Raw genomic sequence first — 72,089 nt, forward strand, 5'->3', positions numbered from 1 at the left:
GCAGCTGAAGGATAACACATCCCCACGTTTCACCGCATCAGCGGCAGGTTGCACCGACAAGACAGGAGGAAGGAGAAAAGGTGTGGAAGGACTGGGGGCGGCATCTGGAAGGGAACATAAAACTATTTTAAAATGTGTTATTCAGTACTGCAATTTCATTCCAGATGTATGATAACCTTGACAACCTTGGCTTTATTGCAAACAATTTTGGTTTGCCACAGTTGAGAGCTACAATTTCCTCTCTAACCGTTATCACTGTTTGAAGTTTTTTATGTGTGTGTGTGTGTGTGTGTGTGTGTGTGTGTGTGTGTGTGTGTGTGTGTGTGTGTGTGTGTGTGTGTGTGGTTTCTATATGAAGGGCAGGATGTAACGACCGCCGCTCACACCCACAGCGCAGAAGACAATGAGACCACATAGAGCATCTGCATGCAGGGGTGTGTTTTTTCGCGGACTGGCGAGAAGCGGATGGGAGTGTTTATTATTTCATTCCACGTGTAGAATCAACCCGTGGTGCAGATTTGAATAGATTTAAATCACTAAATTCCAATTTTTTTTTACATTTTCTTTTCAATGCAACCATAAAGTATATATAGTAGATTAAAAGAGCAAGTAATTTAAACACCTGTTTGGTGCTCCAGCTGAAAATATGGACTGAAGGCACTATAATAACCTTCCTGGTTCTTGTACAGGCAGCAGAAGGGTTCAAGTTGGACGGACTTCTTTACCCTCACAGTGAAGCGGGCCTCCCCAGCACCAGACTGCAGCTCCTGAGAGTCCACCTGAAAAGAAAGGAGAAAAATACCAAGGCAATATTTATTCCAAAAATAGCAAAGAGGTGTCAGAAAAAAACATGTTTGAAAGCAAATAAATTTACAAATGTAAGAGTACCTTGGTCCTGTTCTGGTACAACATGAACTCAACTCCATGGTGGCCCTCAGGGGCCCGACAGACCAAACCAACTAAATCTTCTGACCTCAAATAGATGTCAAGTTCAGGTGCAGGAAGAGTGAGAGAGGAAGCGGAAGCTGGTATTTGTCCTGAAAGGAAAAAAAAGGAAGGTATAAATTTCATTTAAGGTTTCCAAGGTTTAGCAACAGATAACACCCCCACCCCCCACCACCCCCGCTGTGCTACACAACATAACAGAATTGCAACAAAGCCTGTAACTGACTGTAACTCATGAGAACAGAGAGAATACTTATCCCGTAATTTAAAAAAATTATATATTTACATCAGACAAAATTATTTCTATTAATATTTCACATTTTCCTCAGAAAAGTAACCATAGAGAGATATGTATAATGTAGAAAAATTGTATATCGTTAGCTATTTAGATAGAAGAAAAAAAAAGAATGTGTTTGGGAACACATGTACTCACCCCAGTGTAGTGTAAAAAGAAAAATGTATATCCAAAGTGACCGTCTGACAACCTGCATCTTTGACACAAGAAGACTAAATGGTTTGAGAAGCACGGGGTGCTCTCTGCCCCCCCCACCCCCACCACCACCCTCTCTCTTTCTCTCTCTCTCTGTTTTCTTAATACACATGACATCCTCTTGAATACAGACTGATGGGGGAAGTGGTAACTATAAACACACTTCCTTTTTTGGAATCCACAGACACACAGGGATATGATATAAGTATAGCATTAGGTTTGTGTCTCATTACATATAAATTAGAAATATATCTGGTGCCGTTAGCTTTGTGAGAGGTGTGCTTAATAATGTGCAACTTTTAGATCCTCATATATCATATTCAATATCATCTGTCAGTAAATGTGATGTACTTCAACGTCCAACTGCTAAAAGTAAACTGTCGAGAAAAATAGAATTGCTCTTGGTTTTTTTGGGGGGGGTTTTTATACACATAAAACAGTTCAACCACTAACAGGATGAAATACTCTTGCCCAGTCGACACTGAAACAGAGGGAGAGTAAAGACTCTGTCATGGGTTCCACACAAATCAACCATTCACAAACACATTTACACCTGAGGGCAATTTGGAATCACCTGTGGTCTATGTTTTTTGGAGGGAGCCACATAGACACAGAGACAAAGTCCACACAGAAATATTAGTATTAGTTTTTCCACAGGGCAGCTGTATTTATCCTGACATTCGATTACATGCAGATGAGCATTCAGTCTACATTCAGTCATTCAGCAAACAACTTCTGAAACAAACAAATTCAGGAAACTTATGAAAGCCAGTCGATTGCCCTCAGATAAAAGGGAGCTGAATCCTTCTGCACGCCACACGTCAGTTTTCTTTATTTGTTAAAAAAAAAACATTTGTAAATCATGTATAATTTTCTTTGTACTGGCAAACTGTGTGCCACTTTCTGTTGGTCTTTCACATGAAATATTCAATAAAATATATTAATGCTTTAATCATAAGCTGAGAAAATGTGGAAAAGGTCAAGGGGTATGAATACTTAAGCAATGCACTCAGAAAGCAAAACAGAAAGCATTTCTTTAAGGTGAGAACTTTGCCAACAAAAACTCTGGAACCATTTTGGTTGCAGGGCTCTGTTTGGTGAACCAAATTCACCTGTAAATACTGAGATGCTTTAACTGGTGAGCCATGTGTAGTTCTGAACAAACACTAATGAGAAACTTGTTAACTAGGGAATATCCTACGTTAGCTGTTAACTAAACTGTCTAGCTTTGAATTCAATTTTCAGGTTTTTTGTATCGAGATAAAAAAAAGCTTTAAAAATCTGTTGTTCCCTTAGTCGGCAACAAACGGCACGTCAGACACATTTAGCAACCAGCCTGGGGGGATAGTGGAGCACTCGGCAGCTAAAGTGCCAAATGATTCCCTCCGGAGTTTGGGGCCAAAAACAGAGTGAACGTTCAGTTGCCAAGAGGCCTGAAGCAGCGCTCCGACTGAATGATAATTGTTGTGGCAATGTTTCTCCATAATTGTTGGACATGAAAACAGCCATTTTCTAATAACATTGTCTTATTAACAAAAAAACTGAATATGGAAGGATTCATTGCCGGTAACCTCAGCCCTCAAGAGGCAAAAAGAAAAAACACAGGGGTTTTTTGATTAGTAGTTCAGTTGTTAGAGTCAGTTTGCTTTTTAAGATTACTGGGATCTGCATCATCAACACGCCCAAGATGTACCCCGCATCTTGCCCATAGTCTGTTGGATAGACTCCAGCATCACCTGTGATCCACAAAGGTGGAAGAAGCGGTTTTAGATGAGACGACTGTAATCCAGATGGATGGATGGATGGATGGATGGATGGATGGATGGATGGATGGATGCCTCATACTTTGTCAAAGTTTGGTATTCTGGTGACGTAATAAACTGAAAACATGACATCATTTTTACAACCAAGAATAAATGTGTCAGCACGTTATCAATAACAAGAGCACAACGCAAAAAGCACAGATGGTTGTATTGACAAGTGCGTTTTGTATTCAGCAGAATCTGTCTCAGACAGGAAATAATTGCTCTGTAGAATTCATCTTGGATGAGAGCGATAAGTCACGCATGCTTTTTAACCGGAGTATGTCAGGATCCCTAAAAACAAAAGTAGGCCACATGAAGTATATGAAGTTTCCAATTGTTCCCCTCAGATAAGTTCTTAAAATTAGCAAGACTCTGTCTCAGATTATATGACCATCAAATATCCTGAACTGGGACTACTTTGGATTCATTTAAATTGCTAGTGCTGAAAGTATTTGGATTATTATTATCAGTGCAGCACATAAAATTAGGCCCAGTTTAATTTTGATCTGCCCGTGTTATCTCTGTATTAGGGTCAAATTATGCACATGTGAGTACTTTTTGGACATCAACAAAAGAAACGCAGGTTTGATACCAGTCTCAATCCGACCGTAATGACAAAGCTCATTATAGTTTTCATAAATAAATTACATTCCTGCTCATTGTCTTTGGGGCTTTTGAGAAAATCAATTCATTTTACAAAAAAAATTTGCAAGTTTGGTGGGTTCAACAACAGCAGTCCAGCACGATAACACAAGAATAAATTCAGATATAGATTACACTTCTGTATTGTGAACAGTAGGTGGCAGTGTACAGCTTCAGATGGAAATGTACTGTATGCTGTTGAAACGTAGATTAGATATTTGTCTTCCAAGAAACTTTGGTTACAAGCTCAAATATTAAAATAATAATATTTTTATAATATAGTGTTCCTTGTCAAGGTTTTACTGATTTTGGTGTATTGCTTTGGTCTAATTTCCACACAATATTCTTTCTCTTAGGCGCTTAAGGCTGAGATAACATGGTTCATTCCAACAAGTCTGAGAAGAAGTATCCCTTGATGACATCGTAATGCAATAATCTTTCTCTCAACAAGCTAAATACTTTGTACAATGCCTGTGTATTTCACATTTTTACTCCATATTATTTGTACAAGTAAAATCAGAATAAAATTTAAATCTATAATCTATTTTTTGATTACTGTGCTTGTATTTTAATTTAACTATACAATTTATGGCAAGATAGAGGTCACTTAACTGCCATTGGTATAGTATAGCATTTCATTCTACCAGCAAAGAAGTGCTCTTAAAATATTCACAATGGGTGAAATGTAATACGGTAGCTTACTACTGTGTCTTTGACAGGCAACACAAAACACTTCTCTTTTTCAGAAATATGGTTTCATTCGTGCACTTCCCTGTGAGGTATGCTATTTAAACTGATTCTCTGGTCCCAGACATACGATTTCCTACTCCAAGAAGAGGTGCTACTGCTCATCCAGGACTGATTATTTTTTCATTTCACCTCCCATTTCCAGGTACGTTTGACTCACAGCTGCAAGAATTCGTTTGTTTGGGGGAAAAAAAACCCAAAAAACTGAATTGTGTTTTACCCTCAGAAAATGCTGCAATGAGTATAAAAGGTAATCATAGAAAGGTAATCCAGAATGTTAAATAAGATTTTTATAAATGTCTTAATATATATTTCAAAAAGGGCATATAGATGTTTGGAATACGCTTCATTGTGTTTAAATTCTGTTTGAAGTGATTGTATTTTTGCTGTTGGCTGGTCTGTATACATAATTGATCTGTCGTGCGATCACGTTTATCATGCCAGGCAGCCTTTTAACGCTGTTTTCATGTTTTATAGAACATTCGGCTGGAGTTCTGAAATGCAGCATGTGAAATCATCCACTGCATTTATACTCTGCACCCAGTCCATCTGATCTGTAGAAGCTATTACTTGAATTTTGTCAGGTGTGTGTGTGTGTGTGTGTGTGTGGGGAGGAGGGGGGGTGTATGTTTTGGGGGGGTGTCATAGATAGAGTGTGAAATAAGAGGAAGACATTTGAGTAGCATCATCTTTTTGCTAGAGAAATAGTCAAGGATTTATTAGTTTGCTCTCTGCTGCTGCTCGAGCTGACACACACACACACACACACACACACACAAACACACACACACACACACACACACACACACACACACACACACACACACACACACACACACACACACACACACACACACACACACAGATAAGCCTTCATAAATATGCAAGGAAGGGTCATCACGGCTTGGGGTGGTGAGGTGTTGGCATGAATTTTGCAGGAAGTGAATGGTACTGATGTACATCCATCAGTCAGTGGAGTAACTGTCTATATAAGCTGAATATCAGTCCAACTTTCTTGAATGTGTTGTTAGGCATGACAGAGATCTTTTACAATAGACAAAGAAACAGCGATCATCCTTCATCCTCATCATTTCTACATAACTCATGTTCTGAAACACATGTGGTGCAGCACGAATGCCTCCAGACATGCATGTTTGAACAATCCAGAATCTACCATGGTGAATTTTCTGGTGACTTTGAAAGCCAGAGGGCTGATTGACAGCCCCGTTAACAGCCAGAGAAACCTCAAGATATGTGAAGCCACTCTGTGAATCACGTGGTACAATGTGATGCTGGCACATCACGATCGGCTGTCTTTGAGATGAACCGTTTTCTTGTGATCAGACGACAGTGTGGCCGTGAGAGCTTTTTCAGGGAGACTTGCTAATGACTCTAGGCTTTCACAGCCGCAGAGGTGAATGTCATTTTGAAGTTTTAACAAGGCAGCCAGAGACTTTCAGGGTACCCTGAAAGTAGCACCTGACAAGTGCATAGCTTTGACCTTTCAGGGTAGGTCAAAGCTGTTCACTAGCTTTCACCATAGATTAAAGCTAGTGCATAGATAGATGAAAGCACTAGCTTTGATCTATGGTCTTACTCACACTGGCCTTCTCCTTCCTCTTTCTATCTTATCCGGTTCCTGAGTGCACTTCTTCTCCTTTCGGCTTTTCCCTTCAGGGGTCGCCACAGCGAATCATTTGCCTCCATCTAACGCTGTCTTCTGCATCCTCTTCTCTCACACCAACTACCTTCATGTCCTCTTTCACTACATCCACCCAGAATTTGCGGCCATAAACAAAAAACACTATGATGTAGAAGGCTGCAAAGTATGGAAAAAAATACAAAGCAAACAAAGTGATCAATGGATAGAGTCTATAGTTAGGAATCCTGATACAAATTAAACAATTTGCATGTAGTTGCAAGATTAGAAGAACAGTTTTCATACTGCAGATCTCTTGATGCTTCACATTGCCTGTTAATTAAACTATATAATGATAATACTAGTGTTCTCTTGCTGTTGTTTCAGTTGTACATCAGATCCTCAGATGAATTGAGGATAAACACACAATAGACCAATTACAGGAAAGGAGATTTGCAGCTCATTAATTTCTTCAAATACAAGCTGCCTCATTTTTGGCAGTGATATGTTTTGGTTAATTTCAATTTGGAAACACCCTTCTATGCATTGGCGCATATACCCACAGACACCAGCAGAGTCCCACCAGTGACGGTGAAAAGACACCAGCAGACAGCATATTCCATAAGCTATAAGCCAATATAGAAGAACTGCTAATGTACAGACATATCACTTCATCACCCGGGGACCCACGTATTTACCATCAACTCGTCTCTCTTTCTCATGCTCAGACAGGGATATTCAAACTGCTTTTTTTCCCATGATATCACTGGCTGGCAAATCATATTCCTGTGCAACCTTGTTATTTTTTGTGTTGTTCAACACATCTTTAAACTCTGCCTCTCTCCTTTATCTTTCATGGTCTCCTTAATCATGCAATTTTTTTTTAAAAACAGTTTGTTCTCCCATTATTGTTATTGCTTCCTAGAGATGGAAGTATGACTCCATATTAGCTGCTGTCTACTTTTCCATTTGCCATTTCTTCACAAGTGGAAACTGCCAGTGATTTAAAAAAAACAATAAAAACAGTTGCTGAGATTTAGTTTGTTGTTTCCTGAAATGGTTCCATGTCTGTAAGATGTAGTTTTCTCTTCTGTTGTGTATAATTCTAACCATTATTTTGCTTCGTGGGATTTGAACCATTACCAATTTTTTGGAGGGTGGGTTCAGCTGGTTCAGGTCAGGTACGAAAAAAATAAAAATAACACATGGCTTTTGTAAATATGTTACTGCAATTATCAGCCTTCCAAATAGCTTATTAATATCTTACTAAATAACTCCAATAAACACTCTCAGTTGTTCATTTTCCACCTCCTCCTCTTTCTCCATTCCCCACACAGTGATTGTGTGTGAGTGAGTTGGAGAGAATGAGAGAGGCGGTGTTCACGTCTTCAGTCAATATGGTGGGGCTAGATGGTGTTATGAGAATCTATGCTGCCCTTGTTTTCCATCCATTACTGGATGAAGTGTTTATTTGTGCTTATGCAAATGACATGTAAAAAAAACCCACTGTATAAATGGTTTTGGCCTTTAGCAGGCAGCAAAACAAAGCATACCTATGCAAAGCTTATCGTAAAAAATATTTTACATCGGCATTTATCGAATAAAATTAATTCTATACTGTAGTTTAAACAAGTTTTGCGCGCCTAGATTTCGAAGCCCACTGGGTCGTATATGGCCCGCAGGCCGTAGCTTGCCCTTGCCTGCATTGGAAGATATGAAATTGATCATCTGAGTGCTTGTAATTCCAAAAAAAAAGAGATAATTTCTTCATGCAAGTTTCTTAAAAAGTATGACACAGTATACATAAATAAAGTATACATAAATACAATTAATTCTAAATACTCTGAAATGAGAACTGATGGGTACAGAAACTAAATGGTACATCTAACACCAAGTGCTCTCATCACAACAGCTACCATCTTTATGTGCACTGAGTCTGAATGATGACTCATCTGGAGGTGTTGAGTACCTGAATGTGTGTTATTGAGTGCACAGTTCCAAAGTATTTTTTCACTGTTTATGTCCCAGTGTTGACCTTCGAGTGGCTAGAGTACTATATCTAGTCTCTTTCTGCTTTAATCTGAGAAGAAGGAGTGTGTTAGCGTCTCTGCGCATTTTATTCACTCTATTTTTTGCTTTTCTTTATATTTTTACACACTTTTGTGGACCATAATTTAACCATGGTTACGTTTTGGGAATTTGTGAGAGGAATAGACGAGAGTGTGGCGTCTTTACGTGCGTATTCAGACACAAAAGGTTCGAGGGCAAAAGTAGAAAAAAAACTTTCCTGACCTCAACATGTTTCTGGATAGGGTCAGCTTTTATATGAAAAGTAAAAGAAGAAGTGGTGAACCAGTTTTTACAGACCAAGAGTTTTATAGATTGAAAAAAACTAAGGAAAAAAAGTTAAAGGCATGATTGTCGAAAAGATGATTGTGGAGAACGGTTAATTGGGTTTTTTTTCTTAATTTTGTCTGGGTTTTTTTTAGTTTGATGAATGTTAAAAGGTTAAATGTTTTTTTGTTTGTTTAGAAAACGCACAGTACTGTTGAAAATCCTTTTTACCATGAAACTAATTTGGATTTTGTGTCAACGTGATTATTTGTTTGGGTCTTGTCCAATTAGATGCTTGGATTTATTTATTCCCTTTATCTTTGTATTTGTTTGTTACTCTGACCTCCATTCTCTCCTTTGTTTTTCTCACTAGCTACCATCAGCCCACCCACTTTTTTTTCTCCATTATTACTTTCTCTTTGTTCCCCTCGTCTTTCCTCTATGTTTCTCTCATCTTTTCTCCTTTTTTCCCCCTCTTTTCCTCTCTGTTGGTTTAATTAGGTCGCTGATTGGCCTGTGATGTGTGGATTGAATGGAAAAGCTGTCACGACAGTTCAGTTCTGGATCGCTGCTCCTCCTTTTTGTCTTTTTGCACACAACAAAGACGTAAGCTCTTTCACTCATACTGGTCCTGTGACACTGCATTCATCAAAGCTGACATGAAAGGGCCACCTCACACATAGCTAGGATATTTATGTTCACTAATAGACTATTAAATAATGTGATTTAGATGTGAACACTTCTGTCTGTAGAAATAACAGTCAAATAAGATGAAGGGGGAAAAAAAGACCCCAAATTGTTTCCTGGCAACACAAGCAACATTTCCAAGCCTAAAAATATTGACTACAACGCTGTAACAACAGTCACATAATTTTAAATTCTAGAAGTATAGCATTATTAACTATTAATTAAGTATTGATTTCTTTCCTCAAATATTTGATTGGCAATGTTCACCAAAAAATGAGGGTTTAAAAAGAAAGTGCAGCATAATATTTTATTTGTTACTTACTATCAAGAGTAATCAGTCTAGCAATATCCTAGCATCAGTTTTTTGCAGGCTTAAGGAGACAGTCAAATGAACAGCGTGTTTATGAAGTTTAAGAGGTAGTTTCACGCATAAGTGTTGCTTCTGCCTCACAGTTGTAAAGCAGCCATAAAGGAAGCTATTCCATGCACACACTGTTCTTATACGTACTGGTTTCAACACAACTGCATCCTCCATGGTGTCGTAATGAGGTGATACGCAATAGCCGTCTTAGATCCTTTCTTCATATAAACGAAAACTGTGTTTGAAAAGGAAGGACTCGTCTCGGTTTGGATGTTGACTGTGACTTCCTGTGTCAGAACCAATGTTTCTTTCTGCAACGCTACTTCAGTGCTTCAAAATGTAACGAGTGGCGCGTCACAATTTTGATCTTAATATTGATTCCAATACCACATGGTCAATATACTGTGAAGTTTTACTGTGCTTTATTAAAATGCATCTATTGTTTCTGTTTTCAACAGCTATAAACTACTACAAACTGTGAAAAAAGTGCACGATTAAGACCAATAACCTATACATTTATGGACTGATGCATTCAAGCCTTTATGTAGAAGAAATTCTAAAATCCGTCGAATCAAAGCTGTAACTTTGATGTCTGCACCTATCTTATTAAATCCGTCACCCACTGGGTGAAATACTGTATCTGTTTGCATGTTGTATTTGTTTATTTCCTTGCAAACTGCATGTATTTTCCATGGCCTTGGTCAATAGCACCATTCATTGTTTCTCATCCTGTCTGTCAGGCTAATTAGCAGTCATTGACTAGTTGCCTTGTTTCAGCCCTCCCTACCCACAGTAACCTTTTACAAGAGAAAGCGAACCCAACTGCAATTTCATCGGTGCTGTATGTCGTGCATATATGGCACACTTGGCGATAAAGCTGACTTTGACTTTGAACCCTCTAAATGATCATTTTGATGTTTTAAAGTTCTTCTTTGACTGTGAGATGCAGGTACACCAACGGATTTGATGTAATGGCTTGATTTTGTTTTGTTTTGTTTTTTGACATGCTATTTGTCATAAATTTTCTTAAATGCTTTTTTCCGCCTTTCTTTGCTGCTTTTTTAAAAAAATTCTTTATCCTTTTTTTTTTTTCTCTAGACTTGCACCAATCTTCCTCACTTTCTCACTGATACCTCTGTTGCTTTCGGTCACGTTGGTCTCTTGGTGATTTGATAGCTGGATAACCAGTCAACCAGCCAGTTCTCTTTAGGCCTGTTAGAGTCAATCACATGATGAATGGAAAGAAAAGTACAGTAACTGTATCTATTATATCTCTCCTCTACTCCTCTGTAAGGGACTTGAGATACTTAAACATGTAGGACAGTTACAGTGACTCCAGTACTATTACAATAGACCCCAGTACTATTTGGACATAAGAGAGACAGACAAATCTATTAATTCATTTGTCATCATTACCTATAATGTTACGGTACTAAAGTGCTAGTTGTAGGTGGTCAGTGTGTAAAAGGCAAGCAAGCTTAGTTTGTGTTAATATGAAAATGTGAAACTGTGTGTTCTTAGAAATCTCATTTACATCAGTGCTTTGCACAGTAGACTCCATAAGCACATTCTGTCCTCTGAGCATTTGAAAGTTTTAGTATGCTAGATTCTTGCCTGTCATTCATTATTGTCATAATACATTGTACACCACCATCAGCAGATACTTTCTCAGCATGTGCTCACTAATCAATACCTTCATATCTGTGAGTGAGATTTCCCTGCAGGCAGTACTAACCCAGTGGCCTGGATTGGCTCATATTACAACTCTAGAGTCAGAAACAAGTAGTCCTGCTCTGGAACACGTGTATCACTTAGACATTCCATACGCAGGATTTTTTTTGTCAAAATATTTTCTTTGCTATTGGATATCTTATGAATTTCTTTCAATTTAACTGTGTGAAAACACAGTTGTCATGACTGTTGTTCATATTTCACTGACAATTCCCTTCGTGCTTACTAGATTTGCAATAGCATGAGCCAACATTTCCCTTGTCAATAGAACACTACCAACTTGCTGCTGCTGTGCGTCATGCTGTCATCACAAATAATTTTCCATGGATTATGAGAACCAGTAAATTCACTTTATTTGTCTATATTTTTTGTGTTATGGTAAGAAGTAATTTCTGTTTAAAGCTGTTTCTGTGACTTTTTCAGATCTTTGAACTCTAAATTTGGCTCATGTTTCTCCATATTCATCATGTCTTTTTGGCTCTCAATTAATCAACATTTTTTACACATCTTAATTCATAGTCAGCAAGAAGGTATTAGGTATGAATGTAGATGGATAACAATATGTAGGATAGCAGGAGATGATAGAAAGCAGAGAGAAACACACACACACTTGCCAGGTCCTTGAGACCTGGCAAAACTTTGCAAGGCTGGAATTCCGGTTTGGGAATCATGGTCATATCAGGAAAACTATGTTTGTAATGTGCAAAACAATGCAATTTCAACTGATGTACGCTTAGAAACTGGATAAGATAGAAAGACTATGGAGAAGGCCAGTGTGAGTAAGACCATAGATCAAAGCTACTGCTTTGATCTGTGAAAGTAGGTCAGAGCACCAGCTTTGATCTGTGACCTACGCAAGTAGGGGTCACGCAGGATGTTGCAGTCTGTGACTGCCTTGGTTCTAGTTATTGATGTTTTTTCCATTTTTACAGAAACATCTATATATATTAAGCAAAAATGGCGGACATGAACAGACCTGTAGTATATTCAGGAGTTGTTATTCTATCGTTCTTTCCTTTATCTTCTTGTAGTCTCACATATCCCTGTCCTTTAATCCCTGTCACTGGCTTGGTTTTTGAATGATGCCCATTTCATCCACTTGTTGTCCATCTATATTTCCGGAAAGTATCTGAAACTTGTTTGTACATTATTATTATTATTATTATTATTATTATCATTATTATTATTATTATTATTATTGTTATTATTATTATTATTATTATTATTATTATTATTATTATTGTTATTATTATTATTATTATTATTATTATTATTATTATTATTATTATTATTATTATTATTATTATTATTATAATATGTTGGACGCCATCGGGAACAGAGTGTCCACTAGCTAGTGACCACATACCTGCCTTCCCTAAATGAAATGTCTGACATTGTTTTAAGAGCAATGCACCCGGTGTGAGTGACACTGTCAAAAGTGAAAACCTGTTTTAGCTTATGCTCCTAAACACATTTAGGAATCATTTTGTCACAGGTTATGCACCATTTTATTATCAAGCAAAAAAAGAAGTGGACATGCCCTAAATTAACTTGTGCCACAAAATTTAGACTGTACAGTTTAGGTCATTTACATATGACCCCAAACATTAAATGAGGCATGATCCAGTAGAAACTTTGACAATATCATGTTGCAAACTTGGATTCTATAAGTTATTGGGTTGTGGGAAGATATCCAGAACTCTGGACAATCAGCTGGAGTGTATAGCACTGAAAATGTACACCTATTATTAAACTGGACCGCTGGCCTATTTCGTGTTAAGTAATAGCATTGCCCTTAACCTTGAAATACTCACCTGGCAGTCATGTGACTACATTGGACAAGCAATAGACGACATACTGTAATTTAATATACTCTGTCCACATAAGGAAACCCACTCACCACTCCCTAAAGAGTATCCCTACTTCATTTTTTTTAAAAATTTAAGCTACTCTACTCCCTCTCTGGTTCTGTGGGGCCTCCCTCTTCTAGCTCAATCTATCACAACCCCTCCCTAACGTACCCCTCTATATCGTTCATCTTACTGCAATGCGAACCCCAGCAGCTGGTTAAGAATCCCCCACAGAGCTGCTTCAGCTTTACTCTCCTACAAGCACATTTTTTACCACTACCAGAGGTTGGCTGGTTTGTGTGAGTAGCCTAGTTTACGCTGCCTCATTCTGATTATAATCTTTCCCATTAAATGTTTGATGTTAATTGTTTCAATCAAAAGGATCAATGTAAGGTCATGTTGTCAAAAATTACCTGAAAAGAACTGACTGGATTTTAATGAAACATGCTGGAAAATGTATGCATGGAATGCCAGGAAAGAAATAGGAATGTTTTCCCAGTCACCTTCATTCATTCATCTTCTCGAAGACGACACTGTCAGAAATCGCCTCGCCGAATCTGGGTCACGAGTTACACTGGAACATATCCCAGCCCACATCAGGGTACACCCTGGACAAGTCAATTTAGATTGGCCAGTTTACCTAAGCTGCATGTTTTTGGTGGTGAGAACCCAGAGAGAACCCACACAGACAGGGAGAACATACAAACTCCACACTTAATGGCCCCTAAATACCTTAACATTCAAAAACAAGGCATTTTTCTACATTTTAATAGTTTGTGTTGCTTAATCTTTTTTTTTTTTTTAGATTCCTGTGTATTCTCAGTGTATTTAGGTCTGTTTCTCTTCCTGACCACCTAAATGTCATCATTTTCACTGACTCTCATCACTTTAATACTGTATGTTCCTTCGTTCCATTATGCACCATTGAAGAAAGTAATGGAAAAATGTTGTGCCAATATGAACTGCGTTATCATAACTGTTTTAATACTTTGTAAAAGCGCTTAATGAGAACCAGGCCCCATTATCACTAAATGTGTTGCTGTTTGAATGAGGCAGGTAGACATGAATTGAATCGTAAATGGATTCGTTGAAAAGGGGAAAAGGGGCCAGCCCTCGAACAAAATTGCACATTAACAAATAGCCATGGGCCACTGGTTGAGCCAGTGCCAACATCCTCGAGAGACAATGTAGAATGAGAGCAAGACTGAACAAGAATGGAAACTAAACTTTTTACATAGAAAGATGAAACAACAAACATATTACTCGGGCGGCAAAGGGGATGAAAATGAGATGATGACCTTGACCTTGAGAAAAATAGGTCAAATTTCTACTTTCTCTACACTCAGGAACCGGATAATGATAGAAAGACGAGGGAGAAGGCCAGTGTGAGTAAGACCATAGTTCAAAGCTAGTGCTTTTATCCACCTATGCTTTGATTTAGCCTGACCTATGAAAGCAGGTCAGTACTAGGTCTGTGTAAAATTTTGAATTCAGGGTTGTCACGGGATGTTGCAGTCTCTGACTGCCTTGTTATTTTAGCAGGATTAAGATTTGCTTTAGCTGCCAGTTCTTGGCAGACGATTTTAGATATCATAACACTGATTTTTTTTTAGATATTATATCATGACAAGGCATGAAGCTAACACCATACCAAAAGAGCAATATAATCCATAATCTGCAAAAATTAGAACAAGTTTTTATCATTATTATAATGACCACATACAGTCAAATTTATAAATTAATCTTACTTGTTGGAAATAATTAGTGAGGAGGAAAGATAGGCCACAAATGAGTCGTTGCTACAAATGAAAAAAATGCTCTGCAGAGGGGATTTGTTGTGGTGGCTGTAAAGTGATTTATATTTCCACAGCATGGGGAACCGGTTCTTCAAATGAAAGATGGCACTGCTAATGTGGGATGCAGAAAAGTTTGCAGACAGCAATATTAAATTAACCAATTGTACTCTATTATTGGTTTTGTTTATTCAATCAAAATAATGCAAAAATATAGCATGCATATATAATTTAACAACAAATAACAACAAGAACCAATGCAGTCAGAGACTGCAACATCCCACGGCACCCCTGAATTCAAAATTTTACCCTGACCTAGGTCAAAGATCGAAGCTAGTGCTCCGACATACTTTCAGAGGTCACAGCACTAGTTTTGATCTATGAAACATAAAGCTGTGAAGTAAGTATCCGGTCACTTAGCAGACAATTATTTTGAATCAAATTCAATACCTCTCTCATCTCCTTGGTGAGGATTTTCCTGATAATGACGTTCATGGGCTGTTTGGGACCGGCCAATCAACCTGACGCGCATGTTGTTGGGGGTGGGAGGAAGCTGGAGAAACCGGAGAGAACCCACACAGACACGGGGAGAGCATGCAAACTCCGCACAGAGCCATAAATGAAAACCTGTGGGGTTTTTTTATTGCTAATTGAAAAGAACAGATATATCACATATAGGGGAATCATTCACCTTTTTTTTATGATTAAAGTCTCCCTTTTGAAAAGAATTGAAATAGCTAAAGGGCACTTAGTCTAGTTGCTATCTATTCAAATCATAATCTAACTTTTGTGTTCAAGGTTTAGCACTTAATGTTCAAGGGCAATGATTATAAGCATGCACTGGTATATCAGAAATACACATACAGTACACTGACGTAATCGTAAAATAATCAGAGCTGATCAACCAGTTCTAGATCAAAAACAAGAACCAAAGCAGTCAGGGACTGCAACGTCCCGTGGCTTAGTAGGTCAGGGTACCCTGAAAGTAGTACCTGACTAGTACATAGACTCGTGCATAAGGAGAGGGCCGGCGTAAAACCATAGATCAAAGCTAGTGCATAGGTAGATCAATGCACTAGCTTTGATCTATGGTCTTACTTACACTGGCCTTACTGTCCGTCATCACGAAAAACATGTGTCTAAGGAACTTTAGCTCATGTTGGCCCTTAGTGGCAAGCGCACCCAAGGTGAAGCGGCTCCTAACCAACTCTCCATCTAACCTTATACTTTCATTGTACAATTGTATAATGACAATAAAAGCTTCTTTCTTTCAGTCTTTCTTTCTTTTCTTTTTTTAAATTTTTTTTAAAAAAACAATAAAACCTTCTTTTTTTCAGTCTTTCTTTCTTTCAATGTCTCCTCCTCCCTTTTTCTCAGTCCTTCGTGTCGAATCAAGTCATCGTTTTCTTTCTGTCAAATCTTGTGGAATCTGCTGCATCACTGAAGACAAACCGCTTCAGCTTAGGAGGAACCCCCCCCCCTCCCTCCCCCACGCAGGCAACTTGCCTCTTTTAGAGCAGAGACACGGGGCAGGGCCTGATATGCAAATATAGCCTGAGTAGGCGGCAGCCAAGGGCAGAGTGTGCAGCAATGTGAGGACTCTTACAAGCCCCGCCCACAGAAGCCAGTTGCTAAGAGACCAGCGAGGGGAGGGCGGGGGAAGGAGGTGGGGCCATGAATTCAACAACTGTTGCCTGATTAGAGCCTCACTGTGTGAATGTGAGTAAGACGAACCAGTCAGCTAGAGAGGGTGTGAGGTCCAGAGTCTGTCCTGTGTATATGTGTGTGTGTGTGCGTGTGTGTGTGTGTGTGTGTGTGTGTGTGTGTGTTACAGAAAGGGAGAGACAGTCGCAGTCTCTGTTGTTGGAGAGTCTAGGCAGCCGGTTTTAAAGTGAACCTTACATCCTGGAATATTCCTCTGCTGCCTTTTGAATCCTATCACCAGCATGGACTCACCCTTTGGACTATTCTGACGCCTCCTCTTGCCTGAGTAGGAAACACCTGTGTGTGTGTGTGTGTGTGTGTGTGTGTGTGTGTGTGTGTGTGTGTGTGTGTGTGTGTGTGTGTGTGTGTGTGTGTGTGTGTGTGAGTGGATGACCAGTGGAAGAGGGTTTGGCTGGAGGAAAGCTGGGGGGATTGAGACTATGGACTCCCCTCACTAACAAACAGGGTAAGCAAACCAGACTGCACCCACCCAGCTGGAAAATGGGGATGATGAGAGAATACTTGACAGAATGGGAACAAAAGTAAAGGAGAGAGACATGTGGGGGTTTGTTATCTATCTGCTGTTATTGGTAGCAGAATTTTTAGAGAAGGGGCAAGACCGGTGAGTTTTGGGGGGAGTAGAGGGGGTTCAGCAAAGTCTTTTGTCTCCCATTTTGGGTTTGAATTTTTTTTTTTTTTGCATGTAGTTGAAGTTGATGTTTGTATCACTGTCCTATCTCTTCTGTTCGATGTTGCCTCATATGTTCTATTATCCCAGTCATCTGTCTGGTCCTGCCTTAGTTGATGGTGACTCCAGTGCAGTTCAGCATGTCTCTGATGGTAATGGGATTAATGAGAAAACAGGGTTGCTGGAAGGAGAGAGAGGGACACAGAGAGAGAAAGTGAAGGACATGGCACAGTATAGATACAGACAGCCACAAAGACTAAATTAAAACACAGAAAACACACACCCTTTTAACTGGGAGAAGAAGTACAGATTGAAAATCCATTGGGAAAGTGTCTGAAATCTCCACGTTAGTCCACTTACTTATTGTTGTTAGAATATTGACACGATAAAGTGAGTAAGTTTATACCATAACAATGAAATGTTTCGAACCAGTCCATCAAAAGATATTGGTGTACTAATACACATAATACACACACAAAAGGGTTTACAAATTAATAGTATATTCAAAAGTATTTTAATTTACGTTTTTATACATTTATAATGTTAACATCACAATCCTGTCATTGTCTTCATGACTGGTACGATTTTAAAGGGTGGTTTTACCATCCAGAGACATATATACGATCTCAGATATGTGATTACATTAGAGGACTATAAGCCTTTTTGGTCATGTACTGTTTGCAGCAAGCAGATACTCGTGTTTGTATTTTTAGTGTTACAAATGCAAGGTGACGTCAGATGACAACCCTTTTGAATACTCTGTCCTCGCCGACTGGCGATCGTACGTTACATAATGAGATTTACCTGTCTTCAGCCAAGCAGGAAGTTACTTCCAGGCATCAAAATATTACTGGAAACATTTTTCCCCTGAGATCATTTTGCGGATATCCATAAAGTTGACTATAGTTGTGACTCCTTTTACGGTTATTTGGTTTTATTTCTTGAAACAAGTGTCTTAGTCAGGTGTTTTTGGCATACTGTGTGCACCAGGACTAGAATAACTAGATTAGCATTCAGCACTGAGCTGTAATGGATGAATGGAGGCTAATCTGCAGGAGTTAAAGCAGTCACTCCTCCTTTACTTTCTGTTACACTGATATTGGCAGAGAAGAAAGAGTACACCCTTGACAAAACAACACAAACAACACTAGTTATCTCAGCGCAAACAAATTCACATCTTCACTGTATCAGTATCTCTGAACTTGCTGAACACCTGCAGAAGCTGATTTGCTTCTTGTAATTTTGCTCACTGTACATTTGAAATGAGTTGTTGAAATACACTAAAAAACTCAGAAAGAAGCAGAGGCCCGATCACCTTCCGAGGGTTTGGCCCTAACAGCACAATAAAATGTAGCCCATTTTCGGAGTGCTGACAACCAGTCACTTAAGACAAAGACAAAACATGTTATTTGATGACTGGGGTATCACAATACAGTTTGGTTGAGATGACAACGGGTTTGAACACCGATATGTGCAGGGCTGCAACATGTTTGTCAGGGTGGTGTGCCTTTTCTCTCGTCTGTTCTTGCAATCCTAAATTACATAACTGATGATGATGATGATGATGATGAAAAAAAATTTGTTTAACCATTAGTCAAAAAGAACATTTGACGTTTCATAAATTTGTTAATTGTAGGCCTTCCTTCTAAATATTGTGTTATATTTATAAATACAAATCTTTGGTTGAACTTGAGAAGAAGTCTAAAGATGTCATCTTGAGACATTTTGAGAGTCGTTTTTTTTGCTGATGGAATGTAATAAAAGTGATGAAGTAAAATCCCAGTGGGTTGTATGAGTCTGTTTAGGACTTCATTTATATTTCTCTGTGGTTTCATGTGTAGCTTTTGTTAGGGATCCAACACACTGCATGTTGACATTTATTAACATAGGTAATGGAACACACACACACACACACACACACACATGTGCAAACATGCGCATAAACATGAACACACATCACCCTACCTGGTGTTATAGTTTCATTTCAACATGACAGTAACTCTGTCTGACATCATAACGTGTTTGCGGGATGTATTTCAAGTTCTCCTTGATCAGTGACTGGTTGAACAAACATGGAATTTAACTTACAGCACTAATGTGTTGTAATTACTGTCTCTTCACATTGTCTACCTTGTTTTAACCCCTTATTCTTGTAATGGAGCTTATGTGCACTGTTATTCTTGAGATATACTGCTGATTTTCGTATATTCCCACTTTTGAAATACATTGTCTCCTTCTTTTTTTAGACACAAACACATTATAAATATCTTTTCAGTCATGCCTCTCGGTGTTTCCTGGGTGAATCCTAGCTGGGTTTCATTGAGATTACCTTGACACAGCTCCCAGTGTGCTGCTCCAGTCCCTCCCTACATTGTGCTTTGTCCAGTGCAACATTCCTGGTAATCCAAGCGGCTACTGGTATCCCTTGAGACTCAGGTGGAAATAAATGCCGAGTGGAGAAGTGCTTTTATAAATGTGCAGATGTATATGTGTGTGTCAGCAGTGTGGATGATTTACCTGCTGTTTTTGTATTTACCAAAGAACCTTAAGCAAGAAGTGCTTTATATCATCGTCTCAGGTATTTTTCTGCAATGTTTCCGTATTTCTTTGGAGTAGGTGTGTTCGTTTCACATTTGCTTTTCAAATGACGACTTAACAAAATCCTAGTGACATACAGTATGAGTCATTTCCTCCCGTTTGTGTAATGTACGTTGGTGCTTGCAGAGGAAGAGTATGGTTTACCATATGAGTTGAACGATACAGACATACAGGCAGATACGTTCTCATGTAGTCAAACACAGAAGTTCTCTTTGGAGTTCGATCTGATGCTCCTTCTCTGTTGACCTTCTTGCTTTTGTTAATTCTACTCCGTCTTCCATTCCAATTCTCCATGTTTCCCCTCCTTTGAATTGTTTTATTGTTCTAATTATTCATTGATTTTTGGTGCTGACTCATGACAAATCAAAAATTCCCGTGTGGATCAATCAGGTGATGTTAGGTCATGCATCTGCTTTTTCCGGTCCCTGCCTACAAGGGCGTAGCATCTTAGTTTTGTCTCCTCTGCCTTTACACAACAATTAGTTTTGCTGGATTGTGTAACAACAAGGTGGTTACTGTCCAACTAGTTAAGCAATAAACCAGCAACAGTAACGACACATGTAATAGAAAATGTCATCTGTTTTTACACAGATGATCAACCTTATACCTACTTTTGAATTAAATTAACTGCAAAATGTGCTGCAAATGCTCAATGACTGAAAGTGAAGGAGTGACAATGTGAAATCTCACTCTAATGGCGGGATTTTTTCTAAAAGTGTTTGACCACCCTTACCACTCATAGTCTGACCCATTTAAAGAAATAAAGCTTTTCAATGCATGGATATCAAACACAAACACACACACATGTTGTGTGTGTGATTAATGATTACTGATGTGCTTCATACTGAAATGTTATTTACCATCAAACACTCTTTGTTGACTAAAGGTTCAAGGAGAGTCACTTTACAGCTGCAAGAAACTTGTTTGCTGTTGTTGCTCAACCTGATCAAGCGTTTTGGCATTTGATGAGTTTTAGATGGAATGCTGTTATGAAGTGAATTTCTGTGGCTCATCCATGTCACTGTGACCATTACTTTGTATGTACAATATTAACTAAGTACCAGAACATTCCATACAGAACACTCGGAAATAAGCAAAGCATTTGCATATATTTTTGATTATCCTGTCAATACGAGTAATCACTATCGCTATGGAGGAATGAAGTCGGCTACAAAAAAAAGTATGATTTGTGTTTTTTGTTGGTTATCTTTTCATTGACAGAATTGTAAAAAATAGATTAAGATTCACACAACTTTCTTGATGCCAAAAATGGCAATTCATTTACCACTTAGCCCATCAATCACACAAACCAACATCCAATATGCATGCGTAACAGCACAGATCAACAAACGAGGTCAACGAAGGACAGCAAGATCTATTAAAGACAGTAAAATACAAAGTTAAATATGCTATATAATAAAGTAAAAGGCACTGACAATGATGGATTGCTATGGGCTGGTTTTCCTCGGAGGTATATACAATAGTAACAGTAGCCTGAAGGCATCACCTTGAACTCATGTCGACGAAACATGATGATGAGGTCTCTTATGAAATTCTTTGCCTTTTTTTCACTCTAATCTCACAAAGGGAGGTTTCTCTGCTGGAATTCAGTAATCTTGGATTAGACCTTAACAATGCTGTTCAGGCTGTTCATGTACTTAGTGAAAAAGACATTAAAGAAATGCAAGAAAAATATATTTTTGTTTTTTTCTCGCTTAAAATTCTCTCACCGACAGTAAAACATCTTGGCTTCCTCATTAAATACACTCTTTGTCATCCCTACAAATCCAAGCTATTTGTATGACCTCACAGTCTGCACCTCTCCGCTGTGGGTATGACTGGCTTTATTTTCAGTATTGTGTTGGAAGTTGATTCAATAAGGTCAACATGATTTTAATCACACCATTTGACAAGCTCCAGTAGTGAGGCACCATGATCAGACTGAATCTTGAAGGAGGGATGAGGGTAAGAGCTGGCTGTCCTCTTGTCTTGCAGGCTTAGATATGAACTTTTTTTTCCTAATGTGTTCACTGTGAATCTAAATTTTAATTTTAAGTTTTGCTTTGGAGGGAAATACTTCTTCATAATTCAAATCTATTTATTTAATCTATTTCGTCCTATTACTGCTGTTACCTCTTTTCTGCAATTTACAGTTGTGGTTCAAATTACATTATATTTGATAGTAATGTAATGTAACCTACTGACAAATTTATTATGTTATCACGTTTTATTTAATTTATTGTATACAACATGGAAATAATGATGTTTTACTTGAGTTCCTAAAAATGATGTCTGTGATGCTCACAAGGAATTTGTAGTATTTTTTGGGTGGTTTAATAATTTAAATACTGATTGACAGTAAATGAAATTGCGCATGTGATAAAAATTTGAAGTTAACATTTTGGTCTGTCTCTGAATAATGTAGGGGGCACAAGCCAGTGTCTTATTTTGCCAGTCCAAAGCCCGGATAAATACAGAGGTTTTGTCAGGAAGGGCATCCAACATAAAACTTTTGCCAAATCAAACATGCAAATTAAATGTATGACTTCCATACCGTGTTGGTATCCAGGAGAGGAATGCAGAAGGACAGTGATCCAAAGTAGACCAGTGATAACCACCATCAGTCTTCTGGATGCTGTTCAGGACAGTGACCTGTCTGCCACAGGGGCAACTGAAAAGAATCAAACACCAAAAGAGTGCCACTCCACTGCTGACAGCATCCATCAGAAAATCAAGAGACATAAAATGATTGTTCAGAGGCCTAATGAACTAGCAGTCACAAGTGGGTGGACAACAAGTCCGGTTGCCCTGGCAGCAACTGCTCGCGGAATTGAGCCCAGGGATACCTGTTCGTGTTGGTTAAAGAAAGAAACAAAGGCATATCCAAGACCTACAGTGGTTGTAGAAAACCACTGTTTAACCAGATGCTAAAGGTTCTACAGAAAGATAACAAGCCCCAAACAGCAACTCCCAGTACTTGGAGTGATAGAGTGGTTTAATAATTTCCCTACGGAGATTAGTACAGTAACATGAAATTTAAAAAATTAAAATAAAAACTCCTCTTGGCCACAGAACTGATAAACCAGGCACAAATATATCAAGAATACTTAAATGGAAAGTTCTCTGTGGAAACCAAAAAAATGAATCCCAGATGAAAGAATAAGAAAGTATGGTGTAGTCCACTTGTCTAAAATGGTTAACAGTCAAAGGCCTTTCAGGTGCAGATTACCTGGGCACAAAAGATAAAGGTATTTGAAATTAATGGACTTCTGTGAAGTAAAAAGTCCAGCATACAGTGCGCCCTCGTTCTTAGAAGTTAATGCGTTCCAGGAACCACACGCAATTGAGGAATCCGCGATCAGATTGGAATCTATTTATCCTATTATTTACTGTAATTTAAACGTCTATGAACCCTCCCCATACTGATATTGAACCACCTTCTATCTGTATTCTTTTCCCACACTCTTACCGACTGTTTAAAGCACTTTTGTGTCTCACAAAAGCCCGAGACTGTTGGAACAGAGCTCACGTCCGGATGCCGTCAGCCAATAAAATAAAATCTGCGATGAGGTGGAGTCGCAATCGTTGATGCGCGAATATGCAACGGCGCACTGTAATGGGTTGTTCCTAAGTCAGTGGCCTACAGCTAGTGAAAAGTTAATGACTTGAAAGTTGACCAATGACCCACTTTCATTAATGTTTTAAATATATTTTAAATATATTCAATGTGGGTGGCACAGTGAGGAGCACTGTCGCTGCACAGCAAGGCCAGTCCCGCTCTGTGCTGACTTTGCATGTTCTCCCCGTGTCTGTGGGGGTTCTCTCCGGGTTGAGTAATAGATTAACTTTAAGAATGACCACAGGTTTGTTTTATGTTACCCCTAATTTACTTTTTTAACGATAGTGGTATTTTGTATGTAGTAGGACTATAAGATATCATTATGAATGAATGGCATGGTTTTGAATGTTCAGTATTGTTAGTGGTAATATAATATATAAGAATCAACTGACAATATTGGAAATAATTATATTGTGTGTTATAGCTAGTCAGCTGAATTTATTTCAATTAAAAAGTATACAGTAGTATGAAATAGATGTTTTCCAATATAACAGGTTTTCCATCAAAATACAGAAAGACTTCCAATGTTAACAGAACCATTTAAGCCCATTTAGGGGCTGATGTTCGGTAAAGGCGCATCAGGCTTCAGGAAGTCTCTGGGCGGAGCCTCTGTGGTTAAGATCACATGCAGTTCAAAGACACGGGCAGCTTGGATGCTGTTTGACAGGTTTACTGTCTTTTATGCTCGAGGCAATCAAACCACTTTCTGTTACAGTTTCCAGGTTCTCTAGTGCGGGAAAGGATACAAAGAGGCGTGCTTATAAATGCAGACACCGCAAGATATTACCGTCATTGCAACAACAACTCTCACAGATAATTTAATTAACCTCCTGGTAGATGAATGTGCATTTTTTGTCTTTTTTTACTTGGTCTTGATTGACAGTTCTATGATTATCATTCCAGCTCACTGACACAAACTCACCCGAACAAAGGAAAGTAATCATCTTTAAATACCCCAGTTATTTTGTGATTAAATAGAGCTTTAAATGATCATAACACTTTACATTCAAACTCTACTGAAGAATGAAGGCACTGTATTAACGATAGATCGACACCATTAGTTTTTGGGGTTTTTATTTAACACACAACACTTCTCATATGAAAAACCTTTTCTCTTCCTCTCGACAACCGCACCAGGTGTAAAACTTCCCCAGTTTGTTAGCTTGTTCAGTTTTTTTTACAATGGTCATCTAACCTTTACATCTGCTGCAGGGAAGTAATCAGACCTTCATCTTTTGTTTTACGCTGTGATTCAGCTGCAGACCCCAGATCCTCTTTTTTTGTTGTTGTTAAATCAATACTTTTTTTAATGTAGTTGTTCAAGGCGTGCTTGTGCTTGTGTGTAGTTGCATGTGATATGTGGGTGCAAAAATACAAATAATTTTTCAGATACAAATGGATAATCTTGATAACACAAATGTAAATAATGTAGACTGAAACTGTACTTCTATAATTCTCGTCTCTTTCGATGCATCCATACCTCTTGTCACTGGTCTCTTCCTTGATGTTGATTAAACTAGAACTATTGTGAGGTGTTTTGGAAGGATGTTAATGACTGAAAACAGTCAAACATTAATACCACTGTTGCTTTGTCTTCATACTTGCTTCAGAAACAAATTTAGTTTAATGTCTCTGTTTTTAAGGGTCAGTGTCTATCAGTTGATTTGTTAATCCACTCAAACTCAAACTGCTTCTCTTTTTTTCCTCTTTTTTCATCATACTCCAGGTTAGTGAAGAGGAACCAGGTTGGGCTGTCATCATGTGCACACGGGTCTATCCTGACCCGGTCCCTGAGTGCCAGCTGTTTCCACGGAAAGTGGAGGAACCAGAGGAGGAGGTAGCAGACGAGGCCAAGGAAAGGGAATCGGACAGAGACAGCGCTGTAGAAAGCACACTAGGATCTGACACCCCTGACGCCCTGATCAGAACCGGGGACAAGGAAGACGTATTGGGGGATCTCTTCTTCCCTGGGGACAAGTGAGTCCTTTTCCATCGGCTCTTAGTATCTTGTTTGTCTTTCATGCCTCTAAATCTAAATTCATTCAATGTTTATTTATGTTTATTGTTGAAGTCTACATCAGCAGTCCCCAACCTTTTTTGCGTCTTTTCATCTAAGACAATATTTTCACGGACCGGTCTTCATTTGCTTGATAATCATTAATGACGCCAGGACAGCTGTAGTCTAATAATAAATCATCCGCAGTGGTTTTATGTAAAATCCAGACATCAACAGATAATTAACAACCTTTTTTTTTCATAAATTGATAATCAACATCTCTGTAAACTAAATAATTGTGACAAATAATTATATTGAAAACTCGATTGAAGTGACTGCACTGATGAGGTTTATTTTGAAATACAGCGACATACAATCAGTGCATTCAACGTAGGAGAAATACTGATCATTTCCAATAAAATGGTGAACAAATCAATCAAATAATAATAATTACAATAATGAGAGTTAGTGGTTGGGGACCGCTGATCAAGGGGTAACAAGAGAGTGTTCCAGACGTCAAGTCTACTCCGCAGTTTGGTTTTCTCTACAGTCACTGCAGAAAATCCTGCTTCACAAAGACAGGAGGTTGGAAATGGAAGCAGGGTTATCACTGTTGTGAGCACTTAATTTAGGGTTAATGGCTGGTAACTTGTCACCTGACCAAGACCTGTCAAGCGCTACAGACGCACGCATTTGTCTGTGCGTCATTCCATACAGATGACACTTTTCATAATAAAACATCTTTAGACTGGTAATCCATAAAAAAAAGGAAGGTCAAACTTTCTCTGCCACCTGGTACTAATGTCCCTGGTCGCGACCCGGTGGTTGAGGACCACTAACGTAGAGGGATGTAACAGAGAATCAAGTAGTTTTTCAAAATAAAAACATCTTTCAGGCTCTGAAATAAATAAAACTGTCATCTTACCTGTCTCTACCACTTGTTCTGTGTGATGTATCTGTTTGGAATTGATTTTTTTGTGTGTGAAATGTATCAAATTAGAATTAAAGTAACTGTCATTGGTGTCAGACAATTGTCTGTCAGTAGTGAAGCAAAATCCTAATTGTTTGATAAAATAATAAATACGGAATCTGAGTATTGCACTATTGTTTGTTTCCCCTAGGTGTGGTCAGACCAGCATCTCCGTAACCTCTGACCTGTCGACGCGTTCTTCGGCCTCCCTGAATGAGGAGCAGTTTGAGGACTACGGTGAAGGAGAGGAGCCGGACTACACTCCCAGCAGCCCCTGTCTGGAGGACGAGACTCGTACCAACGGCTACTCTGACCTCAGCTCCTCGGTTTCATCAAGGTAAGAAACAAATGGACACCACAAGAATATGACCAGTTTTTTTCAGGATTTTTAAAGTGAAGTTAACATTTAACCTAAATTTATAACCACACAAACAAGAAAACTTAATTTTCTGGGAACAGTAGCAGGCGTGCTCTTTTGAAAGAGAGGGTGGCAGGATGTCAGAGCAGAAATAGAATATATTATTGATAATTATGTTTCCATTACTGAATAAACACCTGAAGAATGTCTATTCAGAAAATGTTCACATAGCCATGCAAAACTTCCATCCATCCATGAGATGACCGTAATCAGTCAACCTGCTTATCCACCTTGTGGGTCACAGGTGAGAGGCAGGGTACACCCCAGGTGCATCACCATCACATCATGGGGACACACATAGACAAACAAACACTCAAACACACACACACACCTATGGACAATTTGGAGTCATCGATGTACCTAAATTGCATGTTTAAGGAGGTGACAGGAAGCCAGGAACCATCACAGACACGGGGAGAGCATACAAACCACACTGAAAGGACTCAAACTCGAAACCTGCTACTCCCTGCGCCGAGGAGCCAACACATACCAGACATTTAAATATTAAAACCTGCTTATTATAACTTTTTACTACCAAGGAGTTTGTTGTAAGAGTAATTGGAAAACACGATACGCAAACTGTCACTAATGTGTCACTACTGACTTACTTCAATTCAAATTCTGACTCGCTTTGTGACCGACAGCGATTCACTGTAGAAAAACCAGAAGGTCAAAGATATCACTCACAGCTGCCTGAGTTATTGGATATGAATACATTCAAGGCAATTTAATTATTTAAAAATATATTTGCTTTAGTAGCTTCCACTCCCACATCATGTATGCACTTGAAGCTCCACTCCACATACTTCTTGGCTCATTATTCTGAGGATTGACTGTAGCATTGTAGCTGGAGAGTTTCTACCCTTGAGGCCATTTTAATATTCATTAAAAGCCTGTATTTGAGGAGATAAAGTCTTTTGACTGATCAGTTGAAAATACTGCACTATGCTCCTACTAGGCAAATCAAGTTTGGCATGGAGATTTAAATACAAAATGAGGCCCAGATTTACAAAGCATCCTTTTCAGGTTATCATGGGAAAGAACCAAGTGGTACACTCATCATTTTATTGATTGCTTTTTAAGCATTTTTAGTTTCTGAGGTTGAGATTTTAAGTCTCCCCTGTAAGGTGCAAGAAAATTTAGTTTTGGCAGAAAAAGCTGCAAAGAGGTTATTGTTCTGCTTTTTTTTTAGAAAGTGTTGGCCTTCTATATTATATTCTAATATAATAAAGTATTGAAGACACCAGATTACAATCATAGATGAAAATATTCTTTTCAAGATAAGCGCTATTAGTTCTGAGATCCTGTGGGGGGGGGGGGTATTTTGACTCATTTGGGGTTTTCTTTCTATCCTATCAACCTATATTCATTTTTTTTAAAAACAACTGATCGTGTTTTTATGTCTGTTTACAGTGCTGGCCAGACACCTCATAAAGTACGTCAGCATTACACTGGTGACCTGATGGATGTCTACTGTTCACAGTGCAGCAAAAAGGTCAACCTGTTAAATGACCTGGAAGCTCGCCTCAAAAACCTCAAGGCAAACAGGTAGGACACACACTTCAAATATTGCACTAATTCAACAGCCCTCAAATGTTTGTTATTACATATTAAAATTTGCATGTTCTGTTCTGTTCCTGTTCTTGTTAAATTTAATCAAGTGCATGTGTTTCCTTTACTGACACACAAGAGGTCAAATCTGCTGCAGCATCCACGTAATACCGATTCCTTAAATAAAAAACCTACAATCTCAAAACAAGTAGGATGATCTATCTTTGTGAAAAACAAAGGAAAATGAATAAACGCAGATGATGTCTTTTAAAATAAAACCACTGATATTGTGGCCAGAAAATGAAGCTTTTGTTTGTTTCTTTTATTTTTATGTAACTAAAAACAGAAGAAAAAAAAAGGTGCAGCACTTCCTTATCTGGTTCACAATGGGAAATTCTAATAAAGACTAACAACTCAGTTCCCACAGAGGACCTGTGATGGTCACACGCACGCAATAAAATATATAAAAGAGTTTTGCGGCAAGACTAAAACAAGCATTGATCAAAAAAAAAAAAAGCTGACCCCCTTTTTATGGGGTTAAACTATGAGAATGCATGCAGACAAAAAAAAAAAAAAAAGACTCACTAGACAGAAATAAAAGGCAGAAATTATGAAACCGAAACAGGAAACAACCAAAAAATGTCATATCAAAAACACAAAAACATGAATAGAAATTAAAATAAATTAATGCCTTTTAAATGACAGCAACTGTTGACCACACTGTTGTGGTAAAGGATACACACTGAGGAATACCAAATGTATAAATCCACTAATACTCTGCTAGTGAGGTGTATTCATGGTTGCTTTTAGAAGTCCTCTGATATTGTTCAAGTGATGATTAAAAGTGTCTCTCCTGACATAAACACCCACACAAACATGAATTGATCGTTACATAAGGCTGTCGCCCTGATGCTTACCTCATCAACCATTGTAAAAGAGAAGTTATTTATAGAAACATAATCCATTAGTGACCAATACAATCCATCTGCGCACACACACCCACTAGTTAACACACATGTAGTCTGTGAGATCTCTGCAGACAAAACATTGTTCACTGACGTTTCTGAATGTTTTGTGGATCGAGGAGTCAGTTTACCTTCTTTTGTTGAATGGACTCTCTGCTGACTCAGCAGGATCACTCCTTGCAGTGAAAAAGGCTCAACACTCCAACATGGACCTTCTAATTAGACCCATGCCCCCCTCCCCCAATGAATAATGAAATAGAGGTAGGAAGAAAAAAAAGAGTTGGAGAGTGGAAAGAGAATAAAAAGTGAATCAGATGTAATGGAACAAAGTGCGTTCACAGGATGCAGATACTGAATATGGTTGTGGAGGGTGTCGATTTTGATAAGGAAGAAAATTAGCATGATGGCATGGATTGAAGGTTATGAAAATGAATATGAAACTTAAAAACTGAAGCAGCATTCAGACAGGTAAGAGTAGTATACTGAGCAGCGCACAGTATTTAAGAGTAAGTTTAACATAAGAGTATTTTAACATAAGAGTCAATTTTGTCATTCAGAATTACACACTAAAGATTGTGATTTTTTTTTTCTTCTCTTTGAAGCCCCAGCAGGAAAATCTCCAGCACTGCTTTTGGAAGGTAGGTCATCTCATCCTGCTTGTGTATGCGTTATCATTATTGTTATTATCGTTATTATTATCGTCGTTGTCCTGTGACGTATAGCATGTGACATGATTACATTCATTTTTTTCTTCGATGAGACAAAATAAATCTATTGCCCCTAGATCATTGTGCTATGACTAACTAATGTCTGAATGGAATGAATCTTATTTGAAACTAAGAATGATTTAAAATTTTTAATTCTTTAATTCTTTGGGGAGAAATTGCAAACCTCAACTTTTCATAGTCCACTAGTGTGCACCATGTTTTGTATCCAGACTTTGACCTTTTTTGCACCCACAGTGATTTATAGTGACAGAATGAAAATGGCCTGTCAGTAACCTGATGAATGTATTCAATATACTGTTTGGCTCTCTCCCCCTGTTTCTTCTGCTGTTTCTCTTTGTCAGTTTTTACTGCTTCTTCCACTGAACTGATTTCTTCATCTTGTTTCTATTTCCCCAAGCCTCCTCTCTAAATTCCTCTTCTCCTTAGTTCACTCTTCTTTTTATTGTCTCCTTTCTGTTTCCTAGTTTCTGCTTTCAACTCCTCTTCTCTCCTGCATCTCCTCTTTTTCCTCTGTTCTTCTTTTGTGTTTGCGCAGGTCGACACTGTCCTTTTTGTCCTATATCATCTACATCACTGCAGGAGGGAACACACTTTTGTTCGCTCATGCACTCTTTTTTATCACATTCTCTCTCTTTTTCTCTCTCTCTCTCTCTCACATACACACACATCCTGCACACAAGTATGCAAGCACACTGAGAACCAACTGTTCTACACCTGATTCTCTTCAGATTCAGCAGATTTGAGTGTGTGTGTGTTTGTGTGTGTTTGAACAGGCAGCTGCTTCACAACAGCAACTTGAGCAGCAGTAACGGCAGCACAGAAGACCTTTTCAGAGACAGCATCGACTCCTGTGACATTGACATCAATGAGAAGGTATGATTGTTTGTTTGTCCTCACCATGTTTCAGATGTGTAGAAAATGAAGATTTATGACAATTGCATACTTGATTACACCATTATCATTTAAATTTTGACTATAGACCCATACTTATTAAGCATAAAATGGTATGTTCTTCATGGACAGCATTCCTGTGCATGCATCCTTAAACATAATTGGTGTAAACTCAGCTTGCAGTGAACCAGTCTGTTTCTGTCAGGTGAGTTTTCTGGAGAAGAAAGTGGCAGAACTTGAGAACGAGATTCTGGCCAACGGTGATCTCAAGTCCAAGCTGAAGCAGGACAACACGCAACTAGTACACAGGTAAATTCTGAAAAACTAGATTCCGTTTGTGACTCTTAGTCTTAGTTTAATTGTGGTGCTTGTATTGAGTGACATGTGTGTGATGCCAGAGTTCATGAACTGGAGGAGCAGCTGAAAGACCAAGAGATGCGAGCGGAACAAAATCTACAGGAAGAGTTAAGGAGGCACCGAGAAGCCTACAACAAGATAGAGAGAGACAAGAGCACACAGATAGAGTTGCTGTCCAACAGGTGAGAAACACTTAGAGTATACACATCTAGGGTCTATTAAATATACTTTTAAAACAAAGCATCTGAAGCTGAGAGATGTTATATCTCGTGGGTTTTAAACCTTGGATGTGCTTGTCAATGGCAAATTCAATAGATGAATGAAAGTGACTTAATGTGTAGAGTTTTGTGTTTGTAGAGTTAACCAGCTGGAGGAGGAAAACAGCGATTTTTCCATTCACATGTGCCGTCTCAAATCACATACTGAGAAACTGGATGAGGTAAGTCATGTTTAGATTTTGTTTTAGCTATTAGCATGAGTGATGTCACTCTGGTAAGAATATAAAGATAATCCGATAATGGAAAAACAGATCTGTCAAGAAAAGGGATGTATAAAATAGAATAAAGGAAAAGAAAATGTCACTTGCTCTGTCGTTCTTATTCTACAACCTATCTGGGAGTCATTTTTAAAATGCCTTAATCCACACTTTTGAAGATGCTCACATATATACAATTAATTCTCATATGAAAACCTTCAAAAGCCAAAAGCTGTTTTTGAACTTTCTTATTTTGAATGATAATATTCTATAATTAGGAATGAGTTATTTAAGTGTCTTTATATCTGCCTGATTCGACACTGCTGGATCCTGTAACACAAATTTACTTCAAGCAGTAACTGCATGTATGTCTGTTGTTGCTCAGGAAAAGCAACGGATGACAGACAAGCTGGAGGACACCAGTTTACGCCTGAAGGATGAGATGGACCTATACAGAAAAATGATGGATAAACTGCGACAGAACAGACAACAGTTCCATAAAGAAAAAGAAGAAATGCAGGAGGTAGGAGGGAGGTTTTTTTTGTTGATCAGGTACAGGTCTCATGTTATACGGTTATTAAGTTGTTCATATTCTTGTGTGTAGCTGATAGAGGACCTGCGTCGTGAGCTGGAGCATTTGCAGCTGTTCAAGCTGGAGACGGAGAGGCCTGGTCGCAGCCGCAGCACCTCTGTGCTGGCTGAGTTCAACAGCAGGTCCAAAGAGGTGGAGCTGGAGCACGAGGTCAAGAGGCTGAAGCAGGTAACCTATTTAGGTATCTATGTTGTGCCCAGCTTTGCTTTGTTACGCAGTCACATGATCACATCTTCACCGGAGAGCAGGTTAAGACCAAAAACCGTCACGCCCACGGCACCAGGAAGAAGGAAGATGATCAAGTAGAAGAGCTCTGAGGAGAAACCTCCCCAGGGGAGTTTATTGTCAGGGAAACTTACTCACTTAGTCAAATTTAACTTAGTCATGACAAAGTATGAGAAAGTCTGAGAGGTAGAGGGAAAAACTGAAAAAATGGATGTGCTTTTTTTTCTTGTGGTATTTTACATTTATTTTATCATCAGATCAGATGAAACAATATGTATATAAATGCAGGTTCAGTCAGTCCTTGTGTTGTTACTGTTTACCTCACACAATAGCCATTGCACCAAAGCTGCGCAGTGCATACACACTTTCTATATTATTAAAAGTACTACAGCTCCTGAGAGGACGAGGCAATAAAGGAATATTGAGTGGGCCGACTTCACATAACAGTTTGTGAATATCTGCAGTGCATGTCATTTAGTTGTGTCAGTTTACATAGTTGAACTGTCACTTCTGTTGAGTCTGACATTCCCACTTGCTGTTTCTAGTCATGTAAAGAGAGCAAACCAGGCGTTAAGTAAACACTGGTGATAAGGAAGTGAATTTCAGATTTTCTGTCTGATAAGACTTCCTTCCACACTCCTTCAGGTCGTTTTAATCCTGTGAGTCACTTTCATGCCCTATGATGATATGCATCAGACGTCATGTTCTCAAGTTCCAACGCAAGCTACTCCATACAGTTTTAATTATTAGTTTTTCCATGGCTGCCTGATGTTTACAGCTCTACTTTGAGAGTGTCCCTCCACACCTTTAGCAATGAGCTCACCATCTTCTGCCTGCCTGTGCACCTCTGTTAATGTCTGTGTGTGTCCAGAGGTTTGTGTCCCAGGACTTTATTCCCCCTGAATTCCAGCACCTGGTGTTATCTGGGGCTCAGCTCTGCCCTGGTCTGATGGTAAAATTGTTTCTGTGACCCTTGACCTCCCGATTAACCACTAATCACAAAGATGTAGTGTGAATCCGTCTGGACTGACTCGGGGTCAGTGCTGCAATTCCCACTCTAATGGTTTAGGAGAGAACAAGGGAAAGCAAACTGACCTCTTTTCAGTGCTCAAAGGCAACTTAATCATCAAGCTTTTGTAACACAGCAGACAGAGCAGAGGAGCTGTTTGTTCTGTAACACACATAACCCTTGTTCTTTCCTGTAGGTGTTGCCCATATAGAAGCGTATCTGTGTTTGCTCCTGAATGACGGGCTGTAAGATGTGCAGCATTATTGTCGTCTGGGTTGAGTGACGCTTGAGTAGCAGCCATTTTCATCAATCCTGACACTCATTGCAAAACAGGCACTCATCTCATCTCACATTTTAAAGTCCCTCTCGTTTGTCTGTCGTCCTGTTTGTGTATTTTAGGAGAACCAGAAGCTGAGGGAGCAGAATGAGGAGCTAAACGGTCACATCATCAGCCTCAGTCTGCATGAAGCCAAAACGCTGTTTGCCACGCAGACGAAGGCCCAATCTATAGCTGCAGAGATAGATAAAGCATCCAGAGACCAGGTAAAGTCATTTGCTGTATGTCACACTGAACACAGCTGTTTTTCTACGACATGTCAGAACAGAACAGTGATGTCATTGTTGTACATGTGAATCTAAAATATATTATAAAGAAGTCATCATTGTGAGCATATCTCACGTAGACACTGGTAGCGCTCAGGAAACTGAAGGTAGAACAGGTCAGAGGTATGAAATCTGTGTCGCGGCGTTAGAACTATTAAAATTATTGGAACTATAACAATTCACTCCAAGTCATTGAAAGCAGAAATGCTAGACTTGGTTTATCTTTCTGCTCAGGCAGGATTTTCTGATTTTTATTTTTATTTTTTTTTGTTTTATGTGTTAGAAAACTGAATGTTTTTAGAAAATTTTTAGAAATCAAAAGATGAACTAATTAATCAATGCGGTTGAAGATAAATCTATACAAAAATAAACGTTATTGAATCCCTTAATCTGTATTCCTATTATTTATGATTATATTTAATAACAATGGCTTTGCCTAACTATTGGAGGTGTTTTCATTAATTGTTCTTTAATTGCTCTGGATTATGTATGTATATTATGAATGTATTAGGATCATTTTGCCTAACATTAATTTGTGATCATATATAACAGTGTACAATATGTACTAAACAGAAGTGTAACTACATTTGACATATTTCTCCCCCTCAGTTAATGGAAGCTCTGAAGGAGCAGGAAGAAATCAACTTACGTCTGCGGCAGTACATGGACAAAATCATTCTGTCCATCCTAGACCATAATCCCTCCATCCTGGAAATCAAGAAGTAGCATTGACACAACTGGAATGATAAGCTTTCCGATTCTCAGAAGGATGGCAATTATTTCATTCCAGTTGTTGGATCAGAAGCTGCAATCTGAGGGAGGAATCTGTGACATTAAACAGAGAGAACTGCAGTGTTGTAGAAACTGGAACATATACAATAAGCAGACGTTCATTGCCCCCTGCTGTTTGAACAAATTCTCTAACTGGGAAGGCTCTCTAACGGCAGACTACACCATGGCTCTTCAACTTGATTTGTGCTTCTTTATGTATTCACTTTCAATGCTGTGAACTCTAGGTACTGTCAAAACCTTGAACTGATCACAAGGGATACCCATCACTCGGCGCTCTTTGAAAGATCTTTGGTGTTACTCAGTGTCTTATACACATGTCAAACTGTGTGACTTACTGGACTTACTGGGATCTAGAGGACACTGGTGTACTATTAACTGTATAATCAGCAGACAAACATTTTGGAATGACGTAGACAGAATCAGAGGCGAAATAGATAAATTAATTATCAATGGTAATCCATATTTCGGAGTCATGGAGGTAGACCATGTAAGTGTAGTCAGATTAGTAAACCATCTAGCCCACCTCCGTTGTCTCAGTGGCGTTCTTTGAGGAACCCATGTGAACATATTTGAACAGGTATGTTTTAAAAAAAAAAAAAAGCTAGAGAAATATTGGCAAGTGGGCAGAGAATGAATACAACGTGAAGCATCTTTTACAAGATGATGAAAAGGTTGGTTTTGGAGAAGTCATTGATGGCTAATCGAAGGGGAAAAGTTTTGTCTTTTTGCTTGATCTTCAGAAAATGTCTTCCAGAACAGTTGCAATAGCATGTGCAGCGTCAATCAGTCCCATAGTGAACATATTTCACTGAGAAGTGGTCCTTATTGTGTTTAGTGAAATGGTGAGACATCACTTTATGGAGCTGAAGCAACTGAGGAACGTCTCGAAACTTAAACTGCTTTGGCTGCTACTTGTTTAGCAATGCATAAGCTTGAAAACTGTGCGCTGTGTTGAGCAATAGACCCAATGATGTTGCACAGAACTGTAAGGATATGAATGTACAGGATGTCTGGTGGATTTAGGTTGGAGTGACAGTTAACCACAGTAAGAAGGGTTTACTGATTCATCTCTCTATACTCAGTGAAATCATCTCAGATACTGTACGTGTACAGGAGATTCCCTTTTTGTGGTACGAAAGATGTCTCAGTGTGGCCTTCAGTTTATTGCTCTCTTCTTTTTTTTTTAAACTGATCGTTCTCTGAAATGCTCTAAAACTGTAAATATCTTGAATGTACTACTGGATATTTCACTCTGCGTGGACAGTTTTTTGACATTAAATCAATGTGATTGTTTAAGAACAGCTGTAATACACACAGTATTCAGTGCTGTAATGAAGAGGGTAGGGTTTGGATACAGGAAACAATTATGATCTGCTGTATTATTTAATTATTCTAAACAAGTTTTGCACAAAGAAGTTTTGTTTCATTTTGCATGGTACTCCTCTTCATCTGTCGTGCCTTTTTGAAGATGTTCAAAATAATGTCGCTAAAGATTTAGTTTTTTGAAGCTGCATCCTTTTCTGACACTTTCTTGACTTGTAAATGCTGTAATTATATAGTTATAATTTGTATTCATGTGCCACTCACCACTCTTTTTCTATGATACTATGAAACTATTTTGTACATTTTAAGAACTTGTAATAGCTTAAATATTCCATTAGGAAATTGATAGAGTACAAAGCTTTATATGGTACGCAGGGCTGTATTGTGTCACAGTAACACCTTTTTAATGCTGGAAGGAATGGTTTGTAGTATTTCTTATGTTGTTTTTTTATTTTTGGCTTGACACGGTAAGTCCATTGCTTTTCAATTTGCTTCAAAATAGATTTCCTTAAGCTTTCAAGTAGTCTTCCTACCTTTGGAATGAAATAGTGATCATTACAAGCAACAGTAACTTATTTAACAACTCATGTTAATATCCTTCTTGGTTTTTTGTTTGTTTATGCTTCACAAATCCTTTATCTCTAGCTACTTGTGCCATTTTAGGTGAGAAAATAAAAATAAATAGTTAAGCTGTAAAATCTGACTCGCATTCATTACTTGTAGCTCTGTGATGATGTCATAGTAAAAATAAATAGCAGTGCTTGGGTCATGATGTTGTTAAAATTTGATCATTTCAAACATCTATTTCTTGTCATTACCAGGTAAAGACAATTTCTAAAATAAATAATAAACCACATATTATGTTCTTAAAGGTGTCTTATGAAATGGCGTATTATCCAGGGGTGTATCCTACCTTTCACCTGTAGCCAGCTGGGATAAGCTGCAGCAGACCCCTGACCCGTGAGGCAGATAGACAGAATGGATCAATATACTTACATATGTACTGCGTTTGGGTATGTATAAAACATTTACACTGGATGCAATGAAAATGCAATAAACCCCCATGGCTGGAGTTGAACGTCAGCCAGATGCAAGAGGGATAGAATTTTCTTTGTGTTTGTTGATTTTTGTTGGGGAAAAAACATGTAAAAAGCAATGCACTCACTCCAGTTTTACATGCATCTGTGATATAAAGTGTCATTACAAACACTAGTGGTAGTAACGTAATGCCTCAACAGCCCAGGCTCAGGTAGGAATGCAATTTAAAAACCTGCTTGCAAGGATTTTTTTTTCCAGATTGATGGGATGAGCTTCAGGTCAGGTTCCATGCAGGCCAGTCACATTCCTCAGCACCAAACTTGTTGAGTGGCCTTGCTTTTTGAAAAGGGAGGTAGCTCGTTGAAAGCATAAGGATCCTTCCTAAAATAAGAGGACTCGGAAAGATTTTTCTACAAATTTTTGAAGGTAAGGCGCAATCATTGTAATGAATATTGTATTTATATTTTATATAAATTACTTACTGATGTGCATTTTTCTAGTTATTTCATTTCAGTAGAGTAGAGGAGACATTGTATATACAATACCATCTACAGTTAATTTTCAGGGCTGGTAATTCTGTCTAATTTATCAGTAAATGAATGCTGACTGGAAAAGTTTAAAACCTACATGCTACGTCACGGGGAGGCAGTCTTTTTAATATGTGGAGGTTAATTCTTGACTCAACAGGTTTTTAGAGCTGTAACAGTCTATTTATAGCACCGTGACGTGGAAGCGTTTGGGCTGATGGGCAGCAGACAAGTCGGTCATTCAGCTTGCGTTACGGCTGGACGCCGCTAGGGGTCGCTGTTGTATTATTTATTTTAATCACAAAATTGGTTTTTAGACTATTTATGGTCTAAATAGTATATACCTTTTGCTTGAATGATGTTATCAATGAACCTCCATTAAATCTGTACCAAAACAAATGAAATCATAGAGCGATTGCACTTTTGTGCGTTACCATTTTTGCTTCCCATTCCAGGAATCATCTCGGGCTGGACCGGTTGACCTGTGGAAACGAAAAGTTCTACAGTGGAGGTAAATCAAACAGAACACAGTTACTGATCAATTGTTTTTACATTATTATGGCGATAAGTTGTTGTTCTTGATGTTTTTTATGGAGGGTTTATTTAGGTGCTGCTTAAAAGACAAGCGTGGCTGCCAATCATAAGACAGCGGAGCTAGCTGTTAGCGCATGGCCGCACGTGGTTGATGAATTTGGGCGTGATCTGTTTAGGTAAGCGATGTAAATAATAAAAAATTTAAAAATATATATGAAGAGGCCTCAAATATAGAACAAATGGCGACATAACATCCACTGTTTAGTCTAGAGAAGTGTGTATTGTTCTACATGCATGCTGACAAACTTTCAAACTCACTACATAAGTATGATTTGTGTGGAAATCAAACTAATGAAAGGCACAACCATTTCATTGTGGTTTTATATCCAGTTGGCAAAAGGAAATGATCTCAGGCTGCTTTCTTTTATTCATTGATTTTTATCCAATCTTGTCATAGTGACACATTATTTATTAAGTTTTAGATCTGTTTCGAGGTTTCTGTTCATAGAGATTTTAATACAAACGTGCCAAGAGAAGTCAATGGTAACTCACAGGGACATTATCTGGGCTGACTTGGGGAAATTAAATCAGAACAGGTTTGTTCTCTTTACAGTCACGAAGACCTCAGGAAGTAATGATTCTCAACTTTTTACTGTATTTACTGAGAGAAAAAAGATGTTTCAGTCATGATTCAGCCACGGTGAGGTCAGTCGGATTGCTGTCACACACTTTCCAATCAACTAGCAAAGTACTTGTAGAATAATGTAATTTATTTTAACAACCTCCAGCCTGTTACTGGAAATACCTGTGCTGATGCTATTAAGTGTTACAACAGGTAGTAAATAGTTTTCATAGTCATATAATGGTCATGGCACAAACAGGTCAGATCACAATTTTTTTTTTTTAATACACTTTAATGATCCACACACAAGGGGGCCTGTAAGCAAGTCGTAAATACAGGTGGGAGTCAGAGTGACTAGCAGCTCCATCTTTGGTGCCCCCCAAATGAGCAGCTTGTTGGGGGGACGGCGCTTTGCTCAAGGGTACCTCGTCATCAATTCATTCATCAGTGTTTTGCCTTTTATTTGTCAAATATGAATGTTCACAGACGAGCTGGGCATAAAAGTGGTGACTTTGAAAGAGGGTTTGTTGTTTGGAGGACGGAGCTTCAGACTGCTCGACTGTCTATTCTTTCATCAGTAAAGATGACATCTTTCTGGATCCATGGACAATACATCAGTAAACAGGGTTGAAACTGTGGATGATGAAGTGCATTTGATGAATGTGATGCTGGTGAGATGCATGAGATGTGAAGAAAAGCCATAAGGATGACTTCCTGAAGCCACTGACAATGTCAGAGAAGGATGTGAGCAGAAATTCTGCAGGAACAGGCCATCGATTACATAGAGGATGGTTTTATTGGAGAGTTGCAGTGCATTAATCACTCATTACAATGATGAATGTGCATCGGAGAGCTCTGTGGACTGTGGATGTAGAAGAAAGTCTGGTCAGATGAGTCATCCTTTGTCGGTCGGAATGTTTCACATGGAGATATTTTGTGGAGATATCTTACTGACTTGATTTTGGTCCGTTTCTCCTCTTAGAGGAAAGCGTCAGTGCAAATGAAAACAGACTGTTTTTGAGTGATAACCTTTATGATGTGATGAAATAATTCTCTTCATGAAGGGATGGGTCTCTTCTGGCATATCAGCACACTCGTCCATAGGGATACATCTCAGAACGGTTTGCTAAGTAGTAAAATGATGGGAATCACATGCATCCTCGCCATTGCAAGTCACCAGATGTGAAGTTGTGGAACATTGTAGGATTGTAGGAACTGACACTACCGAAAACAAAATGTTCCATCCCTCCAGGAGGGTTACGGAGTGACAAGAACCCTGCCTGGTTGCACTGAAACACTTTTTCATTGTTTTGTAACCCATCTGTTCCACTTAATGTCTGGTTGTTGTAATAGTAAAACAGGGGTTGTTGAATTCATTAATCACACATTATGTATTTATTTGTCCCTGATATTGATATGATTTACTTGATAATAATCCATAAAATCAATCAACTTAATTCTTTCAAGTATTTAAGGCCATGGTCAAATAAAGTTGTTGTATTGTTTTGGCAGTTTTTGTTCTCAGTAAAGGTAAAACATCATTACTAATGAGGGTTTCGTTGTTATTATTATTAGGATTTTATTATTTTTGATATATTTATATTATATTTTTTATTTATATATTATTTTTTGATATATTTATTTTTTCTATATATATTTCTATATGTATGTGACTCATAAAATCCACGTTAAAAAGGTTTTTAATTTCAACAAACTTTTTTTTTTTTCTTCCATTCTTTCCACTTATGAGGAACTTCTCAGAAATGCGTTATGGGTGACACAATGTGTAAGAATGGTATGCTCCATGAGGGTAGAAGGCGAGGAACGCTCCACCACACCTGTAAAGCCACACTGAGCACACACCCGTCACCTGACTCTCTCTTATATGACTTCAGCGTGAGGCGGTACACACGCCAGTTTTCACACTGGAAATGGAAAACTCAAACACACTGCAGCTACAGTCAGCAGCTGATTGTCAATAAGGAAAGGAGTGAGGCCAAGACTTAATCCGATTAATGACTTGTGGTATTTATACATTTAGGCTATTGTGTGCATCAGGAAATCGGATAAGACAATAAATGTTCCAATTTTATGAGAGGATAAATGTGTTCATTTACAAAACTCTTTAAACATTCTCCCTGTTTGCCGAGAGAAGTTCTAATAGGTAATAACCGTACCTTTGATTAATTAATATGACTGATTTCAAGGTTTCTATGATTTATTGTCTAAGTTACGGGGCAATCGAATATATTTCCCAGAATGATAAATTATTCTTGCAATCACAGAAATCGCTCTGTGACAAAAATAGAACGCTGACATTTTCAGTATCCAAGGCATTCAATCATCTTGTTATTAAAAGAAAAACATACCACAGTGTCTTGTTTTCAAAAATGAAATGTGTCTATATTGTGTGATACGCCTTGATTATTTTTCAGCCAAGTCGTATTCATAGACTTGAGACCTTTGGTCTTTCATATACAGCGCTTCCATAAATGGAGAAGAACTGGAAAAATGACATCCAAGATGTGACGCTGCCACCAACAGACTGGGAGACGCTGAACGTTGGAGCCGGACCTTATGGTAGATACAACATATTTCACAGCATTGCATTAACAATACATACTGATATCCCAAAATACATGAGATGATGGTAAACATTAGCAATTGTACGCTTTGTAGTCCATTTTACTTTGTCCTACTATTACTACTGTATACATTATTTAGAGAAAGATTGTTCATTCAGGTGATATTTCTGTCCTCTCCTGCTGGATTCCTGATGAAACGACCGGGTTATTGTGCATGAACGAAAGAGTATGACAAAGTGGTAGTTGAACCTTTTCCAGGGTTAATCTTATAAAATGTTTCTACTCCAGACGTTTTTAGGATTTAAGTGTTAAACTGCTAATCTGTGCCCCCTTCCAGATTCAGAGGACGTGCTCCCGTTTGCTCTACAGGGTTTGACGCCAAACCAAATGAACAGAGTTTATCTGCCCCTGAAAGCCTGTTACCCTCTGGCCGTGCGCCACGCGTGTCCCATCCAACGGTCCGGCTGTAGCGCTCCCACTGAGCCGGGCCAGTTTGCAGATGCAGACGTGTGAACCAAGTGTTGTTGTTTTTTTAATGCTGAAGAGGAAAAACTATGTTTGAATTAACTGAGGAGTTCTGCTGTGAATGTGGTCAGCTGTTATTGGCAATGTAAATAGTTGAAGGATGAAACAGGTTTCAGGTTTGACTATTATTTGCTTATTCAGCGTATTATTTTTCCTCTCAATTTAAAATTTATTCTATTTTAGCATAAATGCAAAGCTTCAAAAACTGTTAATAATGTCATGGGTTGAAGTCTAGGTTGTCAGATTGTTCTTTTATGGTTGCTTTTATTTCACAATTTCTATTCAGCTTTTAGATTTGATGTTGTATTGCTAAATATTAATTTGTTATATTCCTGTGATCTTAAATGATTTTATCTGACTCCATCTATTGCTTTTGTACTGCTTCAGTGACTGTCGTTGCTGTAAATGGTTATGTTTTTGGGGTTTTTTCCTCAGCGTAATACACACATAATTTTCTTGACGGGACTCCCAGAATTGAAATATGTAAATCTGAGTTAATATGAAATAGAAATACTGTTGTCGTAATAAGTTGGTCTATTTTCCCACTTGTTGCCACATTGTTATGGATTACTATCTGCCTGTTCAGACCTTCATTTTCTTTTTCACAACTACAATAAATCAATAATTCTTCTGCTTGTTGTTCAGACTGTGTGTTTTAACCTCTCTACTTCAGTCAAATAGAACTTCACCTGTGGGTTTGACACATTGACCCTCATTACCGGTTTGGAATCTTCCTGTTATCATTTCTGGGGTAATGCCTTTTGGCCACTAGGTGGCAGAGTGGACATCAGAGTTTGTTTTTCCCGACCTATTCCACCCACCTTGGGGAGTTCATTGGGTTCGTTTTAAGGACTAGGGAGGGATAAGGCACTTTCTTGCTCTCTCTTCAGGGAGAGATGGGGTTCATTTCTCTGTCTTTCAGAATGCAACTACAAATGGAGGCAACTCAATCTAAACAGAATGTCATCTAATTATTATTCATGTCTGCAGACATGCCAATAACAGACTGAGGTGAAATCCACAGCAGTGCACTATGATCAGAATCGGTTTGTGAATCTTAGGGGGAGTTTCTTAGCTTTTCAAGCACAGGTATGAAACCTGAGGTACGTCACTACCAGAGCAATGAAGTATCTTCGTGTTCCCCTGCTTTCTGTGGTTATGCCACAGTTTGTAATGAGGGCAAATGTGACTGATGCAGTGTGTATAAGGAAAAAATATCTGTCCTGTTACAATGGGAAGGAGGAGTTTGCTTGTCAAACCTGTTTTTCTGTGTGTTTCAATCATCCCTTCACTTTCTGAATACACACCGTCTAGATAAACTCCAAGATTCTGTAAGAATGAATGCATTTTTTTTTTTGTCTGTATGACTACTTCTATGTGATCAATGCAGGGATAGCCTCCAGCACACCCCTGAACAGGACAAACAGTCCTTTAAATGAATGCATGACTGTTTGAATGTTGATTTTGTCTGAGTGGGGAATGATCTTGTGAACATCTATCAACCAGAGAGAAAAATGTTCCGATTCATCAGCCGCTTGATCATGAGTCATTCTTGAGTTTGTGAAATTTACTGTCTACTTTCATGTATTTCCCCAAAATTTGGTGTTTCTCATTTTGTATAGCATCAGTTTCCAGCAAGCTGACCCACATTGAACGTCACTGTTAATTTACTGTGTGCTGATGATTTCACTCTAAAGTGAAAAAATACACTCCAGAATTCACATGTGTTATTTGTTTGTACTTTTTAAGTATCTGTGGTCGATAGTTTTCCCCAAAACTCAGAAAACTTAAAAAAAGGAATAACATTTTTCATGTCATCATGATATTGCTTTCTGTTTTTGATTGTCATTTGGTGCAAGGCACACGACAATCACTTACTACTTTTTTTGAAACAGCTGCTTCACATTGGGAAATAGTTACTTATCTAGTGTCATGTTCTTTTGAAATTCTCTTACATGCTGCAGTAGCGGTAGTTGACTCCTGTTATTCTACCACCGTTGCGTTGGAATTACATTCTTAAGAAATGGAGTCTCATACATTCTTTAATCTTGGGTGATTCATTCTCATGTACGCCACAACTGACTCGCCTCGCAGACATGCTGCACTTTGACCAGCCCTGCTTCCCCTCCAGCATTCACGCTGCAGGTACAGTATGGGTCCAGTTCAGCTTGTCTGCAAGTCGTGCTAAAATTATAATACATTATTCATAACTTAGCATTAGAAAACAAGGTGCAAATCCTAGTGCAGAGATGACTTTGGGAAATCTGCTCTTACAGTTCGCCAAAGCAAGCACAATGTGGTCATGGACACAATCCCACTAAAAGTGTCGTTATTCAAACCTGGCAGTCCTAAATGGCTAGTCCTTCCTGTTGCAGAAGGCCCAACCAAAGTCATTCTACTTTGGTGATATTCCATTGTATTATTTTTGTCATGTAAGCAAAGGACAAAATATTTTTAAAAATGCATTGATTGTACAGCTAACTGTTTTCTTTTGTGCCCACATGGTCACATGTGCACTGTAACCATGTCAACTACACACGACGAGCGCAACCACTAGTTTTCTTTCTAGTCAATCCCACATCAGTCATCCTTGTTGCTGTAAATAGTCATTAGAGAATCTAACATATATTTATCTGCTGTTTAAAGTAGGCTACGACAAATGCAACGTTTTATTCTGCTATGGTAACATAGCTCAATCTGCTCTTGACTTTGGACTATTTGTGTGTTTTTGAGGCAATAAGAGACTTCAATGGTTTGGACATGTCCAGAGGAGAGATGGTGAGAATATCTGTAAAAATGTGTTTGAGGATGGAGCTACCAGGCAAGAGGAAGACCAAGACCAGAGAATGTGGATGGAAGTAGTGAAAGAAGACATGAGGGCAGTTGTTGTTAGACAGGAGGATGCAGAAGATGTGCTGACATGGAAGAGGATGACATGCTGTGGCGACCGCTAACGGGAAAAGTCAAGAGGAGAAGATGGAGAAGATGTAGGTTGGCAGCAATGGGAAGTCGATCAGAGCGCCACAGGCCGGGTCAAACAGTCAGGACTTATTTAGTAACATGCACTGGGCCAGGTTTTTGTTTTTTTGTTTTTTTTAAATAGACATGACTATTGACTTCATGTGATTACATTTCAGCAATATCAGATCAGATCTTGATAGTCTTAAAATTTCCAGTCATATATTCACACTCACCAGTATTGAATAAATTGCAGCATGTGCTGTAATTCATCAGATCTGAGATTCGGTGTCATGTTGGTTGAACATGCATCAACATGTTATTCCAAGTGGAAGGAAACAAATAATCCATTAACATTCACCAGAGTAACTCAGTGGAACCAGTGGAAAATATTGGTCCAATACTTCCATTTCAAGTTATCCTGTGGTGTGTGAGCAATTGTACAATCAAACTGGCACCTCATGTTCTTATTTTCATCCATGACTCACCTTGAGTCATAGCCTTCGAATCTCTCCTCAGCCTATTTGTATATATTTTGTGACTCCTTTTGGTTGATTTGGCAATCGGTGAACTAACCCCAGCCAGAGCTTACCAGTACAAAAGCAAACTGGCTGTTTTAGGAAGCGTGGATTCCAGTAAAGTAGAACGATTATCTCCAGTCCACTCATGGAAATTGGTGAAAGACTGACTACAAAGCCCATTTGGAAAATGTGTTGCAGTCAGGCTCGATTCACATCGGTGGTAATTCATTTGGAATTTTCTTTTTCACAGAAACGAGGAAGTATTAAATTTTATGAGTCTTTGGCACTTTATGTTCTCCCAGTTTTCTGGATATAGTTGATAGTATTTTAGTGGCTTGATTTACTCTTTACGGACGTTACCATAATTTCTCTTCTGTGAAGCTAATTGTATTCCTCCAAACAGAAGGTTAGTGTTTCCTGTCATTGTGTCTTTACCCAGGAAGAAGACGGTGTAGAGATCTGGGGGACAAACCATTAAGACAGAAAGTGTGCCCAGGATTTGGAAATATCTGGCAGCAGTGACTAAAGATTACAATAGCTGTTTCTACATTTTGAAATGACTAAGGGCAACGCTGGTTTGACAGTTCTTTGAACTGTGTTTGCTTGTTACGCACAGAATAATTTCTGAGCCTTATTGCTGAGTCGGTGGATTGGTATTTATATTTTAGAACTTGGGGGACTGTAATTAGGTTTTAGCATAAGTGGTGTTGTTGGGTGGATTGTTCTGAAAGAAGTCTTTGCCACATCTGGTGAACAGAGGAAGGGTAACAGATTGTGCTGAGTCAGAGGGATTGGAATTGGAGGGCGTTTTTCTGGAGTGAAGTTTTCAACATAAGGGGAAGTTGAGGCACTGCACCACAACAGGACAGCTGCTTTATTCACTTTTTGAGTGTAACTATAATTCCTGACATTCTTCTTGTAATGTAATAGTGTGTAACAGTGAGTGTGTAATATTGTGTAATACAGTGTAATAACTTGTAATAGTGGATAATAAATAAGGAGCAGGATACTGTTGGAAATGTTAAAGGAAACTCACAACACAGTCAAGCGAAATTGGTTAGTTCGAGAGATATTAGAGATATTAGGTTAAGAGATAAAGAAAAGATAGGAATTGAGTTAAGAAAAAGTGAAACAGGGAACGGTGTGCATGTAATAAATAATAGATCTATCTATCTATCTATCTATCTATCTATCTATCTATCTATCTATCTATCTATCTATCTATCTATCAATAAACAATAATAATCAATAAAATTCAAATGTATTATTTATTACATGCACACCGTTCCCTGTTTCACTTTTGTACAGTACATCATAAGACATACTGAACTGTTAAACTGATTATATGGTCATAGTTTGTACATAAGAATATCTGAACAAACGTGATAGAAATGTTTATTCATTTCATAGTTTTGGATTTATCGCAGTAAGATAACACGGTTATGATTATCGTTGTTTCATCGTTTTTATTTGATAGAGGGGAAAAAAATGTTAGAGTGATGTTAGGTTTATGTTTATTGTATTATGAAAACCAGTTTGTATGGAATTATTTCTGTGTAGATTAACAATGTCTGGTTCCGTATATGTGAAGATGGATTGGTTTGGTCTGTGACTAGAGGGGATAGATTCGCAGGGTTTAGTAGAACAAAAGAAAAAAATTTCTAAAGCAAAATGGACGCTTTTTTAAAAAATTCTGCATCATAATTTATTTTAAAAGTATGAGTTATTGTAGCAAATTCATATCCTAGTCTTTAATTTTCTTAGACATTCATTTATTCATGCAACTTCTTAACCACTGTGTCTGCTTTTGCGGGTCACGGGGGTTGCTGGAGCCTATTCCAGCAGACCTGCATGTGACAGGCAGGGGAAACTCCGGCCACAATGTCAGTGAACTGCAGAGCCACATGAAAAACAAGCAATCACTCACACACACACAGTTACGGACAACTTGCAAACAAACACTTCACCTGAAGTGCATGTTTTTGGAGGTGGGAGGAAGCCGGAGAACCCAGAGAGAAAATAAAAACTCCTCACAGAACAAGACTTGAACCCAGAACCGTCTTGCTGTGAGGCAACAGCGGTACCCACTGCTCCACCTTTTCTTAGACATTATTAATTTGTTTTCTAAATTATTCTCTCTTTTTTTTTGCCTTGGTGCATTTAACTATTCAAAAATGATTCAAAACATAAGTAAATGCCAATTTATTGTTATTAATGCACAGTTATGCTTTACACTTTACACTGCATCAGGGATCAGCTCTGAGCCCCTTCTTGTTGCTATGGTGATGGACAGGCTGACAGACGAGGTCAGACAGGAATCTCCATGGACTATGATGTTTGCAGATGACATTGTGATCTGCAGTGAGAGCAGGGAACAGGTGGAGGAGAAGCTAGAGAGGTGGAGGTTTGTCCTGGAAAAGAGAGGAATGAAGGTTAGCCGCAGTAAGACAGAGTACATGTGTGTGAATGAGAGGGACCCAAGTGGAAGAGTGAGGTTACAGGGAGAAGAGATCAAGAAGGTGGAGGATTTTAAGTACTTAGGGTCAACAGTCAAGAGCAATGGAGAGTGTGGAAAAGAGGTGAAGAAGCGTGTCCAGGCAGGATGGAACGGGTGGAGGAAAGTGTCAGGTGTGATGTGTGATAGAAGAGTTTCAGCTAAAATGAAAGGAAAGGTGTACAAAACTGTGGTGAGACCAGCGATGTTGTTTGGTCTAGAGATGGTGTCACTGAAGAAAAGACAGGAGACAGAGCTGGAGGTAGCAGAGATGAAGATGCTGAGGTTCTCTCTGGGAGTGACCAGGAAGGATAGGATCAGGAATGAGTACATCAGAGGGACAGCACATGTTAGAGGTCTTGGAGATAAAGTCAGAGAGGCCAGACTGAGATGGTTTGGACATGTCCAGAGGAGAGATAGTGAATATATTGGTAGAAGGATGCTGAGTTTTGAACTGCCAGGCAGGAGGCCTAGAGGAAGACCAAAGAGGAGGTTTATGGATGTAGTGGAAGAGGACATGAAGGTAGTTGGTGTGAGAGAAGAGGATACAGAAGACAGGGTAAGATGGAGGAAACTGATTGGTTGTGGCGACCCCTGAAGGGAAAAGCCGAAAGGAACAGAAGATATAATGTTCTGAAATTGTGTGTGTGTGTGTGTGTGTGTGTGTGTGTGTGTGTGTGTGTGTGTGTGTGTGTGTGTGTGTGTGTGTGTGTGTGTGTGTGTGTGTGTGTGTGTGTGTGTGTGTGTGTGTGTGTGTGTGTGTGTGATGGACAGATGAGCATTTGGGGCAAAGAGGGGGCAGCTATGGAGAACAATCCATCACCCCTGGTCCGTAGCCAGAAGGCTGGCGTCAAAGGAGTGGAGGCTGACGGAATGTGATGTGGAGCATGTCAGTGAGGTAGGTGATGGAGGGCTTTGAATTGCATTGTGGGTCAGGCATTCAGTGGAGGTTTTTGAGAACATGTGCAGAGTGGTCACATGAGTAGGTATGTGTGAGCGGCAGTCAGCTGATCTCTATATACTGGACTTAATGCATTGATGATGTACAGCAGTGAATGCTGTTGAGATTGTCAGTTGTGGATGTGAGGAAAGTATGGGTCAAGCTTTCAGCAGCAGACAAAGAAAACCCCTGGGTGATATTATTGGTGTAGTGTTCAAAGGTAAGGTAGCTGTCAAGAAGGACTTTGAGTTTTCAAGTGAGTTGTTAAGGAGACAGAAGAAATGGATGGTTTTGATGGAGTACTTTGGACCAATAATCACCATGTCTGATATGGGTTTGAGGAATCCATGATTAGATTTCAGTAAGGCACTTGTTAAAAGCAAAATAAAGTGAAACTGTGACAAAATTGTTAGTGATGTAGAGCTGGATGTCATCTGCATAGCAGTAGAAGATCATAATAGTGTTATCAGTGGTGGTGATGTAAAGAAGGAGACCAGTCAGTCAGGGAGGGGTGAACCTGAATCACAGGCAAGCAATAGTTAAACTAACTTTCAAAATAAAATGCACTGGATTGCCTTTGAAATTATACAAATAAATGTTGGCCGAAGTTCTGAACAACGTGCCGTAGGTTAATGGACAGTCACTGCCTCTTTCCCATCAAAAAGTTGAAACAATAGTTGAAAATGTGTGAATCAACTAAATCCAGACATCACTTAATGACTGCAGTACTGGGCCAGGTCCAGACAGAGGCAGTAGCTATGCGGCTTCTGGCCCTCTGTCCTGTTCAGATGGCAGGTTTGTATCTTTACTGGGCGCTCCTACCCATGTCAAGCTGTTTTGTCCGGTTGCCCCGTCTACTTGTCTGTCTCCTTATTGGCTGCCTGTGCATGTCTTCCTCCAAATGACAGCATATCTGTCTTCCTGATAGATGACTTGCCTGGATATCTCATAGCTGCCAGGCTGTCAGTGTCTTTGCCTCTCTGGTTGTCTTTGGGGATTCTGTCTGCCTGGTTGACCATCTAGCTTGTCCATGTTCCCAGCTGAGGGTGCCTTTGGTAGCAGGGACCAGGTAGACTCACAACTCTCATACATGAAAGAAGGGTGAGAGAAAAAGGCAAGGAGGAGGCTGTGACAGATGAAAGATACAAATGGAGAAGAAAGAGGGACTAGAGAAATAGTAAGATAGCCCTTAGAGTAAGATCCAAGGAGGAGAAACAGGGTATAAATAGAGATCAATGTGAATTAAGGGGAAAGAAGGGAGACAATGAAAGGGGTAGATGGATAAATGGGATAGCAAATTAATAAAATTGTGATAGAAGGATGGGAACCAGAGAGCTTGTGCTCATCAAGAGGCTTACAGTGTGTCATTGCTGAATGAACATGCAGATAATTCTGTTCATGTGGAACCGAACTGGGACTCTACGTACACACAAACACACATAACACACACGCTATCTCTGTGCACTGTGCACAGTCATTGTAAAGTCTTTTAATGGGAAAGAAAGGAATTTTGAGTGTGTGTGTGTGTGTGTGTGTGTGTGTGTGTGTGTGTGTGTGTGTGTGTGTGTGTGTGTGTGTGTGTGTGTGTGTGTGTGTGTGTGTGTGTGTGTGTGTGTGTGTGTGTGTGTGTGTGTGCGTGCGTGTGTGTGTGTGCATTTAAGGGTAGGGGGATTTTTTTTGGAAATGCAGGGCAAAAACCCAGAATCCTCATTCTCCACATTGCTATGTGGAGCGATAAGAGGAGTCGTAGCTTAGCTATCTTACACCTCCCACTCCAAATTTCTACAAATGACAAACACACACACACACACACTCACACACACACACACACACACGCACACACATATATCATTCAGGAATATGCCCTTATAAAGATGAATAATGCTCTTCCTCCTGTCTCTGTCTGCCTCTCCTCACACACACACACACACACACACACACACACACACACGCACACACACACACACACACACACACACACACGATCCACAATTGAACAGAACTACTGTGTGATGAAATGCAAGGTCTCTGCTGTCATCCATTCAGAAGATTGTAGCTTTACTTTCTTCCCCCTCTTGTCTGAATCAGCCTGTCTGCTGTCTTGTCTCTTCATTCCCCAGATTAAAATTTACTAATACTTTTTTTTTTGCTATTCATTTAAAAAACATCACTTATTTGGTTTGATTTCTTTCACAGGTTCTGGTTTGTTATCCTTGTGAATCCTTGCAGCAATATCACTTGTGTACTGAAAACATCTGTGTAACACATGGAGGTGCCAACAGTTCACCTTCAATAAAGAGCATAGTCTATCATTCTTCTTTCCTTTTGTAGTGGCTCTTATTATAGTTTAGGAATTTTTTTGAAAAAATCCTTTTCAAAATTATAAAAAAAATAATTTTGACATGTCTGTGTTTATGATCTGTATTACAGAGATAACCTAATATTTTCTGATCTAACGCAGAACTGTTGTCTTTTGTAAATGATAATTTCTGCATTATAATTATAATGGTGTTGTTTTTATGTAAGGTAGGTAGACACTGTGTCCTGATCATATCTTGTTTTTTATATCATAAATTAATTTACAAATGATAACGCATGTTATTTCTGCCTTATTTTTATGTATTATTAGTTTTACTGCAGATCTCATCTCAAATCTGTGTGGGAATCATTGTCATGTAAAATAATTCTTTTGGAGATGAGATGTGGCACTTTTCCATTGGCAGTCACATGCAGAGAGATACAATGCAATATGTTTTGGGCCATCTGCTAGGTTGAAGTCCAGCCAATATTTTGTTGTGACACTTTCACCTATAAAAGTAGAGCTTGTTTTCACATAGGTTCAGCTTGGTGGTTGTTGACCCACCTCATCCTATCTCGTTCTTTTGAATCTCTGTAGGATTCAGTTCTCTTGTGATCATATCCATATTGACTCATCGATTACTTACGTTAATCTAATTGAAATCATATAGTATAGTTTAACTACACTCAAGCACTACTATCATTATATCAGCAACAAGATGAAATCATCCTCTTGCATTCCCTCCGTCATCTGAGAAATAAAAAGCCCAAAGTTTCGGGGTTTTCACTCCCTGTTTACTCAATGTTTTAATGTGAAATACGTTTAAAATGCAGCAGGGCTGCTTTGTCATGTTATTCAGTGGATTTTGCCAACTACAATGGTATGGTGACATTTTCAAGCACCGCTTTGTGTCCAATGGGATAACAGAATTCAAAATGTGCTTTGGGCCAGCATATAGGCTAAAAGAACAGTTTATGTTCTTCTGTCTAATGATACTTGTCAGGTCACAAAGTTGTCACCTGCATTACAAATTACTCAAAGTACAAAGGTGACACCTTTGGACCAATTTGGTGTCCAACATACACTTAGCTCTAAAAATTGGCCACATGTACATAAAGCAATTAATAATTACTGTACCTAAATAAATCACTATTAAAGCAATTTAATGTTGACCAGCTAGACTAGCAATATTTAATCAGCTAGTTGACTTATTTGTACATCCATTGCACAAACAGAACTAGAACTTCACAATAAATCAACCAGGGTTTTTTAAAGGTTGTAACAAATATTTGTTCAGATTATGAGCTGCATAAAAAAATCACTCACAGCAGTTCCATCTCAGTTCTTATGAGATTCTGCTTGCCTCTGTTTTATATCCTCCTACAGGGAATATCTTTGTAGGACAAAAAACAACATTTTGAGAAACAAATATGTGACGAGCATTTTTTATTGTCACACATACTGCAATATTTGACAGACAGAAAGTCAGACAGATAGATTGATAGATAGGTAAAGTCTTGTCATGTTCTTTCTCAAAAACTCCTCTTAACCTAAACCACTAATGTAAAAGAGAAATGACTGCCACATAATTTTGGCACAGATGGAGCAGAAATTGGCCGTTCTGGCTGGAACTACACCTCTGTGTTTGTGGTGGTGTAACTTGGCAATAGCTGTGGAGTGGTTGCAACAGGACAACAGAATAGCAAGCAGACAAACGCAGGGAGCGGGTACATTCAGGAAGATCAAGGTCACTTAGCAGGTTGATTGAGTGCTTGTTGGAGTGGGTGACCTCCTTCGCTTCCCACTCCGTGGCAGAAAAGGAGGAGGTGGAGGATGAGAGGATTGAACAGAGGTGGAAAGAAAGGAGATGGCTTGTTACTGCTCTCTGTCCCACGTTTCTTCTTTCTTTCTTGATTTAATCATCTCTCTATTTATTTCTCTATGTCTTTCTTTACATTGTCTGCGCTCAGATGCTCGTACATTTAACACAGCACATCACAGTACTTCGGTCTGTCTGTCATTTCTGATGTACTCGCTGTCCTAATTCAGCACTTTATTCATCCGTCATCCTTCTCTCCTCTCACACATCTACATACACTATCTCTGTTTCTGCCTTCAGTCCTTGAAAGTAAGTCTTTACTCCCACGGTCTTGCTCCTCAGCCACCCCCAATCATCAACCCATTTTATTTTATTTTATTTTTTGTTGGATTTATCTTTTCATGTACATCGTCACATTGCGATTCGTTTTCCAAAGTGCTGTGTAGAGAGTTCGGTCTCTCAGTCCCCTCCTCCATACATCTCACGTTCGCTGACACTGACTTCAAGACTAGGTTTTTTGTGCCACCTTAAGTTTTCTGGAATCTGGCCTTCCGGATGTGTCTAGCAGGTGCCCTTAGACCCCCACCCCCACCCCCACCCCCCCTGTATCAGTGTCTGCTGAGATATGTGGCTTGGATGATTTGTGCGTTCGTGTGGTGTGTGTTTGAGTGCATGTTGGCAGCAGCTCCTGCATCCTCTTGGGGGGAGGGGGGGGGGATAGGGGGTGGTGGGGGGTATCAAGGGGGCACTCACTGTAAACAGATCTTTGTGGGCATCAGCAAATTGCCTGGCAGGGGCACACACACTCTATATCATTCTATCATTTTCTTTCACACACATACTTACCCGCACACACACACACTCACACACACACTCACACACACACACACAGGCACATAAACAGTCCCACCCATGGATTCAAACATATTCCTCATGTGTTGACCGGAGCTTTCATTCTCTTTCTCTTGGTCTTTCTCTACGTGCTCTTTGTCACATAATCTCTCTGTCTGTCTCTCTTTCCTTCCCTCTCTCTGCTCCTTCCCCTGGCAGTGGGGCCTCTTGCTTGCTTTACCATTTCCAGGAAGAGGGTAAAACCAGTCTTGAGTTTCCCTGCCATTCATTCCAAGCTTCCAGGTGGAGAAAATAGACTCCGCTGTCACCGTTGTCCAAATTTGTCCCCACGCTGGTGTGCAAAATAAACAGAGGAGCTGCCTGACAGGCCCAGGGGGACATAAGAACTTGCTGACCATTTGAAAACTATCCAAGACAAGGCATGAAAAGTTGTACAGAAAGCTGCTGCCATGTTCCCCTTTCTCCTGCCATGTCATTCATTTGTCATTTCTTCCACCTTCTACCTTATGCCAGACAAGCTGGACAGGAAGTCTGTCACCATGGTCGAAGTTCCCCTCTTGCTTCAGAACCTGTTATTATACACCACTTTGAACGGACGGGGAGCCACCAGGCTGTCAGATGATTGCAGGCAGTTGCACTTGATAATGCACTACCACAATCAATATGAACTGTAACATTTAAAGCTATTCTGAGTTAAGCTGTGATAAATAATTCCTAAAAGAACATTGCTTTTCAGAAACTGCACTGAGCATGTGATTACATTGCCCCACCCCCCACCTCCTTTAAATTCAAACCTGCATGTAGAAGACGTTCTTAAAATGGGTCTAATGTCAGCTGGAGGAGGAGAGGATGATGATATTATGATAGACGAGGAATTATTAAAGATAAACACACTAACACAGAAATAAATAAAGTGAAGAAAATTGCTAAAGAAACACCTGAGACACCTACTGATACAAGTAGCTCTGAGAACAAAAATGAAAACAGTCTGAAAGAGGCCGTAACAGAAATGTATGATTTTGCAAAAGATTTTTAAAAAATTCCTGCAAGACACAAAAGGTTCGAGGGCCAAAGTAGGACATTTCTTTCCTGACCTCCACATGTTTCTGGATAGCATCAGTTTTTATTTTAAAAAAATCCAGAAGGAAGTGACCAACCAGTTTTTACAGCCCAAGACGTTTTTAGATTGAAGAAACTAACAACAAAAGTAAAAAGCATGATTGCGGAGAGCGATTGCATTTTTATTTTTTTTATTTTTTTGTTCTTAACCTGTGTTTTAAGTACTTGGAATGTGAATGGAGCAGGGGATATGGAGACAAGAGCTTCTGTTTTAGTTTGATAAATGTTAAAAGTGTTAAAAAGATTTTCTTTGTTCAGGAAACAGACAGTACTGTTGAAAATCCTACCATCGTTTGTTTTTGAGATGTGAATTCCTTTTTGCGTGAATCTGTTGGATTTTGTGTCAATGTGATTATCTTGTAATTTGGCTTTTATACAGTAAGTAATTGTGATTTTAAAAATCTTCTTCCTCTTGATTTTCTTCTTCTTCTTCCTTCTGACCTTCTCCTCTGCCCCCTCGTCCTCTCGTATTCACTGATGACTCAGAGAAATGTGCTTGGCTCACCTCCTGCTCCTGCTGCTCAAAGTGCAGTCTGATGAAAACGAATGAAACGTCGTATGTCTGGTTGAGGCCTTGAGGTTTTTCAGTTGTACCAGGGCTCAATCAGTGCAAAAAAAAAAGAGCAAACTTTATTTACACACATATATCTATGTATGACACACAGTCTCACAAACACACACACAGGCACATGTGCGTGTGTATTTCTGCGTGTCTATGTATGTGTGTGTCACTCATGCCAAACTCCATCTTAATTCTAACAAAATTATCTCTTTTTACAAAGTCATCTGCATAACCATACTCAAAAATTTAATTCTCATATTTTCAATATGAATAAGTTGAACCAATAGATTACTTGTATATAATACTTAATTTTTTCTAGTACAAATTGTAGGATAAGCAGGTGAATTAAAGTGAATTTTTCTTATTTAAAAAAAAAATAAAAAAGCTCCTCTTAATATCTCATGTATGAATTTCTTTCCTTTTTTCAGAATAACAGAAAAGACATAATGATGAAATGGTTTAAAAATAAATCATGTAGAATAGAAACAAAAAACTCACAAATAACACTATTTTAAGGATGGAATTATATTCTACTGTAAAACTCTTCTTTCAATTCCATACCTTTGTCCTTTTTAAATGGAAATGATTGAAGTCTAATAAAACATTCAACTGAAATAAAAAAATAATATTTAATACTGTTAATTAATTAAAGTTGAATAAGCTTGAAAATTGTCAATATTTATTGATCAGAAGTAAAACTGGCAGTTTTTCACAGATAAATTATATTTAACATAACATTTTCAGTTATTCTCTACATAGCAATTGCCAGTTAGTTAATCCCTTTTTAAAATAACTTGCTCTACTTCTTTTTATTATGGTTAATATAAAAGTATCATCGCTATAATCTAAAAAAAAAATTGTATCAGCTTGTTAAAATTTTTTGCTATCCTTTTAAGATTTTAAACCACGTTAAATCTGTTTTTTAAGGTCTTCATGAAAGCAACACAAACATTCCATAGATTTTGTAACCAATGACAAGTTTAGACGACAAAAATATCTACAAAAATTAAATGTATAGTATAATTAAAGTATAATGAATAGATTGTTGATAAATATGGTGGAGGAATTAGGGAATAAATACACACACACACACAGACATACAGTATGTCAGTAACAATTTAGAGGATTTCTTTGGCAGTGCTTCATAGTGTGTCAGGTCTAAATGTTGACCATAACATATTTTCCTAACAAAAGCTGCTCTATTGTTAGCGTCGTTGAGGGTGATCCCCGGGTTTGTCTGTTGGCTCTGAGCTGTTGATTCACTGGACTAGCATGTGTATTGTTCCCAGCTTTCAAATATCGTAGTTAAGATCATAAATCTAAATGCTATAATGGATTTATCAGTTTGATCGTACGGCCCCACGAAATTCTCAGATGACACTGTACACAGAGAGGTGGGCACACAATCTGCCCATTGCTGATGAAATAACTTCTGGAACATTGATGATAAATGTGTTTCAGGAAATGGTCTATTGTAAAAAAAATATAGATAATTAGGATGTCACGTACACACACACACACACACACACACACACACACACACACACACACTTGCAAACTGATATTAATGATGAACCTGATGCCTCATTTAGAGTCTTTGTTGAATACAACTGCATTTTATGAATATGCCGATGACATTGTGTGTATGTGTGTGTGTGTGTGTGTATGTGTGTGTGTGTGTGTGTGTGTCACATGTCAAACTGCGCCATCATCCTCTGTTATGATTATGCCAAAATAATAACTTGAATTGAGTCAATTCATTCTGGTTATGTGAGCATAGCTTTTACCCGTCAGCCTCTCATCACACAGAGTTACACGTCCTTGATCCATCCCAGATTCTCCCTTCCGTTATGATACACTCAAAGACATATCTCCTTCCATTATTATCTGCCAACAGACAAGAGGAACCACACAAGTTTTTTTTACCTACCAGATTGTGTAAAAGGTTCATGTACTGGTTGCCTCTGAACTTTTCTGGGGTTGTCAGATGCCAGTCAATAGGTGGCATTGGAATGAGAACATGCAATGGAATTTGACCCGAGGCCACTCTTAAGTAACTATTCTTGACCTTATCTGATCTTAATCAGATAATCAATGTGTTTTTTGTGAAGCTAAAACTTACACAACCTAAATTTAGTATATGAAACTCATCTCCAAGAGGAAGCCGAAAGTAAGAAAGGCTGTCTTTGGTTGAAAAAAAATGTAGACGGGAAATTCCTTTGTGACTCACATTCAGCTGGTGTGGGGTTTTTTTTTCTGAATCTGAGTTGGTGAAGGGTTTGGTAAAATCTTGTCTTTTAAAACCTTGTGTTTTCCTATGTGAGGGAATGGGATGGATGTAAAGCATAAAGAGATGTGAATAGAGGATTTTCCTCCAACCCTTTACATTAAGATACAGGTGTGGGTGATGCCACTGAGTTTCTCTCCTTTCTAACCTCTGTTTCAAATTAGTATTGTCTGTGATTACTCCTGTTCTAACCTCACTGTATCATGTCAGCATAGGGGAAGATTAAAGTCAGCCTGAAATATTCAGAGAAAAGTGGCATGGAAAAATGTTGCCCTTACTTCTTGTATTCTTGCATCCCATGCTATGCAAGGATGGAACATTGCAGTCTGTAGATTTATCACTTTCCATGCAAAGGGAAAGAGTTGCATCATGTTTACAGTAGAGATCCTGAAATGATGCAAGACATGCTGCAGATAAGCAAACCCAACCCTAATTTAGCAGATTGTCTGCTTGACTTGAACAGTTGTTTTGCTGCAGTTACAGATTTACACTCCAGGGGTGCTAGCTGTAGATTCCTATAATACACTGCTTTTTTTGCTATTGCTTTTTCTATTGCTATATAAAGTGATCCAGATTGATTTGGATTTGAATCTAAATGTAAAGTTGTTCACAAGTTGTTGTTTTTTTGTCTGTTAGTCCAAAGAGAAAATGTTTGCATGCTAAAACAAACAAAAGAATGCCAATCATTAATGTTACTGATTGTGTTAGCTTCTTAAGGTAATCTCACAGAGCTGCTATCATCGCTGGAAAATTACCTGATACAAAAAACTTTTTGTAGCATCTGGACCATATTACATAAGGATACACACTTCTGCTGCACACATTTCAGTCCCTAGTACAACATTAAGTCAACATTTTCCTCAGCAAGATCTCCTGGGACTAAACGTCTCATTTCAAAGAGAGATCTGCAAGCAGTAGAGGTTGGTCGCCTCAGGCAAAAAATGAGGTAAGAGGCACTGGCATAACATTCTTATCCATAGCTGTGTAACCACATTCACAAGTTGTCAATGTAAATATACAGCTGGTTTTGTTGCCATACTTCACTGAGTTGAGTGCAATATCTGAAACATGTTTATAGTCAAAACTATATTTTTTCTGTAATTTAATAAATTGGACTTTGATCTGCAGTGCAACAAAACCTTTTGCAAACATGCACTTAACATGCAGATGCTTGAACTAATTGAAGTTCTTCATCATGTTTAGTCTCCTTATTTGTAGTAATATTTAGCCCATGTATTTGACATTTTTATCTTCATATGTATGAAAACAAGTAGCGACAGTTTCTCTGCTGGAATGACTGAAGGCAGTGATGGTTTTTTTTTTGTGTGTGTTTGAATACTTATCTAACTTCTCATATGTAGACAGCTACCCCAAGGGATCATCCCCACCCCCACCCTTTTTTGACTAGGAACTCCATACTTCATCTCCAGAAAAATCATGCAAATAAGGCAAATTAGTTCAACAGAACTCAAAAAATATTGATATATTATTGACTGAGCGTCCCTTCAGCCTGATGTGTAAATGAATTTAACAAAACCCCAAGCAGGAACAAAAAATGAACAACCGATGTTGTCCATATTAAAAGGATTGTTTGTATTACAGTTAAAAAATAAATACAAAGAAGATGATGTAAACCAGCAGTATGTGTTATCTTAAACCTCCTGGATGAGAATAGATATATTTCCACATTTTCTGGACGTGATCTCATGACCAAATGAAGTGGAAAAACTTGTTCACAAAACCTGCGCGTAAACCAAGTCCACCGGAAAAAAAAAATCTCTTCATGCATGGAAACTTAATTTCATTCATTCATCCTCTAGAGGATGAGACACTCATGGCAATTTACCACAACCAGTTCAACTAAATAGCACATTTCTGGAGATTTGCAGAAAACAGACAAAGGGAAAAATACAAACTACACAGAAAGGAATCAAACCTGTAACCTCCTTGCTGTGAGGCAACAGCGCTATCCACTGCACCACCATGTTGCCCGGAAACTTCATTTTAAAGGTGAAATTTCTAACAAATGGGGCAGGAATTTGTTTCATATATATATATATATATATATATATATATATATATATATATATATATGCAAGGTCTCCAAATCATGAACACTAAAATTTGCACGCTAACGCGTTTGCCCTGCCACTTCCTGTCTTATAATATAATGTAATCTGGAGCACATAGTCCACTGAGGCCTGTCATGTCTTCTTTGTACTGGAGTCTTAGCCAATCACAGAAAAGCATTTTACTCACCTCAACCAGGACTTCTGCTAGAAATGGAAGGCAGCTGGTGATAATTCTGTCTAAAGGGTCAAGCTATAAAGTTACATGTGAGCTGTCTCCTTATGAACCCACTATCAGTTTATACATGACACGAACACCAGTGTGTGACTCAACTCTGAGACCAGCAGAAAGACTCCTGCTGTGAACTGTGAACTGCTGGTGTGAATTGTGACACAGTGCCCATATAGAAAACATGATCATACTGTTTCATGTTAAATGAGCCTGGTTTAAGTGACAATGATCCTATAAAATAGCAAGACCGACAACAGTGCAGGCCCTCACCAGAATCCCTCAAGCAATTTCGTGAGGTAGACAGCCCTTCACAGGTTACAGGTGTATATATATATATATGTATATATATATGTATATATGTGTGTGTATATATATATATATATATATATATATATATATATATATATAGACATGGGTAAATCTCGCCCTGCACAGACAGCAAACTTTGGAGGGTTTAGCTCAAGGATTTGGGGAGCCACACCGGCATGGAGACTCGACACAACAGGATTGATTGGATCTGGTCCTAATCCAGTGCTGATATGGTTCTGCTTGTTGATTGAAAGGAAGGATGGGGGGGGCGGGGCAGTTTTTTTTATCAAGGGGCACAGTGGTTAGAGTTGATCAGGAGTTAGTGGGTGTGAGTGTGTGTGTTTTAAATGGGGCTTTTTGTTCCAATGTGACTCACCGTGCTCTAGCCACAGTTGGTGCCTGAAGGGAGAGATGGAGGGAGGGTGAATAGCACACAAGAAAAACAGTTGATGTGGTTAAGTCATTAGGAGATTGCATGTTGGGTTGTTATGTCAAGCGTCGACCTACTTCTCTGATGAATCAATAAGCCAGATGCCTGCCTGTGAAAGAGACACACACAGAGGGAGACCTATCCTCTATCTCCACACCTTCATTTTTTAAATTTTGACATGGCTAAAATTACTTTTGAGACCACATACGTCAAATTAGGTGGTGCATGTGTTATATTGTTCCCCATTAAAGCAGGGAACAATAATAACTAGCGGAAACCCGTGGAAATTCCACAATAAAACAATAATATCAGACTTTGTTTGTTTGTTTGTGTTTTCTTCGCTGTCACAAGAAAACAAACCGCTGTGTCCGACAAAACCGTAACGACTCTGTGTGTGGGATGGACTAAGGCGAAGACAAAAGCTGCTTCGGTGTTACGGTCCGACCACTGTACACAAGAAAACGTTTGTTTTCTTGTGTACAGTGTGTTTGCATTATATGTCAGTGGACATTAAACAGAAAATAGAGTGTATTTTGTGGTGACAGCTGTTTATTTAATTCCACGATGCTCTCAGGAGCTCTTGTTCACGTGATTCCTTCTGGCAGATGCACCGTGATTGGTTGGGCGCTTGATTGACAGGTAGTGGGTGGAGTTAAAAAGCATGACAGCGTGAGGTTTTCAAGTGAGCTTATTCAAATACTGTATATAGGTGGGGAGATAATATTTTATTAATCAATAATGAAATATTTAATAATTCCATCTATAACATAAAGACGGAATAGAGTATGGCTGTTTTGGTCATGCATTTCATAACTTATGTGATTAAATATTTGACAGTCAAATTTGTATTATCTGGGGTCACCGGAGCAAAATCTTATCAAAATGTAGATTTCTGGTTTAATTAAATTAGGGAAACCTGTTGAGTTGGTTAAACTCTTTATCAACTATTTAAACATGAAAAAGTATTTGTGTTGTCGGGTCAATAAGATTTTATTGATATAGTGCCAAATCCCAACAATTTATACCAACCCATTTTCTAAGTACAGCACTGCAAATTGACTCAATTTTAGCAGAGCTCAACTTTCAATTAAATCAGCAGAGACAACAAGAAACAATGAGGCATTGAATATAATAAAGTAATGTGATTTATTATGAAACAAATTATAATCTTTGGAGCATAGACCAAAGTAGGAAATACAGCACTATAGGAACATTATCTGATGAAGTAGAGGTTCTGGAATAAAGGAGACTTCCCCCCAGGAGCTTAAACACTAGCTGGTGGCACTGACGAGTGGATCTTGATGTTAGGGGGATGACATCATGAAGGAGACTTCTGATGGTGTTAGATATCTTTAGTTGAGGTGATGAGGGGGTTCAGGTGAGGTGTAGCTCTCCATCCCCTAAACTTTGAGGGTTTGTAACTGATTGGCTATTAGGAGAAAATGATTGGATGACTGGATAGCGAGGAGAGAAGCAGAGCTTGTGATGTTCCTGTCTGAACATTTACTGAGTTGCATTTGTCATTCAAACTATGCACACAGTATAGAGGAAAATGAAATGGTGTTTTTCTCCAGCTAGACAAAAGTGAAACATAGAGCATAAAGTAACTGCAGGATGGGTAAAGTGAATGAGTGAGTTTAGATTAGATCATAGATCACTCTACAAAGACCGATCAATCCCCCATGAGCAAAACACTTGGCAACTATGGTAAGGAAGTGATGCATTTTAAAGGGCAGAAACCACAAGTCGATCCAAGACTCAATGAGGGCGGCGCTCCGTGCTGACTTTGGAGTGATGGTGGTAGTAACTCATATAGCTGTTTACACATCAACAGCTTTGCCATAAAATGGTAAACTTCTGTTGTGGTCTGACTATTCCTTTACATGAGAACAGAAATTTGGAGGCCTCAAAACATATTCTATGCTATTAAAACACCATTCAAGTGTGAATGTTCATTTAGCAACCCAGACCTTGGAGCAGGATACCTGCCAGCTCTTAATGTTTCTTGTCATTCACAAAAAAAGATGCAAGATTTAAATATCACTACCTATGTAAAAGAGAACAGCTACTAGTTTGTTTTTTTGTTTTTTTTGCTTTTTGGGTTTGTTTGTTTTTTTGCATGATATGAAGATCACATGAAAAGTTAATGTAGAGCAAATGTTTGCCACAAGAGGTTTACTTGTTCCCAGCAGGTGGCGCTATCACAGTAACTGATCTGACACAACCCAACCCACAATGGAAAACTTACTGTTTCAAGGGAAATGTGGAAATTGCTGTGTTGCCATAGCTACACCTGGAGTTAAGTAGAAATATGTGATATCTGTTTATCCTTAAGGTTTTAAAGATCCTGACAATTGTAACAAAGATTTGTCTTAATCTAAAGGATTTCTTTGCATTTTTAAATAGTTAAAAATCCACATTACGTGTACAGTAATGTCTGAATTCATGTTGACTTCATGTTGTGACCTATTGAAGATTGACATAATAAGTTGATGAATTCCAAATTTCATACTTTTAAGTTAAACATACAATAGACGCTGTATCCTGTGGGCACTGTGCCGCCATTTTGGCAGTAGAAAATGCTGAGGCCATAATAAGATTGCAAACATTTTCCACTTCTACTGACAAGGGGGCCTATGTTCAAGACATTTGAAGCATGCCTGGTGCCCAAACAATAATTTCCTGTTCCATGGCAAGGTATCAAAATCTGCTGTACTGCCACAGCCCCGCCTATCATATTTTGTCAGAGCATTTTAAGTTTTGTCTTTACAAAAATGCACATTCATCATATAACTACGTTGGCCCATTTAACGGCGTCAGAGCTTGCTTATTTTGTGTTAAAAAAAGAAATAAAGCTTCACGCGTATCTTTTGTTCCTCAACACTTACTCTTGAGACACATGCATTACCACCCTCTGAAGTGCCTTGCTCATACACTTGTTATCCTCTTCTCCCATCCACTCTAGCACCCTTTTCCATGAATGTTTCAGAACCATCTGACCTGGTTGTGCTAACAGGTGGCTATTTTTGGACAGGGATGGCAAAACCATATTGGCAATGGACATATGAATTTTTAAAAAAAAATATCACTAATAATTGTGTGCTCATTAGGTTGAGTGGAGGGACCCCTATACGTATGTGTGTGTGTGCATAAACATGTATGTTTTGTGTGCTGACAGTTGAGCTTACCGTTGACCCGGTGCGGTGATAAAGGTCATGCTCCACTGTCATCTTTTGCAAAAGCAGACACTCTAGTCCATTCTGCAGTAACGACATGCTGTTTTCAACACATTGGTTTCATGAAATGAATAAATATATTTCATTAATGACTGCAAAAAAAATTTAATTCTCATTTTTTTGGGAGATTTAATGTGAATGCTGGCCAACACACAAAAAATTTGCACTCATGAGTGATTTATATCTACAGTACAACCAGTTCATGGAAAAAAATTTAAATAAATGTTTTCATTTAGCTCAAGGCAGTTGACAGATGAGCTAAGAGTGCTGCTAATATTCTGTGTATCCATATGAAAATCATTTGGGCTTTTTGGGAATGAGCCCGATTAACAGGTTAAGCAGTGGATCTTGCCAAAAAGCAGACGAGGTATCTCTCTATTTAACTTTTGGTGGAACTGAAAGCGTTTTCTCTCTTTTAAAGTCTCTTCAAATTCTTTGTGTGTTTGTCATATTAAAATAGATCTCACTGCTGGATTAATCTGATTTACTACAACAGTTTTAGACTTCGTAGGCATGTTGCAGTCCTTGTTATTTGGAGTGAGATTTTCATCCTACCCTTAGGCATTACGACATTTTATGTGTGCACATATGCACACGCATTCACTAGGGACTGGTCTGTAGTGCTGTAGTGTAAGATGGCCAAGTCCTCCTACTGTTTCTCCTAATATATCCATCAAGCTGAAGATGTGGAGCTGCCAGCATTTTCCCCAAGCTACACAGAATACTTGTGTAATAAGCACAAGATGGTGCAGAAATTTCAGCTTATAACTACACTTACTAAATTGTTAACATTATGAATACATGATATGAGGAGCTGTATTCATAATGTTAACAATTCAAGCATTAAAGCTGTGAGTTAATCTGACTCTGTGTCTTTGCCGTCTCGCAGAAAAGCAGCCCCAATAAGGTGTGTCTGTGTGTTTGCAAATCCTAGACTGGTCTCATTGGACTATGTATGCGGTTCCTCTAATGCAGCTCCGGGGTGTGGATCACAGGCTGTGCAACTGAGCCTCATGATGCAGCTCCAGGCTCAGGTTCAGTGAGTGTAGGCCACAGGATGCAGCTCCAGGGTTGGGCTCTCATGTTTTATCAATACGTCACATGATGAGAGTCTTTGGGTAAGGTGTGTCAGTCGCTTTCCACTCTTTGACTGACTGTCAGGTCTTGATAAATATTGGAAAAGTGGGATCGTTGGCAGGTATAGGATTCCTTTTTTTTTCTTTTTTTTTTAATTGAATGTTAGATGAGTATTTTCCCACAGCTCAGGTGTGGCTTCATGAAATTTTATAGAAAATGAGGCGAGATTATTATCGAGGTGATTCATAGCAAGACTGACATTTCTCCTCTGATGAGACGATGAGATCTTGCTTGTGCCCACAGGCACTGTATTTTATTTAAAAGAGGTTTCAAGTTAATAATTTTCTTTGTACAAAGTTGATAATTTGATGCTAATGTTCAGAAACGCTCAAATTTTACATGGTGATAACACATACTGGATAAGTTACAGAAAACTTGTAATTACAGCACCTACTTTAAAATGGAGCTTCAGGAATTTTTCATATTCCTCTGAGATATTTTCTGAGAAAACATTAACTGTTAGCGAGTGAAAGTATTTTACAGACAAACAGCAGCATGTAATGTGCAGTATAACCTCCAGCACAATGATCTAGTTTATCAAACATTTGTGTGAAAGAGCAACGTATTTTATGTTTGGAATGTCTGACTCATTATTCTGTGTGCATGCATGAGTGTGTGTGTGTGTGTGCGTGCGTGTGTGTGTGTGTGTGTGTGTGTGCAAGAGAGAGAGAGAGAGAGACGGACTTAAACTCATTCATTTATATAATTTGCACATTTCCTTTCCATTGATTAAAGGAGTCTTTCTCTTTAGCCGTCATTTTGCATAGAGAATAGAAGCTCATCTGCTCTGCTTCACAAGTCAGTTGAAGCCTGATTCGGTTCTCCACAACTGGATTGGCTTCCCATTTCTTGAGTGTGTGCTTGCGTGTGTAATGGTCTGAAATATTCTTCAGTCTAATTTGACTAATGTTGTCTACCACAACACATGTTCTGAATGAAACGTTCATTGTAAGGGGAAAGCTACATGTGACCCGCAAACGATGAACCATAATTGTTGGTGACTATTTTTAGTCACCATGTTTCAGCAATAACAGAAAATCATTTGTACCTGTGCAATTTACGCAGCAGACCTCTTCAGGTAAATGATGAGGTGTGTTTTCCTTATTATATTAAAAAAAAAAAACACCATGAAAATAACCACAACTAATATCTGCATTGTCTGTGTGACAGACGCCTGATGTGACGATTTGCTCCATGACACAGAGCTCCGAGGTCATCCGCAAACTTTTAAAAAATACTTACAAGTCAATGAACTACTTTGTTCACACTAGTGAACAAAGCTAGTTTATTATCATGAATATAATGGCATGAACTGTTAGTTTGTGTCTGCCCTCCACCATTCTGCTACAATACTTGTTTAGGTGAGTCCAGAATCAATTTAATTGCCACTGCTATATTTCTTTTTTTTAGACTTTCTTTTACCAAGACTGACATGTTTGATAAGAAGTGAAAAAAGACACAGTAGCATGGTAAATATAGGTTTAAACAGATCCTTTATTGAACAAATTTTATATAATAAATACAAATAATTTCAAAAATAAAATATACATCTTTTCAGTTCTTAGTTTAATGCATTGTACTTCATAATGCCAAAGCTAGGTAGCTAAGGTTAGGTAGCTAAGGTTACATCCCTCTGTCCATCCTATGGTTCACCACACATTTTATTCCATAGTTACAAATTGTATACTGGCATGTGATGCAAGGGTTTTTCACTTGAATTTTTGAAGCCATCAGCACTTCTAATAAAACTTCTCACAGCACGAGTATTTGAGAATGTTCCCCCAGTACAAAGGAAATACAGTGTGCCCTCGTCACTCACAGTTAATGCCTTCCAGGAACAAATACGCGAATAACAAATTCCTTGATATAGCGACAAACTATTTATCTTATTATATAGGGTAACTTAAACGTTTATGAACCCTCCCCATACTGACATTAAACCACCTTCTATCTGTATCACCTTTTCCACGCTCTTATCGACTGTTTACGCTGCCTTCCGAGACTCACGGAACGTAGCACACTTCCGGATGCCGTCAGCCAATAGAGTACGGTATCACGTGAATACCTACAAAAAATCCGCGATGAGGTGAGGTGGTGCGTGTTGACGCGGGAATGCGCGAGGGATTAGTGTGATCAATTTTTATTACAGCTTCCTTCATAAGTAGCAAAGTTATTGACTTGTATGACTATTTTGGTCATGGTCTTCATACACCTTCTTTATTAAAAGTCGGAGAAAAATTTCCTCTGATGAGTTACTGGTTTAATTTGTGACAATTGTGGTGTCCTTTTTTTCTGCGTTCATGAATGCAACTCTTATTTAATGTACTATAAGTAAAAAGTGGTCTGCTGCACGGGGGCATTGCGTCTTAGTGAGGCTAACTTATCATGGGACAGCCAGCTGCTATTCACACACATTTCCATTCAGCTTGATTTTACCCTTTTGGTTACACTTTACCAGCCTTCTTTCAGCCAGCAATCAAATCAGAGATGAACCATTCTGATAGAACGTCCAGTTCTTCACTTTAATAATCCGAATCTCCTTTGCCTTTTTTCTTGCTGGCCTCCATTTCAGTGACTCTCGAAACAAGCTGCCTTGTTAGTCATTGTAACACCATATTACATTTTCATACATTAAAATAGCTTGTAAGTATGTAAGCGGTTTACGTAGAGAATCTGCCCTGCTGAATACCATCCAGTCACTACCGCTGAGTTGTTTGTTGGACTTTATAATACTATGGAGACTGTCAAGTAATTAACGTCATAAAACATGAAACATGTCACCCATGACTCCAACATACAGATTACTGTTAATCATTATGACATTTAAATGATACCAGTTAATCAGCAAGACATAAAAGGAGATCAGTTATTGAGATAAATTGAGAAATTATTTGCATTTTGCTTTGCATGAAGCACATAGAGAATTCAGAGTACTGTAAGTACACTGAACACAAGTCAGTCTTTCTCAGAAAGAGACGTAATGCCCACTAGGTGAAACTAACAAAAAAGTCTTTATTCTTTCAAAAAACATATTTTAAAAAAATCTTTTGCACATTCTGGCCTCCATTAATGACTCCTGTCCTCAGGCTAAGCAGCTGATTTACTGAGTAGAGGCCACCAAACTTTTATGGTCTTTGAACCACGAGTCACGGCATGACAAACGGGAAGAGATCTCATGACTGCCGACAGGCGGGAAGACAAAGTTTCCCCCATCAGTTTTCTCTGTGGGATGCCTTTGTCCGATAATAGGTCATGCACTACACCCGATTCGAGTCATGTGCTCTTCATTGCATGGCGAGCAACACGAGACAACAGAGATGTGTTTTGTCATTTTTGTGTTTGTTTTAGCAACATCTGAGTTCAGTTTTTTGGGGGGTTTTTTGGTCATTGCAACTTGATTCATTCTATAAAGTGTACGTAAGTTGCTAAATTTTGTGTTTGTTATGCAAGTATATATTCCATGTATCCTGCCTGTTTGTGTTGTTTTTGCACACGAAGTATGACAGCATGTGCCTGGCTGGAAGACCAGTGCTGTGTCCCTGTGAGTGGGTGTGTTCGGTCTGGGTCAAGGCTTTTTAGCACTTCAAGACCATAACTTTGCTTCGAGGGACTCTTATTCCACACCCACGCCTTGTTCTATTAAACTCTGGACCATATCAACATTCCTGGAATTAATGCACAAGTTCCATTGCTCCTTAAGCACATACACACAACATATGACTGCTCTGAGATCCATTCACAGCTCATACAGCCAGCAAGAAAACAGTTTGCCAGGCCTCATGTGCATGCTAAATGTAGTGATGTCCAATTGCATTTGTTGTGAAAGGGAATGATAACCTAGTTCTATAATTAAAGCCAGGTGAGAATGTTGTCACACAAACAAGTTTCTTGTATCTGTTTTGCTGTCTTTGAGAAAAAGCAAAAAAAAAAAAAAAAATCGATAATCAATGCTGCAGAAACAGCAGCTAATGTAGCCTCGGGCTGCATGTCTCAAGATGAGTTGTTCACTCTTTTATCAAATATTTTTTATTTCAATCTGTCAGTCTTCAAATCTGACCCTTGCTTACTCAAGTTAAATCACTGGAGGCAGTTCGGAAGATCCCTCTGGACATACAAAATAATGTTTTTTCACATGTAGCAACACCAAGTCACCATTAACTGTACTATTTACTGTATGTCAAGTGAGTGTGATGCAAAATTCAAGTGGTTAAAAACTGTTGCTGCTGAAAGCAACTGTTCATGATGTCACTGGTGTTTACACAGTGAAAGAGACCAGGAGGTGCAATCAGTGGTTTTAGAAACCTTTTGAATGATGCATATTTGGTTTCCATTTGGCCAGGCAGTCATTCCCTCTTAAACTCTTCCCAGTTGTAACATAGTAGGTACAATATTATTCTTAATAAATAAGGTCGACTGTCACAAAAGGTAGGGAATACATTTTACAGAAACATTTTACCTTATACTTCATATTAGCGTAGCATAATATGTCTTGTGACCATCTCATTATTTATTTTTAAAAAAATAAATAGGTAAGTTTCAATAAATATAATAAATAAATAAATATGGCCATAGTAAAATGTTAACATGGAATACACATAAGTTATTAACAAGGTACATTCATAAACACTGAATAATAGACGCAGTAAGGATGTCACTCAGATTTGTCACATACAATGAATTTGCTTACATGCGAAACATACTTTCTGGGCATTGAAGCAGTAGGTTGAAAGATTGAATCCCAACTTGAAATGGGATGTACTTGTTCTTGCATGAGTGATTATGAAATATCATAGGAATACATGCAGAAGTAAATATTGGCACAGATATGGTCATTACATATTCGGTCACTCGTGCACAGACAAACATGTTAAATTCTAAGCCCTTAATCTCAAGCATGCTCATGTTCACTTCACATGTTTATCCAGACAAATCAATCACCTAAACCAGCAGGAGCCGTACCTTGACTTTACCTTACCCTGGCTGATAGAGGTCTGTAAGTGGATATGCAATTTACTGCATGTGTTTTGTTTGTATGTACCTCTCGAAAGCCCCTTTTACACTACTCGTTGAACTGTTGCACTTTTTTGTGTGAAGCTTACAAAGACCTCATGGAAGGCCACTTTTGAGAATGAAAACAACAGTGAAGGTAAATGATTGCTGTTGCCATCTTTTCAGTACATTGTATTGTTGCCTGGTGCAAATGTCGCATAATGTATGTGGGGCAACAGTGGAATATCATTACGTGGGTGTACTTGATTTGTGCACACTTTTGCATTTGCCACCATATTGCTCACAGACATTTTCTTCTGCGTGCATGTGAGTATTTGTTTGAGGTTTTACAAATATACTCCACTATGTGTTCCAACTATGCATGCGCCTGCATGCCTACATACTGTTCATGTTTAAATCTGTATGTGTGTCTGTATTAGCATGTGTGTGTCAGGAACATGAGTTGTGATTCATTCCGACTGCAAGCTGAGGCCCTTGGCAGGGAAGTTGTGGGTCTGGCAGGTCTCAGCAGGGCTCTAAAGCATCTCCGCAGTTCAGAGCTGCCTGGCTCTGCTAGTGGCTGCGGGTCCGTCGCCATGTCACCCTGAAGAGGTCCTCAAAAGAACTCCGTCCTGGGAGGCCTCCAATGTGAAAACAGGACAATGTCATCATGTCTTATTGTTGGCAGCTATGTTAGCTCCACAGTAGTTCCAGAGGCATCAAGCTGAAAAGAGCATGGATATTTATGCCAGCTGACTGGTACAGTGTTTGCTATTCTCCTATGATGAATGTTAGCAGCAGCACCATTATAGTTGATGCTGGTTTGCCAGGTCTGCCTTACAGAATAAGCACCAGTGTATCACCATTAAAAATGTTAAATCAAATGATATCATTGGCTCTTTAGTGGCTCCTAGCAATGCATTACATTCACAAAAGCATACGTTGATTATGTGAAGGACTTCAGTAATCAATTCTAAGGGAGCACCGATCAGTATTTCTGGCACCAGTCAACAGTAGCTGGAAGCGTACTATCAAAATGTTTTATGACTGTTTTCTGCATTATGAATCATGGTTCATAGTTATTAGTGGTGTAATAAAAATATCATTAAAATGTTGAAAGTACTTTTCATTTATTTTGCTTTACAGAGGAAACAGGTTTAAAACCCTGAAAGCTGTTAAAAGCAGAATTAAGACATAACAAATGAGAAGTAGAATTTTTGAAAAATGTCTGCGCCTTGGTGTCCATTATCTCTGTCTCTGTAGGGACGTGTTCATGCCTTTCAGCTACTATTCACTGCTTGTATGTGCATATTTCCTCTCACACACACAAGTTTGGAAAAATGTGTACATTCAATTATTGTCAACTTGTCATGTTCTCACATTAAACTGTATTTCACTTTTCCGTGATTCATGGTCCTCTTAATAGAAGTGCTTTCTTGTCATGAAATTAGTAATGCAATTACACAAGAAAGCAGGT

General features: G+C 38.6%; 2 protein-coding genes across 8 annotated transcripts in view; one reads left to right on the forward strand and one right to left on the reverse strand.

The window, feature by feature from the left end:
- Nucleotides 1-1,490, reverse strand: part of LOC137600390 (uncharacterized) — a 7,139-nt gene extending 5,649 nt beyond the window's left edge. For 3 of the 4 annotated variants that reach the window (XM_068321998.1, XM_068321997.1, XM_068321995.1), the window contains exons 1-4: nt 1,379-1,490; nt 889-1,037; nt 623-779; nt 1-104 (exon numbers count right to left, since the gene is read on the reverse strand). The exon at nt 1-104 is cut by the window's left edge and continues 286 nt beyond it. In XM_068321998.1, the coding sequence (XP_068178099.1) occupies nt 1-104; nt 623-779; nt 889-1,037; nt 1,379-1,436 (468 nt within the window). In that variant the 5' untranslated portion in view covers nt 1,437-1,490. The remainder of the gene's footprint in view (nt 105-622; nt 780-888; nt 1,038-1,378) is intronic. The other variant, XM_068321996.1, reaches the window with a different exon arrangement.
- Nucleotides 1,491-16,749: 15,259 nt separating this feature from the next.
- On the forward strand, nt 16,750-42,990 carry rab11fip4b (RAB11 family interacting protein 4 (class II) b). 4 transcript variants are annotated; one of them, XM_068322082.1, is made up of 18 exons: nt 16,750-17,194; nt 25,360-25,610; nt 26,751-26,936; nt 28,431-28,565; nt 30,136-30,171; nt 31,035-31,134; nt 31,358-31,461; nt 31,551-31,691; nt 31,867-31,948; nt 32,370-32,507; nt 32,589-32,744; nt 33,673-33,753; nt 34,210-34,353; nt 35,023-37,992; nt 38,549-38,604; nt 38,690-38,803; nt 41,731-41,829; nt 42,172-42,990. In XM_068322082.1, exons 2-14 carry the CDS (start codon nt 25,393-25,395, stop codon nt 35,137-35,139), a joined length of 1,638 nt encoding a protein of 545 aa, XP_068178183.1. In that variant the 5' UTR covers nt 16,750-17,194; nt 25,360-25,392; the 3' UTR covers nt 35,140-37,992; nt 38,549-38,604; nt 38,690-38,803; nt 41,731-41,829; nt 42,172-42,990. The 4 variants fall into 4 exon arrangements, with proteins under 4 accessions (XP_068178183.1, XP_068178184.1, XP_068178185.1 ...); XM_068322083.1 differs by lacking the exon at nt 38,690-38,803 and having other exon boundaries at nt 41,685-41,829; XM_068322084.1 differs by lacking the exon at nt 38,690-38,803.
- The last annotated feature ends 29,099 nt before the right edge of the window (nt 42,991-72,089 follow it).

The sequence above is a fragment of the Antennarius striatus genome, chromosome 8 (assembly GCF_040054535.1).
Source record: "Antennarius striatus isolate MH-2024 chromosome 8, ASM4005453v1, whole genome shotgun sequence".
Lineage (NCBI taxonomy): Eukaryota > Metazoa > Chordata > Actinopteri > Lophiiformes > Antennariidae > Antennarius > Antennarius striatus.

What these genes read in the sequence shown, in the direction of transcription:
- rab11fip4b (XM_068322082.1), top strand. Translation starts at nt 25,393, where the DNA reads ATGTGCACACGGGTCTATCCTGACCCGGTCCCTGAGTGCCAGCTGTTT. An exon ending in AAAAAGAAGAAATGCAGGAG is followed by an intron (nt 32,508 to 32,588) that starts GTAGGAGGGAGG and finishes TCTTGTGTGTAG; the next exon opens with CTGATAGAGGACCTGCGTCG. An exon ending in ATAAAGCATCCAGAGACCAG is followed by an intron (nt 34,354 to 35,022) that starts GTAAAGTCATTT and finishes TCTCCCCCTCAG; the next exon opens with TTAATGGAAGCTCTGAAGGA.